This window comes from Megalopta genalis, unplaced genomic scaffold (genome assembly GCF_051020955.1).
Source record: "Megalopta genalis isolate 19385.01 unplaced genomic scaffold, iyMegGena1_principal scaffold0021, whole genome shotgun sequence".
NCBI classification, from domain to species: Eukaryota; Metazoa; Arthropoda; class Insecta; order Hymenoptera; family Halictidae; genus Megalopta; species Megalopta genalis.
This window is the reverse complement of record NW_027476091.1, coordinates 2,214,642-2,286,730: the sequence shown is the minus strand read 5'-3', so window position 1 is coordinate 2,286,730 and position 72,089 is coordinate 2,214,642. Positions and strand designations below refer to the sequence as shown.

Below are 72,089 nucleotides of genomic sequence, written 5' to 3'. Positions count from 1 at the left end.
CTATTAGTCCATTGGATGCCGGATGGTAGGGAGAGGTCCGGACTCGGTCACACCCGATCAGCGACAGCAGGGTCGAGAACAGTCGCGACTCGAACTGGGTTCCTTGGTCCGTAGTAATGACCTTGGGAGCCCCGTAGCGCGACACTCACGTTTCGAAGAACGCTCTTGCCACCGACTGCGCCGAAGTGTCCCGCAAAGGAGCAGCCTCTACCCAACGGGAGAATCGGTCAATGACCGTTAAACAGTAACTGTACCCGTCCGACACGGGCAGCGGGCCAACAATGTTCAAATGGACGTGGTCGAATCGACCATCCGGGGCAACAAAGTGCTTGGGCAAATGGCTAGTATGCCGCGAGACTTTAGCTCGCTGACATTTAATGCACTGCTTGCACCACCGAGCAACATCCCGGTGAATGTTGGGCCAAATGTACCGCTGTCTAATTAATCTGTCGGAAACCCTGGCACTCGGATGGGCCAGATTATGTACAGTATCAAAAACTGTCCTTCGCAACGTCGCGGCAATATATGGGCGGATCGTCTCACCAGATATTTCATAAAATATTGGTATATTGTCCGAACCGAACAGTAGTTTCTTTAATTTGATCGAGACATCGGCGGTTTGGCATAATTGCTTTAGTTGCTCGTCCGTTTTCTGATGCTCGGAGATTTCTTTCAAATTGAGTTCAATGGGCAGGCGGAGTGCGTCGACACGTGGCAATCCGTCGGCTACGACGTTGTCCGCCCCCGGAATGTAGTAAATGTTCGTAGTGAACTGCGCGATGAACGAGAGCTGGCGGATTTGGCGCGGAGAAGCCTTCTCGAGCTTCTGTCGAAACGCGCAAATAAGCGGCTTGTGGTAGGTCAGGATTGAGAATTCCTGGCCTTCCACATAATGCCGGAAGTACTTAACCCCTTCCCGTACTTTAGCGAGTCAGACTCGCGATGAAGATTTTTGCCCAAACATGAATATCGCGAGTCAGACTCGCGAACAGATACTTGGGCCAAACATAAATATCGCGAGTCTGAGTCGCGAACAGATACTTGGGTCAAACGTAAACATAACAAGCCGAGCTCGCGGACTGATTTTTTGCCCGTTACGCTCGTGAATGAATGTTAGTTCCTCTCAGTACCTCAGAACAGTTAGTCACGATTCTTATCGTTGCTGTTACGAAGCAGTTCAATTATTAAAAGTTAAGAAACCCCTTCAAAATGCAAGGTACAAAAGTGTTTAGTGAAGGCCGTGATAACGAATCTTCTGATAGTGACGTATTGATGCCAGTTGCAAAGCGAATAAGGCATATGATTATAGATGATAGTAGTGAAGAGGAAGGTACGACAGAACAACCATGGATTTGGCGAAAAGTAGAAAACACACCAATAGTTTGGAAGTATTCTGAACATCGTGGAATAAAGGCGTCTGTCTTAAATAATTTAAGCGACAATCCAATAATACTAGACCTATTCTTTATTACATTTGATAAGAAGTTTTGGGAAAGCCTGGTTACGGAAACAAATCGCTTCGCAGATCAAACAATACACGACGAGCGAAAAAAACGATGTGTAGACGACACTTGGTATCCTGTCACTTTAGACGAAATCAAGGCCTATTTTGCACTATGTATTTTGATGGGTCAAGTAAAAAAATCAAGTATTCAACTTTACTGGACTAAAAGAGCTGTATTAGGAACGCCAATATTTAGAGAAACGATGCCATTTAAGAGATTTCGTCAAATTTCGAGATTTTTACATTTCTCCGATAATGAAACTGGTGATAGTAAAGACCGACTTCGCAAGATAAGACCGGTCATTGATTTTTGGAATCAAAAATTTAAAGAAATTTACACACCCAATGAATATGTTAGCATAGATGAATCCTTGATGAAATATAAAGGGCGTTTAGGGTACAAACAATTCAATCCGTCAAAAAGAGCTCGGTTTGGAATAGAAATTAACAAATTGTGCGAGGCAACTACCGGTTTCTGCCATGAATTTAAAATATATACCGGCCAGGACAGAACTAATCGACACGAGAGTGCGTCGGAGAATATTGTTATCGAGTTGTCAAAATCTATAATAAATAAAGGGTACACTTTATTCCTGGATAACTGGTACTCTTCGCCCAACCTGTTTCTAAAATTACACCGTCAAAAGACAAACGTTATCGGGACGGTACGAAAGAACAGAAAAAATATGCCACAAGACATGCAAAAACATATTTTGAAGAAAGGAGAATTCGTGTGGAGATGTTGCAATAATTTGATAGCTTTGCGATGGAAGGACAAGCGCGACGTTTATATGCTCTCCACAAAACACAAAACAGTAGAGATGGCCGAGCAATCAAACAAACAGTTGCAGAAAGTAATGAAGCCGAAATGTATCATAGAATATAATAAGGGTATGGGTGCAGTTGACCATCAAGATCAAATGTTAGCCTGTTTCCCAATTGTCTTGAACGAGGCTGGAAACGCTCCGACGTTTTCCAGCCCTAGTGGACAGTCTTACATCGACGTCACACTATCGACACCTGACATTTGCGACAAGGTGCGAGGTTGGAAGGTCCGCGAGGACCTGACGACCAGCGACCACCGAGTCATAGAGTTCACTTTGAGTTTCTGCGCCGAGGACGGTGCTGCCGAAATTAGTAGTAGCAACAGCAGCACCAACCGGGACGGATTATTACCAAGGTTCCGACTCCGAAGCGCAAAATGGCCCGAGTTCGACAAGGCGCTGCAGGAAAGTAAGAGGAGTATATCCCCCAATCCATTGAACAATAAGGGGGAAGTCGAACATCTAGCACAGGAGATCGAAAGAATGATCGTCCAAGCGTGCGACTCCTCGATGCCAACCAAGCAGTGGCATTCAAAATCCGTCCCATGGTGGACGGCCGACCTGACGAGGCAGAAGAGGCGAGTCTATAAACTTAGACGAGCCTCGCAGAACGCAGCATGTTCAGAGGAGCAGAAGGCGGCCAAGAGGACCGAGTATCTCAAACAGAGAAAGGCCAACAAAGCCGCCATCAAAGCTGCTCGGTCGCACAGCTGGCGTGCATTCGTGACCGAGCAGGGAAACAAAGAACCCTGGGGCCTCATTTATAAGATCACGAGGCAGAAGATGACAGCCAGCACGGTCATCTCAAATATTAATCTTAACACTGCCCAGGGTTACACTACAGACTGGGACTCCACCGCTTCCGCGCTGCTGGAGGGGTTAATTCCGGACGATAGCCCCGCGAATGACTCCCCGGATCATGCGCGAGTCAGGAGGGAAGCTGCCATCGAGCCGGAGAGTGAGGACGCCAGTCCCTTCACCCTCTCGGAGCTCAGATCGGCGGTCAACCGACTGAAGAGCGGCAAGTGTCCAGGCCTAGATCGGATCGAGCCGGAGATTCTAAAACGTTCGTTTAATACGATCTCACGCGAGCTCCTCCGACTCTACAACGGATGCCTGGCACACGGAGTCTTTCCCGTGGAATGGAAAGTCGGGTCCATCATTTCCATCCTTAAAGGACCCGAGAAACCTGAAACGGAGATAAAGTCCTACAGACCTATATGCTTGCTTTCGGTCGTAGGCAAAGTCTTGGAGAAGCTAATCGCTACGCGATTAGCTAGTTCGTTTTTGCACCCCGACTACGCCTCCGATCGGCAATACGGATTCAGGCCGCATCGATCCACGACTGATGCCTTGGTAAAGATGAGGGCGAGGTATCAGACCGACTCTCAGCGAGCTGGATCAGAGTCGACCATGATGTAGCGCAGTTCTTGAGCGGACACGGAGACTTCCGTGCGAAGCTCAAGACGTTCGCCCTGGTCGACGATGAGTTGTGCGAATGTGGGGAGGAGGAAACTCCAAACCACGTCCTCTACGATTGTCAGCGTTACGTAGAGGACAGGGAACACCTACGCCAGGCGGCGATTAGAGAAGGATTTCAGTGGCCGATCGACAAAGCCAGCCTGGTGTCAGAGCAGCTATTTAAGGAGTTCCAAAAATTCGCACGATCCGTAAGAACGACAAAGAGACGAACATAGAACGAAACTGCATACGGAGCGTGGACTCGTCCAGCTCCGTCGATGTACGGCATGCTGGGCGAACCCCTCGGGGTTCGTCCCCTCGGGCCAGGCTGAAGCCCCTCTTGCGGAGATAAAAGACTTTAACACTACTCCGTAAGAGTGCCTGGATTGGGTTGGACTCGAGGTGGCAGTGGGAGTAGCACGCTGTCTTCCCCTGATACGATAGTGAACGAGGGTAGAGCCCGAACATCAGGCATAAGTCGCAAGAGCGGCCGGTATGGTCCACCAAGGACTTAGGTACGGCCCGTCTCTCAGAGACCACAGTTATGACGACGAACACTAACTGTCGTGTGGCACTTTGGGGGTGGCAACACGGCAAGAAAGCCGTTGTAGCGGTTGGCGTGTGGTGCCGAGCACCCGCCACCGCGGTCGCCTAACAGATCGGCCATTCACTACTTTCATATTATTATCGCCGGCATTATTGCCGGCGAAATACTTAAAGCAAACATACAACTCCTTGCAGCCGACAGAGAGTTAAGACCGGGTCTTCTGACTCCCCGGTCCAATGAACTTAAACAGCGAGGGCGCGATGGATCTAAGTCCCGGTTCCTTCGCAGCTGTTCACCGCTGATTTTCCATCGACCCACTCCGCCTCACCCCCGCCCACCATCGTCCATCAGCATGATGGACACTGAGGCGTCCGACTCCGAGGGATACCGGAAGGTCATCAGCCGCAACCGCAAGACCAAACGCCGGATACAATCAGACAATGACTCTGATACCCCCCTCGCGGCAGTCCTCCCCCGGAAACCCAATAAGTCCGCGAAAAGATCCGTGGCTCCGTCCCCACCCCCGGTCGCCCCCGCCCCAAGCCCCGTCCCGTGCTGCGACAACCCAGCCACAGCCGCCCCCGTACCCGACCCCACCGCTAACGACCCACGGCTTAAGTCCGAAAAGGTCACTATGGCCCTTATGCGGTTCCTTATGGACCAGGATAACGGCCTATACCCAGACGCGTCCCAGTTCATTGCCTCCAAGGTTGCTAAGTTGCAGAGCATACTCGGCGAGTCCCTGCTCCGCTGCAGCAACCTGGAAGGCCAAATAAAAGCCATCAGGTCCGAGAACAGACAGCAGAGAAAAACCCTCGAGTCTGTCACAGAGAACTGTCAAGCCCCGAAAGAACCCTCTCGGCCCACTACTTACGCCGAGAGAGTCGGGGTCCGACCAAAGACGGCCGCTCTCTCGAACCTGAGGCAGAACCCCCCCAGCGCCATCACCATCCTCCCGCAGGACCCTAAGTCCTTTGAGTCTAGCGACAAGACAAAAGAAACGGTCCTCAAGCTGGTCTCCCCCACGGATTGTAAGCTCCAGATTAAGAGCATAAGAAAAATCCAGGGGAACGGCATCCTGGTCGAGTCCCCCAAAGACTCTGACCTCAACACCCTCCGCAACAACGCCCAGCTCAAAGCTGCAGGCCTCATAGTCGGCGCCCCCCTCAAACGTAACCCCAGGATCAACCTTTATGACGTCCCTAAGCTGGAAAGTGACGAGGCCACCCTTCGAGCCATAGTCAGCCAGAATTTAGACGTCCCGGAAAAAGCTCTCTCCCAGCAGATCAAGCTCGCGTTCAAGTCCGGAGACAGGACTAAAGATAAGAGCAACTGGATACTCGAGGTATCCAAGCAGGCCCGCGACTTCCTTATCAAAAAAGAACGCGTATATGTCGGATGGAGTTGTTGCCGGGTCAACGACTACATCGCGGCCACCCGGTGTTATAAGTGCCACAGTTTCGGCCACACCACCAAACTCTGTCGCGCCGAGAAAGACATCTTTGGCCACTGCGCCGAGCAGGGCCACTCATTTAAGACCTGCCCCAACAAGCCCAAACCAGCCCGCTGTCACAATTGCCACAAAACCGGCAAACCCTCCACCTACTCGGTCACCGACAGGCAATGCCCAGCCTACGTTGCGGCCATAAATCAGGTACTCTCACGTACGGATTATGGTTTGTAAACCTCACCCCCCCCCCCAATCTAAGCCCGTAATTAGGATAGGCCAGGTCAACGCGCAGAACTCCAGATTGGCTCTCGAGGAGTTAAAAGTCTGCGCCTTCGAGGAAGGAATCGACATTCTCGCGATCCAGCAGCCCTACTCCTTCAATAACGCCCTCAGTAGCTTCGGACCGAACTCCCGGATAATCACCGACCGCAAAAGGTTCTCCAGCCTCTCGGTTCCCGACCTTCCCAAGGCGGCGCTTGTAGTCAGAAACCCCTTCCTAACCGTTCTCAAAATAGAAGCGCTGTGCAACACACATTGCATATGCGCAGAAATCACATTTCACGATCTGAAACTCATCGTCGTCAACATGTACTTCCAGTACAGTGACGACATCCAGCCCTTCCTTCACCACCTCGAAACCATCCTACATACCATCCAAAACCGTAACATCCTGATCCTCGCTGACTGCAACGCCAAATCGCCACTCTGACATAACCCATCCTCTGACGAGAGAGGCGAAATCATGGAGGACTTCATTGCCCAATCCCGACTAGGGATAGTCAACGAACCCGCCAACACCCCCACTTTCGATAACGCCCACAGTCGATCCAATATCGACCTCACGCTCGCCACACACAGCCTCTTCAGCCACGTCTCTTCGTGGACTGTCCACCCAGACAGGTCAACAAGCGATCACAATCTGATCACTTTCCTGATCTGTGCCCCCGTGCCCACTGCCACCCCCCCCCCCGCCCGCACAATCCCGCTACAACACCAAGAGAGCCAACTGGGCGAAATTCGCTAGAATTATCCCAGCTCTCACAGCGGAATACCCCCCCCCCCCCCCTCCCAGATGACCACTATGCAGTTGACCCCGATATCCTTAGCGCGGACGTCCATCAAATAATCTCTTCAGCCTCCAATTCCGCGATCCCAAAGAAGACCAGATTCCCGAGATCAGTCCCGTGGTGGACTCCCCAGTTCACAACCCTCAGATCCGAGGTCCGCCACACGAAAAGAATCTACCAAACAGAACCCAACTCCGCTCGTAAAGAAATCCTGAAGGCCCAGTACAGGCAACTCAGGAACAGGTACACAGCCACCATCCGCAAATCCAAACTCCAAAGCTGGAGAGATTTCGTAACGGAACAGGGCAATGCCAACCCTTGGAGCATCCCATATAAAACGGTCACGGGCAATGTCCGCGCCGAGGACATCCCGGTCTCCATCTCCACCGAAAACGGCCAAACCACCTCCTGGGAGGAATCGAGTAGGGCTCTCCTCCACGCTCTGATGCCCGATGACACCCCTCAGACGGACTCCGCCTTCCACGCGGAAGTCCGCCAACTCGCGAACACCACCCCCGACACCCCCAACGCCCCCTTCTTCGAGATGGAGGAGGTCTCAAGCGCTATCAAACGCATCAAAAATAATAAAGCCCCCGGCCAGGACCCGATGGAGGCAGTCACCCTCAAGCGTGCCTGGCGCCACCTCCATCGGGAAATCACTCTCTTGTTCAACAGCTGTCTCGCCCATGGCAAATTCCCCAGCATCTGGAAGACAGGAGTCGTAAAGGACCTTCTAAAGAGCACCGAGAAGCCCAGAACTGACCCAAAATCGTACGGGCCTATCTGCCTCCTACCTATCATTAGCAAAACCCTTGAAAGGCTCATCGCCGACAGACTGTCGAACCCCTTCAACAGTCATCCCCTAGCTTCGACCTCTCAGTTCGGGTTCAAAACTGGGCTCTCCACCGAGCACGCCATCATCCAACTACGCGAGTCCACCCAGAACAGCAACGAAAAATACGCGGTCGCCCTCCTATTCGACATCAGCGGCGCTTTTGACAACGTCTGGTGGCCCGCCATTCTCCAGCAGCTCAAAGCGAGAAGCTGCCCTAGCAACCTCTACAGGTTAATACAAGACTACCTGTCTAACAGATCAGCCATTATTAGGGTCGCCAAGGGCTGCCCGCAAGGCTTAGTCCTCGGTCCCTATCTATGGAATGTCATTTTCGACGACCTCCTCACCGCCATCCACCGTTGCAGCTACGACGAAACGGCCTACGCCGACGACCTTGCAGTCACCGTCTCCGGCAACAGTAGAAAAGAAATAGAGTCCAGATCCGCCGTTATCACAGACATCATATCCGCATGGTATCGACGGAACAAACTTGAGCTGTCAAAAGCCAAGTCCGTAATCTTCCTCGCGAAAGGCTTCCTTGACACCCGCCAAGGAGTGTGAGAGACCCCCTACCGCCAAGTGAGAGACCCCCTACCATTCGAATAGATAACTGCTCACTCAAGATGCCGGCTTCAATCCGGTATCTGGGTGTACATTTCGGCCCCCGCTTCAACATCACCCCGCACATTAACTACGTGGCGGGCAGAAGCAAGACCATATTTAACCAGCTCTCTCGCATAGCCAAGACCCATTGGGGTCTTAACCAGAATAGCATGAGGACCCTCTACAAAGGCCTCTACGTCCCCATCGTATCTTACGCAGCCGCCAGTTGGTCCGATAGGCTCAACAAATGGCATGTCAGGAAGCTGAGACAATCACAGAGATTCGTCCTTATCCGTACCACCCGCGCCGATCGCACCACCTCACTCGACGCCCTGTCCATCGTTGCCGGAGCCCCCCCCCCCCCCACCTTGACCTAATTCTCAGGGAGCGCAAAGCCCTCTTCCATCTCAGGAATAACCAACCCTTCACCATTGGCGAGCTACACCCCCACCAACCGAATACATCCCCCACAATAATCTCAGAAATAGCCTGTTCTATCAAAGAACAAACCCTGGCTACTTGGCAGAAGGAGTCGGATGAGTCGACCAGCGGTCGTATCACCCACGACTTCTTCAGCAGCACGCACGAAAGAGTGCACCTTAAAGCCATCCCGCTCAACTTCTATGTGATCCAGCTCCTCACGGGGCATGGACGCATTAAAAAGAAGCTACACTCCCTCAGGATATCGTCAGACGACGCGTGTGCCTGCGGTGCCACCGACACTGTCAGGCACATTATCTTCGAATGCTCCTCCGTCCACGACCACAGGGTGGAGCTCGCACTCCAATTGCGAGCAAACAACACCCCCTGGCCATGTCATCTCTATGAGCTAGCCAGCAAAAGTAACTTTCCACACTTTGCCAGTTTCGCGGTCAAAGTGATGAAGCTCAGAGATGACCTCATTATCGACGCCAGACCCACGTCTCCCCCCCGACCCCCCCGCCCCCAGGTCCCAGCACCCGCAGTGGTAGGCAGCCATCAAGCTGCCCGCCCCCGGACCCCGCGCAGACAACCTCAAGAGCCAGAAGGAGTTATGTGTGGAGGACCAGAGCAAAAACCTCACGGGTAAAAGGGCTAGACCGCCCCAGCCACCCACCTAAGACTAGCCCCCCCCCCCCCAAACACCCACCAGGCTACCGCCGGAATCGCAGTCACCAACTGTCCTAGACAACGCCCCCCCGTGGTTCGTACCTTGTCGTGGTGGGGGGGCTTGCGAGCCTTGATGATCCTCAGGGCTGTGCCGGCGGGGAACTTGATTCTCTGGCAGGTCTAACCTAGCCGGAGTGGCCTGAGGTGAGAGGCCAGACTAAAATTGAACCTCATACCGTAAGCCCGTGGTCATGTTTTACGGGCCCGGGGGTCTTGCCTTAACCGGCCGGACCGCGAGGATGACAACCTCTCTAAAAAATCCCTAACCCTAAGCAGAGGTGCGCGGTGATGGGGTACGCACTGGTCGATGGCATTAGTGCGTGGTCAGCGGGTGCGCTGGCCGTTAGCGGCCAACCTCTGGATACCTGGCGCCACCAGTTGTATTTTAGCCTTACCTGGGTGCAGGGGGCTCCGCCCAGGTGGACAAATTTTTCCGCCATACTCGTGGGGACATTCATGGATCCAAAACGTGAAAAACTAATGGGGGGTGTCATTGGGGAGGAAGGGGATGATGAGCCGAGGACGCATGGCTCGATCACGGGTGGTGGTGATAGTGTGAAGAGTCAGGGTTTGGTGAGACAGGGCAGTAGAAGTGGTAGTTTGAGGAAAAGGAAAGTTGATGGTTCGAATGCGTCGGAAGAAGAGGATAAAAGTGTGAGATCGAATGTTAGCATAAGCGGTATGAATGTGCGTGAAATGGATATTAGCATGACAGAAGCTGAAGGTAATGACATGCTATGTATGAGAAAGATTGGTGAGAAAGTGAGGAAATGTGTATTTAATGACTCTAATCGTGTATCTAAAGTAGTGAGTGAGTATATTCTAAACTGTGTTGGTGAGTATGAAGAGTGTATGATGCGATTGATTTGTGAGAATGAGAGATTGAAAGGTAAATTGGAAGAATGTGAGAAACGTGTGTGTATGCCTGCTAGCCCGGGCAGAACGTATGCGAGTGCTGCCAGAATGGGTTTGGGCGTTGGAGTGGGTGTGGGTGTTGGAGCGGGTGTGGATGCTGATAGAATGAGGGGTGATAAAATGAGCAGAGTGGATGAGAAGAAGGACAGGAAGTATGCTGTCATTGTAAAGCCTAAAGATGACAAGGTCACAATGACAAGTGAGCAGGTGAAAGAGAGAGTGATTAATGAGATAAGTAAGGATTTGAATGTGCGAGTGAGAGCTGTCAGAAAGATAAGGAGTGGTGGACTAGCGATTGAGACTGCTAGTTTGAATGAATTAAATAAAATTAAAGGTTGCGAGAAATTTAATGAGGTTGGTTTGAAAGTTGAAATGCCAAGAAAAATTGGACCAAAGATAATTGTTTTTGATGTGCCGAATGAAATGAATGAGAAAGAATTTTTGAATGAATTGTATGAAAAGAATTTGAAGGAATGTGTGAGTGAAAATGAATTTAATGAGCGAGTGCGAATAGTGAGTAGGAGAAGTAGGAAGGATGCGAGTGTTGGGAATGTTATTGTTGAATTGAATGTTAGGATGTTGAGTGTGTTGACTGGTGAAGAGAGAATTTATATAAGATGGAAATCTTGTAAATTTAAAGAATATGTGAGTGTTTTGAGATGTTTTAAATGTAGTGGCTTTGGCCATGTTGCGAAAGAGTGTAAAGAAAAAGATAATTTATGTCAAAAATATTGTGAGAAAGGTCATGTGAGGATTAATTGTGTGAGAGATGGATTTGTGTGTAGAAATTGTAGAATGAAAGGTAACAAATGCGATCATTCGGTTATGTCTGAGGAATGCCCAGAATATAAACGTATTGTAGAGAGAGAGCGAATGAGGATTAGCAATGAATAAGTGCAAGTTAAGTATGATTCAGTGTAATTGTCAGCGGGCGTATACGGTTATGTGTGATCTGGGAGTGGTTATGGGCGAAAAAAGAATTAGTGTGGCAATGTTGCAGGAGCCGTATATGGCTGTTGATGGGAATGTTAGAGGATTACCAGGCTGTATGAAAGTATTTGTGAATGAAGGTGAGCGAATTGGAGCGGTTGTTGTTGTGAATGATGTATGTATAGAAGCGGTGCGTGTGAGTGAGTGTACAGATGAGTGTGGTGTGTGTGTGTGGCTGAAAGGAGATTTTGGTGAGTTGTATGTTGTGTCCATGTATTTCAGATTTGGTCGGGATATTGAGGATTATCTTAGATACATGGATAAATTGTGTGAATGTTTATGTGGTAAGAGAATCATTTTTGGTATGGATGCGAATGCGGTGTCTCCTTTATGGTATAGTAAGGGAGGTGGCCGCTCAAGAGAAAATGAAATACGTGGACGTGAATTGGAAGATTGGATTATTGCGAATGGTATGCAGGTGTTAAATGAGCCGAGTGAATGGTATACGTTCTCTGGTCCGAATGGACAGAGTGATATTGATGTGACAATTGTGAGTGATTCTTGTGCTGGATGTCAGTTTGAATGGAAAGTAGAGTGTGAGTGGGGAATAAGTGACCATAATGTTATAAGTGTTGATATGATATTTGATAAAGAGTGTGTGGAAATTTTGTCTGTTGAGAAAAGATGGTTTTGTAAAAATGTTGATTGGGATGAATATGTGGATGAGTTAAGATGTAGTGCGGTAGTGGGTGAGCTTGATGTGCGGAAAAGTGCGGATGAGTTAGCGGTTGAAATGGTACGTTTGATTCAAGATGTGAATGATAAATGCTTGAAAGTATGCAAAAGATCGAATAAGAAAAAGAATGCATGGTGGACAAGAGAGTTAGAGAAAATGAAGAAGAACGTACGGAATAAACGGAAGAAAATGCAGAATGCTAGGCGGCGAGGAGAAAATGTGTGTGAAAGAGCACTAGAATATAAAAGATGTTTAAGTGAGTATAAGAAAGAGATGTGTAGAGTGAAAGAGGATCATTGGAAGAACTTTGTGAGTAAAAGTAGTAATGAGGACCCATGGGGTCCTGTTTACAGAGTATGTAGAGGGAAATATCGGAGTGAATGTTTAAATACGATGAATGTGAATGGAAGAATGACGAAAACATGGAATGAAAGTGTGAATGTGATATTGGATCGCTTGTTTCCGGCTTCGGAAATGGATGATGTGAATGATGGATTGAATGATGAAAATGAAGTAATAAATGAGGAAGTGAATGATAATATAAATGAAGTAAATACTAAAAGTTTTAAATGGCATGAATTAAAAGAAGCGATTAGTGAAATGAGGTTGGGTAAGGCGCCAGGAATGGATGGTGTGAGTGCTGAGATGATGAGGAATGTAGGACGAGCGATCCCGGAATATTTGAAGAGTATGTATGATGAGTGTTTGAGAGCGAATACCTTTCCGAGTGAATGGAAGAAAGCACGGGTGATTATATTGCTGAAGTCTCCTGATAAGGTTAAGTCCGATCCAGGGTCGTATAGGCCGATTTGTTTATTGTCTGTTTTAGGGAAAATCCTGGAGAAGATGATGATCAGAAGGCTTGAGCGTAAGATGGATGGTAGAATGTGTGATGTGCAACAGGGATTTATGAAAGGTAAATCTACGGAGACTGCATGGTTGAAAGTTAAGGAGTATGTTTCTCGGAGTGAATGTAAGTATGTATTAGGGATATTTGTTGATTTTAAAGGAGCGTTTGATAATTTAGAATGGTGTAGAGTGATTGAGAAATTGAGTGAGATTGAATGTGATGAGATTGATTTATGGAAAGATTATTTTAGGGACCGAATGGTTTGTATGACTGGAGTAAATGACATTGTTTGGAAGCGTGTAGTGCGTGGCTGTCCGCAAGGATCTATAGCAGGGCCGTTTATTTGGAATTTAATGATGAATGATCTGCTTGTGGATCTAAGTGCGACGGGGTGTAAATGTGTTGCATATGCGGATGATTTGTTTTTAATGATTGAAGGGCGAAACCGAGTGGAACTGGAGAGAAAGGGAACTGAATGGATGAGAATTGTGTGTCAATGGGGAGATAGAGTGGGAGTGAGTGTTTCTGAATCTAAGAGTGTGATGATGATGAAAGGAAATTTGGCAATGACTAGAAGTCCGAATGTACGTATGAAGGATAGAGGTATGAAAAGAGTTGAATGTGTGAAGTATTTGGGTGTTTGGATGAGCGAGAGACTGCAATTTGGGGTACATTTGAGGAGTTTGAAAGACAAGATTACTGGAGTGGTTGGACAAATGAGTAGAGTAATGAGGCGAGAATGGGGAATGAGAAAGAAGGGTATGCGTGTAATTTATAGAGGTTTGTTTGAAGCATGTGTGATGTGTGGTGCTAGTGTATGGTGTGAAAGTATGAAGTTTCAGTATGCTAGAGATATTATGAATAGATGTCAGCGAATAGTGTTGTATGCTTGTCTAAATGTGTGTAGAACCGTTTCGACGGATGCAATGCAGGTCCTAATGGGTACCCCCCCCCCCCCTGGGACCTGGAATGCAGAAAAAGAGGCATGATTTGGCGATGGAAGCATGGTGTGAGTGTTGGTGAAAATGAGATTGTTAATGATGAGGAAATGGATGGAATGGAGGAACGGGAGGGAGTGAGGCTTATAAATGAGAGAATGATAGAGGTATGGCAGCGTAGATGGCATGAGAGTGGAAAAGGACGTGTGACGTATGAATATATTAAGAATGTTTGTTTTGCTTTGAGAACGATTGTATTTGAGCCTAGTTTGTATGTATGTTTTCTGATGACTGGACATGGAAGCATGAATGACTTTTTATGGAAGCGTGGGTTATGTGAAACTAGGATGTGCGGATGTGGTAGAGCACATGAGGATTGGAAGCATGTGTTAGTTGAGTGTGAATGGTACAATGATATCCGAAATTTGAATGATTGTGGTGTGATAGTATGTGAAGATGGAGGTGTGAGTGTTGGGCGTGTGGTGGAGAATAAGGCGACGTATGAGTGTTTTAGTATGTTAGCGAAGAGTATATTTGTGAGAAGACGAGAGAGAATGAGTGAAAGAGCGAATGTCGTGTAAGCCTGGTGTCCAGAGGCGCAGGGGGGTACCCTTGCCGGATGAAAGGTTGGCTGGATACGGCTTGCCGGGTCCAGTTGGCCGATTCCTGCAAGGGCCTTTGGAGTGTAGCGACTCCACGCACTCGAAGCGCTGGTTCACCAGTACCGGAAGTGTAGGTTTCCAAACTGGTAGTAGCTAGCGCTACGGAAGATCCAACCAGTGATCTTGACTGGTACCGCGGGGACCGGGAGCCCCTGAGGAGTGCCTCAGCCCGGTCATGGGTAGGACCATCGCGGGGGCAGTGGTAAGGCCAAATGCTGGTCAGAGACCCCTTTTTCCAGGGTCTCGGCGGGTGAGCTGCGCATTGTTCAGCTCGGGCACCGTCCTGCAGAGACGGTAGAGTGTGGAAAGTCACTCGGCACCACCGGTTGTCTGCTCTCAGGCCCTGCAGCCTGGGAGTGTACCGGTAGTTCCCACATGAGCGGGAATGCGCTGATTGGGCGTATCCCAATCCCGCGCCCATGGGGACCGTGTGGGTAAGCCTTTGGGTTGGTACTGCACGTAAAATCACTAGAGACTAACTGTCCTAGACAACGGTGTTCCGGGGTAACCCGCGGAGAATGTCCTCGCGAGCCGCTCCCCAGCGAGTCGCGACGACGGCCGCCGCAAAACTCTCAAATGGAGAACCTGTAAGAGATCGAGCGCTACGCTGGTGACTACGCCTCCCCGTGGCCCCCGCTGGAAACATTCTCCCGGCGGCTCGCCCCCCCCCCCCCACCCCAGGGGCCGACTCGCCGGGGGAGTGGCTAAGTGAGTCACCACACTCGCGGTACGATCTTCCCTTCCGATGAACCGGTAAACGGTGAGGAGGGGGTTTCTCCAAGCACAACGCCCGCAGTTTCCGGATGCGGACCTCTCTCTTCGCAGTGGTTTCAGCTGCTTTAACATCGACCGGCATAAGCAAGCACTGCTTCGCCCGGCCAGAGCCGGCCTCGGCCCTGTTGCTCAATTATTGTAGACATTAGATGTCCCTATCTACTTAGTTGTGTATGCCCGTAAGGGCGAGGTAACATATCTGCGTCACCCTCGCGGTGACCGGATTCACACTAGATGTCCCTATCTACTGGCGGGAGTTGCTAATGTATCCCTTTTCTCGTGGAAGCGGACCGCCCATACGGCCAGTACGTTGAAGCCAGACAAAGGGGTGCATGGCTAGCAAGCAGCGACCTCCCCGTGGTTCCTGCTATGAGTACCCCGAAGGACGTAGCAAACAAAAAAAAAGGAATATTCCACCTTCTAGCTACTACTTCGGGGGAAACCAATGCTGCCGCTGCGAAAGGACTGGGGCCTGACTGTGTGTCTACGCTTGAGGGTCGGCAACCTCACCTTCCAGAGCCAAGAGTGTTTGTAGGGCCTAGGCCAGGTGATATCGGGCCTGAGGGAGCCCATGGGCAGGGTGGAGCCCATAAAAGAAAAAAAAAGGGAAGTAACGCCCAAACAAAAGTAGGCACTACGGGGAGTAGTGCCCCGACTGGGTAATAACACCCAGAAGAAAACATAGGGTTCGAGAGGTCGGAAGAGCCAAAGGAACGAAAGACAAAAGACAAAAGAGGAAGAGCAAAGTAACGGGAAGGGTCTGACAAGGAGCCCAAAACAACGAGAAAAAATCGCCAGCCGAAAGCCGTACATTCACATACGACCAATGCTATTCAGACGGACATGAGAACGGAAAACGAACGAGAAAGGACGAAGGCGGGAAGTTATTTTTCAAAAAACCATTAATGCCAGACACAAAATACAAAGCTAGGGCCTCGGACACAGGGACTCCCGTCCCTGGGGTCCCTGTGGCGGAATTAACCGCTAGGATTAGGAGGGACATCGGTAACGACCTAGGCAATGCAACAGGAGTAGATTCGGATAAACAATTGGACGGGATCGGTCTTCGCGCCGTCCGCGTCCACCTCGTAAGGTGCGACGCTGCGAATATAGGGAATATTAGGAAAACCAACCCCCGCGTCCCCCCAACCCCAACGCGAAACCGCGGCCCCGCGATCGCGAATGTAACCACGGGAGTTAGGATCCTACAGCTGAACATGCGACGTTCAGCTGTAGTAACGGGCGAAGTTAGGGAACTTATAGCGCAAAAGCGGCTGGACGTCCTGCTCCTGCAGGAACTACACGTCAGCAAACAAGGCGCAGAATATAGGGTAAACGGATTAGAGACCGGAGTGAGGGTGGCGACGGTGAAAACCAACTCCCCATGGGCCGCTGCCGCCATCCCCAACCCTCACTTTGAGGTCACTTTTATCTCGCAGCTCAGTAATCCGCACTGCGCATGTGCGGAAGTGCTACGCGGTGTCTTATTATTTCCAAACCAGGAAACGCGGTGCCTTCTACGCGGTATCTTATTATTTCCAACAACAAGATGAGATAGAGAAGCACCTCAAGCATTTGGAGACGGTACTCCTGGCATTGAGGGGGAAGAGAATAATAACTTCAGTCGACGCGAACGCGCAATCCTCGCTCTGGAGCCCGCACAGCACAAACGAGAGGGGAGCGCAGTTAGAAAGATTAGTCTCCGCGTTTAGATTAACTGTAGCTAACGACGCTAGTCAACCACCCACCTTCTGGACGCCAAAAGGATCGTCATACATCGACGTTACCTTGGCATCCCCCTCCATGGTCCCCTATATTAAAGAATGGAGGATAAGAAGCGAATGGACGACTAGCGATCATAACGCCATCGACATCCGGCTGCGGGCACCTAGGGCCGCGACGGGAAATCAGGGAGCAGCGAACTCTCGCTTCGACACTCGTCGAGCGGATTGGGAGCGGTTCTCGGAGGCCCTGTCCGACCACTCACGGTCGAGGCTCGAAGTCTTGAGTTTGGGGTCGGTGGAAGATGTAAGTAGGATGGCAGAGACGCTCACAGCCGTCATCACTGACGCCTGCACTGCGTCAATGCCTAGAAAAAGGAAATTTAGGAAGTCCAACCCGTGGTGGACAAAAGAGCTAACTAAGCTCAAAAAGGCCGTGTACAGGCAGAGGCGTGGCTTCCAGAAGACGATAGACGGACCCTCCCGCCTCCAAAAACTGCAGGAATACCGTACTTCGTTGCGGAACTACAGTAGGAAGGTGAAGAGGACGAAACGGGAAAGCTGGCAAAACTTCGTGACGTCGAACGGGAACACGGAGCCCTGGGGCATCGTATACAAGCTCCAGGCAAATAAACTCCGTGTAGAGAAAGTGATAAGCACACTCCGGCGCAACAATAAAAGTACAACCGGTGCTTTGGAAACCGCCAGCGAGCTTCTGGAAGCCCACGTCCCTGACGACCGACCTGAACTCGACTCGCCGACACAAAGGGTTCTCCGGGAAGAGGCGCGAATCGCCCCGAATACCGCCGACGCCTCGCCCTTTTCCTTGGTGGAGGTGGCCGGAGCAATTCGTTTCTTCGAAAATAAAAAGGTGCCAGGACCGGACCTCATCGAGGTACAGGTCCTGAAGGCCTCCGCGAAAACGATCCTCGGGGAACTCTCGCGATTATTCAATGGGTGCCTTCGATGGGGCGTCTTCCCCTCCGCCTGGAAGGTGGGCTCTCTGAGAATCCTCCTGAAAGGCGAAGGAAAGGACGAGAAGGACCCAAAATCCTACCGACCAATATGTCTCCTCTCCGTGATCGGGAAAACTTTCGAGAAGCTCCTTAAGAGCAGATTAGAGCAGACGGCGATGGCGACGGGACGCATCTCCAACAGACAGTTCGGGTTTACGCGCGGAAAGTCGACTGAAGATGCAATTGTGGAGTTGCGCCGCATGGTTGATGACACCGAACATCGGCATGTGATCGCACTACTCTTCGACATTTCCGGAGCCTTCGACAACGTCTGGTGGCCCCTAGTGTTAGGTAGTCTTAGGAATCGAGACTGTCCGCGCAACGTCTTCGAGGTAATCTCCAATTACTTCGAGGACCGCAAGGTCAGTCTCACGGTAGGAACAGAAAGGATCTCCAAGCGCACGACAAGAGGATGCCCGCAAGGTTCCGTCCTCGGCCCCGCGTGCTGGAACCTTATGTTCGACGGTCTCCTAAGGTTACTCGAAACCTCAGTTGAGAATAGATTCGTAGCGTTCGCGGTGTCGCGAACTCTCGGTTCGACACTCGTCGGGCCGACTGGGAACGATTCTCCGAGACCCTGTCCGATCTTTCACGATCGAGGCTCGAAGTCCTGAGCCTGGAGTCAGCAGAAGAAACAATAGGAATGGCAGAAACGCTCACAGACATCATTAAAGATGCCTGCACCGCGTCAATGCCGAGAAAGCGTAGGTTCAGGAAGTCCAATCCGTGGTGGACGAAAGGGCTTACGGTCATGAAGAAGGCTGTCTACCGACAGAGACGTGCCTTCCAGAAGGAAAGAGATGAGTCCTCATGCCTCCAAAAACTGCTGGAGTACCGCACTTCGTTGCGGAACTACAGCATAGAGGTGAAGAGGGCGAAACTCGAGAGTTGGCGAAACTTTGTATCGTCGTAGGGGAACACGGAGCCTTGGGGCTTCGTGTACAAGCTGCAAGCGAACAAGCTCCGTGTCGAGAGGGTGCTCAGCACCCTCCGGCGAGTCAACGACAATACCACGAGCGCGATAGAGACAGCCAACAAACTTCTGGAAGCACACGTCCCGGACGACCGGCCGGAAGACGACACGCCCGCGCAGCGAGAGATTAGGGAGAACGTGCGAATCGCGCCAAACACCGCGGACGCCTCTCCGTTTTCACCGGACGAGGTCGTGGATGCGATCCGCACATTCGGAAATGACAAGGCACCAGGACCGGACCTCATCGAGGTCCGAGCGCTGAAGGCCGCCGCGAAAGTAATGTTAGGACAGCTAGTTCGTCTATTCAACGGGTGCCTTCGTTGGGGCGTCTTTCCCCCACCAGGAAGGTGGGCTCCCTCAGAGTGCTCCTGAAGGGAGAGGGCAAGGACGTGAAGGCCCCGAAGTCCTACCGACCGATCTGTCTCCTCTCCGTTGTGACAACTGAGGGGAATAAAGACCCCTGGGGAGTAGTCTATAGACTACAAACTAGGAAAGTCCACGCCGCTAAAGCTTGCAACAACCTCACAGACAACAGCACACACACACAATGACATGGCAAGACACTGCTGCACTGCTTCTGAGCAGCCTCGTACCTGATGAATCGCCCAACACTACTGACACCACTCCATTCACCATTTCAGAGATCGACACGGCCATCCGGAAACTGAAAAGGGGGAAGGCCCCAGGCATTGACGCAATGGAACCGGAAGTAGTACAAAGGGCCTTGCCCATACTACACGCGAAAATCACACATATGTACAACACGTGTCTCTCATCGGCGACATTTCCGGTAAGGTGGAAGCGGGGGGACGTCAAAGTTCTTCTGAAGAACGAAGAAAAGGACCCCGCCAACCCCAAATCCTACAGGTCTGTATGCCTCCTCCCGGTCCTTAGCAAGGTTCTGGAGAGGCTAATAGCAGAAAGACTAAAAGGCATCTTTGAGAATCACCCACATACCTCTGACCAGCAATTCAGCTTCCGTCCAGCCAGATCCACGGAGGAAGCAATTGTGAGAGTCAGGCGGATCACTTCATAAAGCCGAGAGAGATACGTGATTGGAATACTACTCGACATAGCTGGCGCATTCGACAATGTCTGGTGGCCCTCAACCCTGGACAACCTGAAGAAGCGCAACTGTCCGGCGAATCTGTACAGGCTTATCCAGAGTTATCTCTCGGGGAGGTCTGTGCAGATCAAGAACAATAATAACATTGCAGAAAAAAGGATGACAAAGGGTTGCCCGCAGGGCTCAGTCCTGGGTCCGAGGTTTTGGAACCTGGTGTTTGACGGTCTTCTAAACACTCTGGCTCGCTGCAACATAATTACCATAGCATATGCCGACGACCTCCTGGTCCTGATCCCTGGCGACTCCAGGAGGGAACTCGAGGTCAGAGGCAATGCTACCACAAAGACCATAGCCGACTGGTGCAAGCAACACAAGCTGCATCTGTCGGACTCTAAAACGGAAATGATCCTTCTCAAGGGACTCCTTGAAATCAGACGCCCTCCCACGATCAAGATCGGGAATGGATCAATAGCAATGAAGAAGACCGTCAGATACCTAGGCGTCAACTTCGGCCCCAGATTTAACCCTTTCGCGGCGAACAGCGCCTTTAGGCGCTCATCTATAGATGCTCACTCTCAGCGAACAGCGCCTGATGACGCTCAGGCAAATTTACCCGCTGCGAACGAACAGCGCCAGATGGTGCCCATCCGGAGCCGCTCTCTTCGAACGAAGGCACCGTTCGTTTGTTATCAACAACTGCCCAATAATGTCCATTAAGTCGTTTGTTTTTGACGTGCTAGCAGCATACGCTTCTTGTGCAAAGGTTTTTTTTACATAATCAAATATAATTATCCACAAATTTTGCCCTAATCATGGACAAATGGACGACGAATATGAGCTACGATGATATGGAATTTTCATCGGATTCTGACCTGTCTGAAATGTTTGGAGAAATTGGATACAAAGGTAGAATTCCAAATGCATATAATAAAAAGCGCCTACTGCCAAGTAGTTCGGAATCTGATTCTGAGAACATTGAGGAATTACCAGACATCGATCCGCGGCAATTTCTTTGGAGCGCACAAAATTTGGCTTTCCGAAAATATGGTTGAACATATTGTAAGAGAAAGCAATGCTTATTATACTACGAAAACTGTACGCAGTAGGCACTCACGATTGTTGGCATGGAAAAATACAACAGTTACCGAAATGTATCGATTTTTTGCTCTGTCGATGTTAATGTCAAGAGTAAGAAAAGTATCAATAGAAGAATATTGTTCAACCGACGAGTTATTACGAACGGAAAATTTTCCAAGAATAATGACAAAAGACAGGTATAAATCTCTATTACAAATGCTGCACTTTCATGATAACAATGAAACAACAAATCAAGACGTGCTAATAAAAATTCGGAGCATCATCGACAGACTGCGAAATTCTTTTTCACGAGCATTTTAGCCGTACAAGTATTTATGCATCGACGAAAGCTTGCTGCTTTTCAAAGGACGATGTTTCTTCAAGCAGTATATACCTTCGAAACGAAACAGATTTGGCATCAAGTCGTATGTTATTTGTGACTGTTATACTGGATATATCCAAGATTTTATTGTCTATTGTGGAGCGCGCACGGATATAACAAACAATAATTTAGCAGAAATTTGAAAATCAGGAAATATTGTCATGACGTTGATGGAACCGTATCTAAATAAGGGTCATGTTTTGGTCACCGATAACTGGTATCCAAGCCCGGCATTATTTTCTCTCTTACATCACAATAGGACACATGCATTTGGAACCGTGAAGAAAACCAGACGTGGAATGCCTAATATATCCAATAAATTATGCAAAGGCGAAGTTGCATTTCAATCTACGGATAAATTATTAGCACTAAAATGGATGGACAAAAGAGAAGTGCTAATGTTATCAAGTTATCATTCTGCTCAGTATACAGAAACAAAAAGAAATGATATTAAAACGGGAAGACCAATTCTAAAACCAACTGTCGTAGTAGACTATAATCGCGTTATGGGAGCAGTTGATAAAACGGATATGATTTTAAATTCCATTAATACTATTCGTAAAACTCTAAAATGGTATAAGAAATTATTTTTCCGTATGGTGGACCTTTCGATTTACAATACTTACATACTTTACAAAATTACGACAAAAAAGAATATAACATTTGCGAAATTTCATTTACGTCTCATTAGAGAAATTCTACTCAAATATTCAAATAAAGTAAGTCTGGAGGCCAAACTGCATCCAAAGATAATCTGTTACGTTTGGTTCAAACACATTTTCCATCCAAATATATCAATCCTACAGGAAAGCGGCAGAACGGTCGGCGGAAATTTGTGGTTTGCAGCAAACACAAAAAGCGAACCGAAACTCGATTTGAATGTAAAGACTGTAAAGTTGGTTTATGTATTGAACCCTGCTTTAGATTGTACCACACAAAGGAATATTATTAAAAATTATCTAAGATTATTAAAGATTGTTAAACATTATTAAAATTGTTATTATTATTAATATTATTGTTTGATCGGCGTGCCGGCCAGCCGCGTTAGAGAAATGACCAGCAAAATCAGCTCCGCACACCGCGTTCGGAACGACTCGCGTATTTTGTCCGCGCGGTCGATCTGGCATCGGCTGCTTAGAGCGCAACTCATTTCAGAGCGCTCCGCCGCGAAAGGGTTAAACAGTCTGGCCGTCCTTCAACAAGTCGTCCAACACAAAACATTGAAGCAGTTCGAGAGAGTGTTGCTGAGTCCAGGAACATCAATTCGGCGCCGTGGTCAAGAATTGCATCTTCATGCTTACAAAGTTCAATTGACTCAAGAACTGAAGCCTACTGACCACGCACAGCGAAGAGAGTTCGTTGAATGGATTATGGAACAACAAAAAGTGGATGCTGATTTTTCGAACAAAATCATCTTCAGCGATGAGGCTCATTTTCATCTGGATGGCTTTGTTAATCGACAAAATTGTCGCATTTGGGGTTCAGAAAATCCACAAGTGATTGTTGAGAAACAAATGCATCCACAACGTGTCACTGTTTGGTGCAGATTTTGGGTTGGAGGCATCATCGGACCATTCTTCTTCGAAAATGCAGCTGGTCAGACAATAACGGTTAATGGTGCTCGCTATCGCGACATGATAATCCAGTTTTTTGTGCCAAAATTGCAAGACATGGATGTGGACGGCATGTGGTTTCAACAAGACGGTGCCACATGCCATACAGCCCGAGAAACAATTCAATTACTGCATGAGTCATTTCCTGGTCGTGTAATTTCCCGTTTTGGTGATCAGAATTGGCCGCCCAGATCATGCGATTTAACGCCGTTGGATCTTTTTATTTGGGGTTTTTTGAAGTCTAAGGTTTATGTCAACAAGCCCACGACCACCTACGCCTTGAAGGAGGAAATTGAGCGCTGTATCAACGAAATTCAGCCACATTTATGCAAAACAATCATGGAAAATTTCAACAAAAGAGTGCGTATGTGCCAGCAAAGTCGTGGAGGCCATTTACCCGATATGCTATTCCATACATAACCCTACACTGTATACTATATAAATCAATAAAAAATTTACAATTTTTAATTATAAACCTGTGTTTTCTATCAAAATTATTTCTTGCGTGAATTTTGGGACACCCTTTACAATCTCCTCGCGGCAGAGTGCGCTGAGAACAAAGAAACGCAGGGGACTCCCGAAAATGTCACCACACCAAAAGGGAAGGGCAGAATGCCACCAATATATATAACAAAATCAAAGATAAAAACTATAATAGCATTGATTTCAGAAAATAAACTTAACACAGAGTCATTTATGGTAAAACAACTAGACGAAGATACTGTGAGGCTCAACGCCAGTGATGAGTCTGCTCACTTTAACCACTTGCGGTGGAAAGACGTGCCACGCACGTCAACATGCTTTTGTTACCGAAACGCCAGCGACGTGTTACGCACGACGTTGGGCTATTGTTACAGAAAGATAAATGACGTGCGTGGCATGTCCACTGTTCAATAAAATTCTTTACCGAGGCACAGTTTCTGCTTGCTCTTCATCGTGTAAAGTTATTAGTATTGACCCCAGACTGTAAAATGGAAAGTGATAGCGAAGCCAGTGATGTTATTTCTATAAATAAACGGAGAAGACAAGACAATGTAGAATCTGACAGTGATTTAGAACAAATTGTTTTTCCACGTCGGAATCGGCGTAGAATTATATCTGACGACGAGGAAGATGTTCAGAATGAGAATAGAGAAAGGAATGTTTCATCCCAGGAATGGATTTGGAAAGACGCGGAAAATATAACGCAAGTATGGGAATATTCAAGAATATCTAGAATACATATTCTTGTTGGGCAAAATGTCACAGCTTTACAAATGACAAGAGAAGTATTAGCAGAAGACTTTTGGAAAATTATTGTGACAGAAACTAATCGTTACGCCAGTCAAACACTACAAAATGAAAACCGCAAATTACGAAAATTTGAAGACATTTGGTGGGACACCAATATAGATGAAGTACATGCGTATTTTGCTTTGTGCATTTTGATGTCCCATGTCAAAAAATCTACTGTGCAGTCATATTGGTCTAAAAAAAGCGTAATCGAGACACCAATATTTCGAAAAACAATGCCCTATTGGAGATTTGCACAAATTTCACGCTTTTTGCACTTTACTGATAACGAAGTTGTAAACGATAATGACGATCGTTTATGTAAAGTGCGGAGTGTAATCGATTATTTTAATGAGAAATTTCAAAATATTTGCACTCCCGCGGAATACATTTCGTTAGATGAGTCGCTAATGAAGTACACGGGTCGGATCTTGTACAAACAGTATAATCCGTCCAAAAGAGCACGTTTTGGAGTGAAATTTTATAAGTTATGTGAATCCAAGTCGGGTTATTGCATTAAATTCAAAATCTACACTGGTCAAGATTTAGACAGAAATGCGAATGTAGGTGTCTCTGAAAGCGTCACAATGCTTATGTCCACAGTACTAATTGGTTACGGGCATACTCTATTTTTGGACAATTGGTATTCTTCGCCAAGCCTATTTCAAAAGTTACAGTCTAGAAAAATTAATGCCATAGGAACAGTGAGATGCAATAGGAAGAATATGCCTAAAGAACTCGCAGCTGCAAAACTAAAACGTTCTGACGTGATATCGCGCTCCTGTAATGGAATTTTGGTTGCAAAATGGAAAGACAAAAAAGACATATATGTAATGTCCACGAAACATACAAAAATTGAGATGGTCGAAGTGGAAAAAAAGAGGTGGAAAAATAATAATAGCCTTACAACAAAGCCTAACATCGTTTTGGAATACAATGAGGGTATGGGTGGAGTGGATCTGCAAGATAGTTATTTATCATCTTTTAAATTAATGAGAAAATACGTTAAAACTTATAAAAAAATATTTTTTTACATAGCAGATATGGCACTGCTCAATTCATATATTTTATATTGCAAAAAAATGGAAATACCAAAATGTAAAAAGTATTCTTTTTCGAAGTTTCGAATCGATGTAGCCGAACAGATTTTAGAAACAGTATGTCTTCCTGATTACCAAAGACGTGGAAGGATGTCTGCTGGAAATGCTCCGAGTCGCTTACAAGCGAAGCAATGGGGACATTTCCCAAGAAATATACCACCTACAAACGCCAAAAAAAATCCACAACGGAGGTGCGTAGTATGCGCTAAACATAAAAAACGGAGTGGAACTACATGGGAGCGTAAAACATGTCTTGTAGCGTTACACATTCCAAGTTGTTTTGAAAAGTATCACACCCTACAAGATTATTAATAAATAAATTTAGTATTGATACAGATGTAATTTTATCCTTCTGCCTCTTTATATTCTCTTCTGGAACTCACCCGCTGAACGCGCCGCGAAGTGATTCCCGCTCGATTGTTCTGGCACGCGCAACCGAGAATTTCTTTGCACCGCAAGTGGTTAAAAGCATGGAAATCCTGAAGGAAAATAACCTCCAATTCCACTCCTTCACCCCAAGCCATCTTAAAAACAAATCATTCGTCCTTAAGGGCATTCGAGGGGGCTTCAATGAAGCTGAGGTAATGGCTGCATTAGAAGAACTCAAAATCAATAACATAAGCATAACCAAAATTAACAAACTACAATTTGACCGCACAAATAGCAATAAATACCATTTTATAGTGCAAATAGACAAAAATAGCAATCATCCGGAGCTACTCAAAATCAAAAAACTGCTAAGCCAATCAATAAGATGGGAAAGGCTTAGAAAGCCTAAAATTTTCCAATGCAAAAACTGCCAAAGAGTAGGTCACGCCAGCTCTAACTGCAATATGGAGTACAGGTGCGTCAAATGCGCACAAAGCCATAAACCGGGAAAATGCAACATCGAGAAATCAGGTAATAAAAACGTGCTAAAATGTGCTAACTGCGGGGAAAATGGGCACCCGGCCTCTTACCTGGGCTGCCCATATATGTCTATAATGAACATGAAGAAGCAAGAACACGAAAACAAAAACAGAAAAGCTTTCGAAAAAACACAAAAAATTCACAGACAAATTGACCCGAGTATTTCATACGCAAACATCACAAAAAACAATAGAATTCCATACACACAACATATGGCACAACCCGAAACACACACCAGAAACGAAAGGCTCACCCCCCCACCCCCGCCCCCACCCCCCTACCCCCAAGAATGCTGACCAACAGCAACGAAAGAACACAATTTCAAGTAACGGACAACAACATAAATATAAGCCAAATACTTGATATATTCAGAAGTAGCTTAGACGAAATCAAAGAGCAACTAGTCGATTTCAATAATAAAATCACCCAAAATACACTGAGAATCGATTATTTAGCACAATGGTCAATCGAGTAATGGCTCACACAACCACCAGCAACCCAATCAAAATATCAGCGATAAATGTAAATTCACTGTGCACAATTAAAAAAAGACTAGACTTACAAAAATATATTGAAGCTTACAAACACGACATTATACTGATCTCAGAAGCGAAACTTAACAACAAACACAAACTGAAATTAAACAACTACGACATAATTAGGACAGACAGAGCTCCAAACTCGAGAGGCGGAGGTACTGCAATAGTTATAAAAAACAACATCAATTACACCATGGTCCCATACCCAAACTCAAAGAAAAATAGAATCATAGAATACACAGTGATAAAAATAATAGTAAACTAAAAAAAAACATTACTCATCTTCAGCATATACGCCCCACAATCCACAAAAAACACATTCATAATCGAGTTCGAACAACTTTACAAAGACTTTCATCTGGACAACGAAAACAGTTTCTTCATCATAGCCGGCGACATAAACGCCAGAAATACACAATGGGGTGATTCAAACACGAATGACAGGGGCAGACGATTACTACAATGGGAGGTCGACAACAGTATATCACATAAAACAACAATCTACGCAGCTGCCAACCCTACGTACACCAAAGCAAACTCTTTCCTGGATTACTGCATAACAGACAGCAGATTAGAAATACTGAACCTCAACAACAACAAAATAAGGACAAACCCATACGATAGCGATCATAATGCACTAACATTCGCAATAGAACCAACCACACTGTTCCAAGGAATAACACCAACTCCTCCTAAACCCCACTCATTCAACTATAAAAAAACTAATTGGCGAAAATTCGCCAAACGGGCCGATAAGCACCTAAAAAATAAACTACCGGGTAATAGGATTCTCGCGATAAATGAAATAGACGAAGGTATCAGCTACCTCGAACTGCTTATCACAAAAACAATTAAAGGAATAGTCCCAACAAATAAACCTAGCAATAAAAATTATTATCAAAAATACATTAGCAATAACACTAAAAAACTACACGCGGCAAAATCATGCCTAATATCAAGGTTGTATTTCATCAGGTACCAAAGCTCGAGCAAGCACAGCAGACAAGAGACGAACAGAATTAAACGGACAATAAAAATACTCAATAAAAAACTCCACATTGAAATCTCTAAAGCTGCAACCGCATACTGGGCCTCCATCATTAAAAATATAACTTCAAGAACGCCAATGAATTTTTCCCGACCATTAACAGGATATTGAGACCACAAAAACACATTAGCATCGAAAACCTCAGACTTGATATTAACAAAAACGAATTTAACAAAGAAGTAGCGAAAAGTTTACCAGACAGGACCGACAACAACGAACTTTACATTACAGATCCGATTACTAAACTCGAGATAATAGGAAAGTATCTGGAAAGAATAAATTCACCAAGATACACTAACACCAATACAACCACCAAAAGACTGGCAGACGAAACAACAGACAAATATAGCAAAATAGCAAAAAGAATGACAGATACAAAGGCAACTTTTACAACATTCACAGACGCTAACCCAGCATACAGGCCAGTACACCTGGATAAAGAAACCAATCATTTCATTTCTTGCAGTGAAGTAAGCGAAATTATCAAAAAGCTAAATAATAAGACTTCGTCAGGGCTGGACAACATCCCATCAATAGCCATCAAAAATCTACCGACAACCATCATAATAGAATACACGATACTCTTTAATAATGCAATTAACCACGCCTATTACCCAAACAGATGGAAACAAGCTAAAATCCTACCGATACTAAAAAAAGGTAAAAACCCAGAAGAGCCACAAAGCTACAGACCCATTAGTCTCACTACGAACATTTGAACACAATATTATACCAGATAACCAATTCGGATTTAAGAATAAACTTTCTACCACACACGCAATTCACAAATTAACTTCTGACCTCAACAATTACCTACACAACGGACTGACAGTGGGGGCAATATTGCTAGACCTTGAAAAAGCATTCGATTCAGTTTGGCATAATGGGCTAATTCATAAACTAGACAAATACCAATTTCCAGCAGGACTAATCCTACTAATAGCAAATATGACCAAAGGAAAAACGTTCCGCATATGGGACGGAACGAAAATGTCTACCACCACATTCAACATCTCAGAAGGCCTACAACAAGGAACAGTAACATCACTAATACTCTTCAACATTTATAATAGCGAAGTTATAAACGAATTCGGACTCAACACCGTAGACAGACTACACTCGATTGCCTACGCGGACGACTTAATAATCTACAAAGCTGACACGGACGGAGGACAAATCAAAAACTCACTACAAATGTCATTAAACCACATCACTGACTACTATAAAAACTGGAACTTGAAAATTAATCCCACCAAAAGTGAGATAATATTCTTCCGCAGACCGGTAAAACAAATCAAATACTCAAACGTAGTAAAGATAGAAAAAGCAACAATCACAGCTAAAAACATTCACACTAACGAAACTGTTGAAATCCCCCCCAAAAAGCTAGTAAAATATCTAGGAGTACAACTGGATCATCTACTAAGACTGAACAAACACCACATTACGCAACTGGACAAAGCCAGAAGAACCTTCAAAGCTAACTCTAGACTTTTCTACAACAAAAATCTTTCCACCAAAGCCAAACTTATTTGCTACCAGCTATTAGTTAGACCCATATTAACGTATGCCGCACCCATATTCTGGAACACCGGGCCAACAATTATAGAAAAAATAAGAAGATTTGAAAGATCATGCTTAAGAACATGCCTCGGCCGATATAGAACAGCTGAATCAAATTACACCAAAAGAATCAGTAACATTAAAATATACACAAAAGCTGATATACCAAGAATAGACTGCTTCAACTTAAAACTCACCCGAAATTACTTCAGCAGGATTGGCCACACCAAAAATCAAATAATAATAGACACAATGAAAACGGAAGAAGAGACGACCCCCAACAAGTTAAGCTCAGGTTACATACACCCAGAGCTGTTCCTCTTCTGTGACCATAATGGAATAATCCAAGATCAACATAACTTACCCATAATCTACCATAGGAATAGACACTCCGCTAATAAGAAAATCAATCCAGACGACAACAAATACATACGAGAACAATCCAACTACTCAACAGCACTCTCTATCAAGGATAAAATGGACAGGGATAGACTAAACAAAGATTACTCCTGGCTAGCTAACGACGCCAGGCACATTGACGAACTCCGCAGAAGAACCCGTAAAAAGTGAAAAAATAGACTAAGTTCCGGAAAAACAAAGGTCATTAGTTATTATCAGTGATTGTCTTAAGACCTGTATACAATCCTTAAATAGCGCAAAATGCTTAACAGCAACATTAGTTTTAAGTTCCCTTGTAAATAGATCCTCCGAACCCTAACCCACCCATCCCAACTCCTCACCCCACACCTACTGCCTTATTTATTTATGTTTTAATTAGCCGTTTTAATTAGCAAACGCCGTTTCCGGAACAATCGAAGCGTGCGACGGAAGTCTTAGAAATAATTCACAGCGATGTCTGCGGCCCCATGCGAACGCACTCACACGCAGGTAACAGATATTTCGTCACGTTCATTGACGATTATTCTAGGTGGTGCGAAGTTCGGTTTATAAGGTCAAAGGACCAAGTATTTGATGCGTTCCGAGAATTCAAGAACTATATATAAAATCAGACCGGTCGCAAGATGAAATTCCTACAATCGGATAATGGGAAGGAGTATATAAATTCGCGGTTTGATAAATTCTTAAGCGATAACGTGATTAAACGTAGGTTATCGGTCGCATACAATCCACAGCAAAACGGGGTAGCCGAGTGGAAGAATCGGACGATAGTAGAAACGGCGAGATGTCTAATCGCGCAATCCGGTCTACCGCGATCTTATTGGGCACAAGCCGTATCGACGGCGAATCATATTCGTAATCGATGTCCGTCAAGAGCTACAGCCAGAAAATCTCCTTTTGAGAGGCTTTACGGGAAGCTGCCCGTCGTTAAACACTTTCGCGATTTCGGATGCGACGTCTATTTTCTAAATAACGATCCGAATAAAGGGAAGTTTGAACCACGTTCGCGAAAGGGGACTTTCGTCGGGTATTCCGAATGTTCGAAGGGATATCGAATATGAAATAAGGATGCAAAACGGGTAGAAATCGCGCGCGATGTAAAGTTCCTCGAAAATTTCAGCGCGAACGACATTCAAAAGTCTGCCGTAAAGAACGTTCCCTCCGAAAATATCCCGCAAAATGATTTAGGCCGCGACGAACACAATAGCGAACCATTAACTTTCGATGTCGATCTGTCTTCTCAAGATTATCAAAACGATAATATTGATTATCTTCAAAGAGAAGATAATCTACGCATCCCAACTCCCGAAGCTCAAGAAGCACCGTCACAACCTGAAATCCCTGTCGAACAATTATCGACGAACGATATAATAAATTCTAGTCCTAAAAATCATGATGAAATGTTAAATAGAAAACGACGACAAAATTCAAATTTGCAAATTAAAGAAGTTTATGAACCATTAGATTTAATTTAACTTATGAAAGAGTCTAAAATAGGAAAATTTTGTAACCAATATAGTAGTCCACACAAAGTTGTAGAAATCTTGCCGAATAGAAATACTAATTGGAGGTAATCTACGTATAGTACACACTAACAAATTGAAAATTGCACATGTAAGATCTAAATTTAATTAACAAATAACGGTACAATTAACAATAATGCCACATATGTATTACGTATCAACGAATGTTCATTAGACTTTAAAATTCCAGTACCAAGACAAGGTAAATTCTCAGAAATTTCTTGGAATTCAACGAACCAATGGATGATGTCATTCTACCAAATCACGACGAACCTCGCTGAAGCCTACCACAATCAAAGCCGTTATCTGTATCCGATGAGACGACTCGACAACTTCCGTGATGGTAGCAGATAGTTGTTGAGTGTCATGAAAACATCAGAACCACATTTCGAAACGTACGAGTAGAAAAGAGCATCCTATATAGCAACGATAAAAATAGCATCTATAGAATACGATATAATAGAGAAGTAAAATTCGCCCCAGGAGTTCATTCGCATTAACTTGATTAATTATATCAAAGATAATTTATTATTTTTGATTATAGAGAAATAAGATTTTTGAATATTCTAACTATTTAAATTACTGTCCTAAATAAAATATAATGTTTTAAATAATCTATGAGGTTCACAAAATTCGAAAATGTCAAAATTACTTAAAAAATATTGTCATTCCGAAACTAGTCTCGAACGCATTTCCGAAACTCGATCAAGCCCAAATTATGCAAATAACTTCATTTCACATAGAAACAATGTTAGCGAGAAGGATTTTTTGAAATTGGAATGTTACGACCCAAAATATTGCGAGAAATCTATTGCACTGTTATGTAAACAATAAACATTTACCATTTCTGTCTTTTTTAAAAACGTTTACAAAACCTCCAATAAGAATGAAAAATTACTTTCCTGACCGAGTCTTTTCCGTACTTCAACCTAAACCAATGCAGTGTCTCACAATCAGTGATAGTACCAAATTGCAGGTTCGAAATACACAGCGTTCGTACTCAAGCACATAATATACAACGCGATTCCATTTCACAAGAATAACTGCGATAAATACTGTTCGATATAAATCATAGACCTATTTAAACCAATAACACTACTATGAAAAACCTCAGGAATAAGTTTATTAATTGCATTAACTCTGTAATACTATAAATGCTTGAGTTTGCTCGAAAAGATTCGACATACCTACTCTAGCTTACTTAATAGACAACAAGGTTATATCCTCGCAAAATTTGCTACAACTAGAAAATCTGCATTATCAATTTCATCGAATGAATGTTCCAAATTGATCATATAAACATGGATTTTTATAAATCTAGAGTATTTGATTTAATCGTGTCAGAATCGGAAGCAGACGGTAAATTGATCAACGTACTCAAGAAAGCAATATCTCTAGTGACAGTAGGATTTGAATGTAGAAATAAGTAGCAAGGCAATCAATCCTCTGAAGCTGTATTGCTTGTTATCCAAATATGGTTGCAAGTTTTTAACTAATGGAAAGCAACAGCAAATAATGACGTGTAAATAAAAATTACCGATTCAGATTTCAAGTTTGCTTCTACATGACGTTTAGTGCCATTACTGCACAATTTGATTCATAGATAATATACACGACTTCGCACAATCACTTCCGATCCTGTTCACCCCGAGAAGTAAATGTTTCAGACTGTTAACCAAATTCAGGAAAGTTCGGTATGAAAGATCCAACATCAAATCTCATATCCTTGCTCCAAAAGTACATCGAAATTCAGATCAATGTAGTCTTCCTTGTCTTGTTGATTACTTCCGCAATCGCGCCATACAAAGTCTCAAGCAGAAGAACCAGTCTTCTAGATATCTGCTGAACACTGACGTGAATCTTGACATGAAAACTGCATCACTCAATCTCCATATTGATCCAATCGGTTTTTGGTGACGATTAAAGCCGTAAATCTTCAAGCAAACAAATTCCTGCTTTCTAAATTTCCACTTGAATGTTTAGTAGGAATCGTGCAATCTTGGTATTTTTCATTATGTGATTAATATTTGTTGCCCGTTTATTGAGAATGTATCCACTGCAAGTTACATTTCTGGTTATGTATATCACACTATTTGAAATTATGGAACCAAATACTTTGGAAATTGAGATTGATAGTTGTGAACATGCTTTGAAAATGGCTATATTTACCTATAATTAATACTTAGGGAAGCATCGCTCCAATATCGAAAGATATGAGATAATTAATAGCCCAGCCATAGTTTTCTTCGACTACTGAAACCAAGCTGCAGTAGTATCATTAATGCATTTCGAATAATTTGGTTTCGATGAATAACATAAGAGTGGGTGTTGCACTGCTTTTCTTCCTCTATATCATAACCACTACAGAAACTCATTTAGTTATTTCGGGCGCGTAGAGTACAAGAAATGACCTGCAAACTACCAAGAATGCACAGCTCTGCAGTAATAAAAAATGGAGTATTCTCAATCTGAATGTTCCATTTAATGCAACTCTTCATTTGTGGTGAAATTAGATGTTGGCGATTCCGTTGCTGATTCCGAATATTGGAAATTTGTCAAGCAACAACCCGACCCAACTATAAATTTTCCAATACAGATCCAGTACGCTGAAGAAAATAGTCTCGTGTGTCTAAAATCAAATCGATCAATTTTAAATCGCCAGTCGATTACCTCCTCTTTACTGGTATCACTTGGATCGATGCATAAGAATTCTAGCGCGACCATTATTTATTTTCCGTCGTTTCCCATGCAACGTTGTTCGTTAGGGCATTGCCATCGTACACTGTAACGAACATTCAGTTCTGCTTAGTTTTCAATATTCACAACGAAATAAATAGGCCCTCACACCGCGACCGTGGTTAGTTTTCATTTGTCATGAGTTAGCAGCTACTGTTACGTAGATACATATAGTTACGCTTGTAATTCTTCTCTGCTATTGTGCACGCGATTCACGTTACGCTTGTAATACTTTTGCGCTTGCAGCCTAGCTTCGCTACAACCGATTGCGCTTGCAAATTTCGATACAGCTTTGTAGCCATAAATTGATCGCTTAATCGTATCATTCATGACCTTCACGACACATCGTCACATTTCATCATTCTATTGTATATCATCTATAACCTCCTCTGTACGAATCTTATTGGTTAAAACATATTTAGCGTTATTACACCAGCGTTTTTTACCATACAGTCCACTATCCAATTCATCCTTCCAATCCTTCCTCCAATTCATCCTTCCCAACGAAAAGATACATTTGCAACATATTTGGAAATTTGAGAAGAATAATAAACTAGTAATTTTGGAAATTGTCGAACATTTAACTTATTTCTGCACTTTATGAGCCTTCCCGGGTACTACATATTTCCAAAACTTCATCCTCCGGTTACGTAAATACATACAACTGTGAGATGTAGATGGTTCATTCTATTATATAATATTTCACATAAAACATTATGATTCAGATTCTGATAATACTCTACATTGATGTTTAAACCCACGATTTAAAAAAGTGATGAAAAAAGTGATGTCAATTTTGCAGGTTGTCTTCGCTATAGTAAGCATGAAAGTAGTATAATAATACTTTACTATCCACACTTTAATTATGCATGATTCGTACTCAAGCCGCTATATGCACTATTCAGATTTGACGAGGAGATGACTATAAACAGTGCGGGCATGTTCGTCGCAAAAGTCTTCTCGTTAGCTTTAAACTATACGATAGTAGGAGTTATGAATTGTACATTAAAATTAATATAACAATTTGCGTTCAAATTTTTTCGAGCAAACTTATTATCATACATACAAATACACTGTATGTTACCGTGTTCGTTTGAACAGTTCAAACAGATATATGTATAATTCTTATAGTTCAATACTGTGCATAGTACAAACAGAATTAAGTCTTATTACGAATAATTTCTTTCACGAACCATAACTGAACGCGACATCGGGACAAAAATGTGTAAATTGTACATCCGATCGAAAAAATATAAAAACTCGTCTCGATGACTACATTGTGCAACATATGTCCAAAATGATCTATTGGAAACAAAAAATACTCCATAAATACTGCAGAATTCGTTTGAATTGATAGAATTAAGAATTAACTTTCCTACCTCGAGTATAATGATATAAGAAAATGATCACGTTTTCAGCTGGCATTTATGCATTACTATCCTATAAATGTAAGTTTCATAAATAACGCTAAATATTTATTAATAAAAATAAGATCAGATTAAATAAAACTAATTAAAACAAACACTATGTGGTATTACAACATAGTATAATATAAAGAGTATTTTCCCGAAACTACAGAGATTTAAATTATTATATTATCATTAAAAAGAATTTTTTCAGCTACTTTTAAAGTACACCTATGAGATGATTTATTATGTGTACAACATTATTTAAAATACCAAAATTATGAAATCCTTTTTCGAAAATCATCGGTTAGTGTAAACCAGTGTATTACAAAAGATGAATGGTAACATTCTCTATTATTCCGAAAATGTCTAGTCATATAAGTCAACATAATAAAAAACATGGAGAATACTTAGGCAATTATGCAAACTAATATTTTTGTAATTTCTATTGCGTGTTTCGTCCAAATTTTAATAGGAGTTTGTAGACAAATGTTTTATTTTATTTTCTTCTCATGGTTACTCTGGGGTTTTAATAATGTCAAGTAGAAAGTTGATTGAAGTCATAGAAAATGCTCACTGGAAGTGTGACATACGAAGAACATTCCTGACATATTTTTCATAGCTTATCTTTCACGTACTTTAAATTCGCTCAAGAATAATTATTCAGCCACAGGAAAAGAACGTCGAACATAACGTCGAAAACGTGGGAATTTAAGACAGCGTTAAATTCATTTAAGACATCCACAACCCACACTCTCGATGAGAGCCAAACGTCCAAATATCCAAATAACCAAATCGACGACCCAAGCATCTTTTGCAAACGCAATTCAATAGATGAAACTGTGATAACAGCGAAGCCAAGATTAGAAGAAACAATGATGCAAACACCACTCATCTACAATCTCCCAGGAGCCTCATCTACGCCATTACATCTACCAATAATCTCACCTGCCAAGATCAGTGAACCAAGTATAACTTAGTCTATACCTGATTGCGAATCTAAATCCCAGGAGAACAGCAGTTCAACTGATGGAGACGAACCAGATATTAGCCCAGTTTTGCCACAACCTACGAACACGAATAACATTGTCACACCAGCAGATGAAATTCGATGAAAATTAATAGGAGAAGCTTGCAGTAGATTAATCGCAGGTCACAAGGGTGTAACGGAAACCTTAAATCAATTAACCCTTTCGGTACTACCGCCGCCTATTGGCGGCATCCACGGAAAGTTATGTGGGCACTTTATGTGGGCACCGTGAACAGCACCAACGGAAAGTTATGTGGGTATGATTACTCTCTATAGTACACATTACTTTACTATTCTGTGTTTAAAATTCCCGGCTGTTCTAATCGTTCCATTATAATATATAATTAGTAACAGTCAACAGCGTGCCTTAATTATATATGTTTTATAATATATAGATAAGCTACGAAAAACAAATTGGAATGTTTGCTTATATCGTTAATTTTTTTAATGTATAACTTACAATTTGAATTTAGTTCCCTTCAGGATGAGTGTAAAACGCTTGAAAGGAGAACAATGAATAAAAGAAATCATTGATTCCAAAAGAGATTCTGATGAAGAAAATCAATATAATTTAGCATTTCGCAAAAGGAGGAACAATCGAGCACGTGTACTTAGCACCTCAGAATCTGAAGAAGCAGAAGAGCCTGAAGTACGAATTGATACTCCTTCTAGCATCAAATGGACATCAAAGAAGCTCAGTCCAAAAATTCATGATGTTACGCCACATCATTCGGGAGTAGTTGGGAACAATTTAAATCGTTCGTCGAGAATTTTGGATTACTTCAGACTACTTTTTTCTGAAGATTTAGTTAAATTTATTGTGGAAAAAACAAACAATTACTGGTGTCGACAGAAGGGTTCAGAAGGGATGGAAGTGGATGAATTATATTGTTTTATTGCTGCGTCGTTATTAATGACGCGAACCAAAAAGCTATCCTTAAATGAATATTGGTCTAAAGATAAGCTTCTCCGAAGCGATATATTCAGTCAAATTATGAGTAGAGATCGCTACTTTTCATTATTGAAAGTGTTGCATTTTACGGACATAGTCGGTCGCACTGCTGATCGTTTATACAAAATAAATGAAGTAGTGGAAATGCTACGAACATCTTTTTATCAATGCATTTCAGCCATACCAGCGGTTATGTATAGACGAAAGTCTACTCCTCTACAAAGGCCGTCTCTCATTTAAACAATATATTCCCCCGAAAAGGAGTAGGTTTGGTATAAAATCATTCCCACTTTGTGACTGCAAGACGGATTATATCCAAGATATAATCATTTATTGTGGGGCTAGTGCTACTGTAGCTACCGAATATCAATATATTGGAAAGCCAGGGAACTTTGTAATGTCGCTTTTGCAACCTTTTCTAAACAAAGGCCATTGGGTTGGCAACTAAGACTATTGTATTTATCTGGATAACTGGTTTTCCAGTCCCATATTGTTCAACCTACCCCACGAAAAAAGTACGAACGCTTGTGGCACTGTGCAAAGAAGACGGAAAGAGATGCTTAAAATAACTGATAAATTGAAAAAAGGAAAGGCAGTGTTCCGCTCATCTGAAAATCTGTTTGCAATGAAATGGTTTGATAGAAAGAAATTTTATATGCTTTTCACTATCCAAACCGCAGAATTTGCAGAAGTACCTAAGAAGTCAAGAAAAAATGAAATTGTTCTAAAGCCCAAAACGCATACTGCCTATATAAGCACACCACAAAAAACAAATCCCAATGGCGAAATTTCACCTTCAGTTGATTAAGGAAATATTAGAAAAATAACACAAGAATCATGAATATCATCGGCTCACAGGGGGACATTTTCCTTCGATATATCAGTCGGGGAAAAAAGATCGAAAACGAAGATGTGTTGTATGTACGGCTGGTGGTGTGAGACGTGAATCCAAGTATCAGTGCGAACAATGTAATGTGGGCTTGCGCGTTTCCCCTTGTTTCGAAAACTATCACACCAAGTTACACTATTAGTTTTGTCGTTGATTATATTTCACTATTAGTTTTATTATTTATTATGTTACACTATTAATTTTGTTATTTATTTTAATTTTGTAATATTGGACCATATTATTTATATCAATGCCATTTACTTTAATTAATGTACTGTAAAGAAAAAGATATGATTTTAAAACGTTAAGCGCCATGCCTGTTTTGTCTGTCCTTCCGTCTGATCCGCGAGATAAGATACCGTCGAAATCGGTTTTCTGCCGAGGATTGGTTTAGGTTACGACTAAGCAGTATAAACATTTTAGAAATGTTTTTCAAACACGTTAAATTCCGCGTCAGTCACCGATGTCGCGGTCCGAATGAAAAGTTTAGTGTCAATCACGCTCGAGATTTCTATGAATGCCGCAAAACATGTTTTCGCGGTTTACGCTGTCGGACAGTGCAACCACTCTTGCGAAAAACTTCCTCGTTCCACGAATGTATAACCGCGGCCAGGACCTCCGTACCGAAAGGGTTAAAAGAAAAATATCACTGCCCCGAAATGAGAAAAGATTCACAAGAATTCATTCGTTCACTTATCAGAACAAAACCCGTCAACCCGTGATTATTACGGACACATCTCTGGAACCTTTTGACGAACTTGCCATCGACACATTTGGACTACTTCCAAAAACAATCAATGGAAATCGCTACATTTTAACTATGCGAGACAATTTAAAAAAGTATTGGTTAGCAGTTGCTTTATCAGATATTAAAGCCATGATAATAGCTGACGCGTCCGCGAGTCATTTCATTGCAATACGTGAGACACCAAAATCCATTTCGATAGATGAAAACACTAGTTTCTTGGGAAACTAATGCTACATGTTGCCGAGATGGATCGTTAAAAAGGAGCCATATATTGTATTAACAGAACATCTAAAACAATACATCGAGTCATATGAAGAATGGGACCTCTACTTACCATTTGCCATGATTTCATATAAATACCTCCGTCCACGAAGCTACGAATTTCACACCCCACGAATTAATCTTCGGGAATTACGATAAGTGAGCTAATCCGACATAACTTATGGTGGAGTAATACGTCCATGTGTAAAAAGAACCTGAAACAAGTAAATTCGATCCATGTTACATCGGGCCATACGAGATAGTAGATGTCGGATATAAATAATGCAATTTTAAAAACAGATGCGACCGGACACCTAATCGCGAAACATCAGGATAAATTAAAACACTCCTTCGTCTTCGATAGTTCGTCCGACACAAATTAAAAATTGGAATCACTTTCAGGATGAAGTAAATCCCGCTGATTATCCAGAGGTGCACGAGGATCTCTTAATATGCCAATGTATAAGGAAAATGCAACTCGTGTTTGAAGCTGAAGAATACAAATTGTGTGAAAAATGTTGGTCTCGAGTGGCAGCAGAAGAAAGAGAATTATTTCCTGAAGGCTGCTGGCATACCATCGCAGGAAACCACAGAAGTGAGGCAGATTGTCATTGTGAAGGATATGGTTCTGTAATCCTGGAAACATCAAACGCTAGTCGATGCCGAGAATGCATCGAAGAATACATATTTCGAAATGTAACTGGAGACATTACAGTAATTAAAAAATGGCAAGGCCATTGATGTGGTTACTCAGTGGTAGCATCATGACCGTTGACAGCAACACACGCACATATATACTGCAAATAATTAATTTATACAAGCAGGAGAGTCATCGGATGAGAGCATTAATACTTTTGAAGAAATACTTCAATGTAGCAAGGAAAAAAATGTAGACCTTATATTTCATTGTGGAGATTTATTTCACGATGCGAAACCAACAACTTCTGATGAATTAAAATGTATGGAATTGTTAAATAAATACTGTATGGGTCCCAGGTTAGCAAGATATGATAATATCAATATAAGATGGTATTTGAAGTACGACAAATATTAATGATTGTTTTTTCATCAGAGCAATTAACATCCAATTTTTGAGCGAGCCAGAATTAACATTCCCACACTGTACTTTTAAAACTGTAAATTTTTAGGATCCAAATTTTAATATTGACATGCTAATATTTTCCATTCACGGGAAAAATGACCATCCAAGTAAGAAATATAATATCAATAGTTTAAGTACAGTGATTTTTCAACATTGATTCAGCCATTAGTAATTATAATCAAAATTATAGGTTGTGGAATAAATGGGCCAAATGGACTTGTTGTCTGTGTCTGGTTTCATAAATTATTTTGGAAAATGGACAGCCACTCCTAAAATGATCATTCCTCCACTGATGATAAAAATGGGTAATACCCATGTTGCAATTTTTGGTTTAAGCTGCATGAACGATGATAAATTAATACGGATGTTGAACGATTTTAAGGTGAACTTATGAGATCCATATATGTATTGAGAGGTCTTTCCATTTTTTTTTATTGCAAATGATTTTCATTCATAGGTGAAATGCTTTAATTTGTTTGTTTTACATAAAAAACGTGCACCATGTCTTAAACGTGGATATACTTCGGAAGCCCACCTTCCCTCTTTTGTTGACTTTGTCGTGTGGGGAGGGGAACAGGAATGTTGTATCACACACGTGTTTAACTCTAAAAGACAATACTACATTTCTCAAACAGGTATATTTTTAGATTTATTTATTAATTATGATGCATGAAAAATAAGAAACTACTGCTTAAGAAACGCACTTACAGATTGCGATTTCTTTATGCGAAGGCGAATCAAAGGCCAAACACATTGTCATACTTAGCGTAAACGGTAATAAGTTTAAGTTGAAGAAATTGAAATTAAAAACCGTTAGACCATTTGTGTTTGACACTCTGGTCCTTAATGATACAAATATAAAAAGTAACAATGATAGATTGCTATCAGAATCAGTTTTTAATATCGTCGACCGACGCATAGAAAATGAATTGATTCCTAGTACCGCGGAACAATTGTCAAATCATCCGAAGCAACCGGTCTTGCCGTATATTCGATTGAAAGTAATTTACTTGAAAGATAAAGAACGGTTCGATTCGACCAGGTAAGATTCTATTAGTATATTAACGAATACAAGTAATAAATGGAAATAAATAATATGTGTATTTTAGATTGGCACAGAAATATTGTGATAAAGTTGCTAATTCTCACGAATTAATTGTATTCTGTAAAACAAGAAGTTCCGGTAAGTACTCCAGGATACGACTGACATTATGAGCTATACTGAGGTAAACAAAAATTGCGATATTCTACAAGATGCTCGAAGGTAAAATTTGTGTTTGGTTTTTTAATTAGGAGAATTAAGGTTTTGTGGAAACCACATACAAGCAAAACTAAAAGGACACCAGTTTGGTTGAAAATAAAAACCTATGAACAATACTAACAGTGAATGATCTAAATAAAGCATTAGGTAAATTTGTTAACAAAAATAACACTAACGCTTTTAATAACCTACAGAGGTCAAGCATATACAATGTAATATTTCAAAATATTGATTTGCCATTATAAGCTCGATTGTATTGTTACAATTAATTCTTTACATATAGTCGTGAAATAAAAGAACTTGTGCTATGTTTGGAAACTACTGAAACAACTGCAGATATTGGAAATATCAGGAAAGAAATTAAAAATTATTGTGATAAGAGAAAGGAGGAAGCACAAAAAGAAAAGACAGAAGTATATGTATACTTGCAAACAAACTCATTTAAAAATGATAATATACTATCAGATTTGACAGATTGGATAATCGCATGCTATTTTATAGATGCAAACATTATTTGCTAATAGACCGGTAAAACCCTTCAATAATGACGAGATAATAGTTATTGTCAGTAGTAGTAACGATGAAGAAGAAGCGGAAAAAACAGATAAAGCTAATGGCAGTGGAGCATGTAACAAAAGCAAAGAAACCGATAAAAGTAATGAAAATCATAAAAGTTCTGTTGGTATAACATCTGAGAGGTAATTTACTTCAACTCAAAAACAGACAACAGCGCAGGTACATCATCGAACTCTATTAAACGATTCACAGTTTATATGCATAGGTCTTTGATTTACTATTAACCATGACATTTTATCATTTGTTACAGGATGAAGCATTGGGCGGTGATGTAATAAAGAAAATAAATTGAGGGAAGCCTAATAAAATACGGTTCCTACGCAATTTCGATTCCAATTTAGATTAGTTTGTCCAGGTCCGAATCCTTGTTTATACACTACTTGTAAAACATTATATTAAACAAATACTTTTCATTAAATCTTGAAATATTTGATAATATATAATATATATTATATATAATTCGGACATTCAAGTTGCAACAAAAAAAAATACATACTATAAACAAATCTTAAAATCGTATAAAATAGAGATTTAAAAACGACATCAATCTTAAATAAATACTAATGATAGAACAACTAGTACAAGAACTAGTAAAACACCGTTTATCTGGACTGTGTTTATCCAACATAGTAACCCGTTACCAACAATTGGATGTCAGGAACGATGCTCCTCTTATCCAACTCCAGTCTACGCGACATACCCATTATACAACACACTGTTTTTGTTTCTTAGTTAGAAATTCTAGCATAGTCTTCCTGCATAGAATGTAAGATAAGTAACGATTTAATTCAGTTACTTGTATCTATGTGATTCGTCCAGAAACTATATTCTCATTACGTCTTCACACAAATCAAACGAAAAGAGAAAAAGAGTGGTGCTTTGTATTGAAGAAAAATTTGAAATTAATAGACGCTTCAGAAACAATTAATCTCTTGTCTCGTAAATATAACATTGGTAGATTTACTGTATATATCATAAAAAAATTATAAAGATAACATATTAAAATGCAAAGAAGATGATGCAGCAAACACGAATAGAGGAATAAAAATGAATAACAGCTTCTAAAAGTCGGTGAAAGTAATTCATCTTTGCATGAAAGATCAGATAGCGAACAAACCGTAATCACAAAGTTATATATATAATGTTGCAAGGTGCATTTCACACTGCGTAGAGTGCGATGTAGAAAATGTGATTAAAAATGATGGAAATGATAAAGGATTTCATATTCTTAACGACAATAAAATAATATCTCAAGTTATAGAGGATCAATCTGAAGTGAATGTATAATCAGGTACGCTATACAGTATGTTATACAATACTTACATTAAACAACTTAAGAAACAGTTTCAGATATCTAGAAATAAAGAAATAAATACAAGACATGCCCATAAAGCGACATTTTATTAGAAAATAAGCTTACATATTGCAAAGAAAATATATTAGGAATTGTAGATCTCGATAAGTTACATGCATGCCGAAAATTTCATCGAAATCAGTTAACGCAAGGTCATAGTTACGAGCATTAAACAAATTTTAAAACAGCAACTTTCTCACAATTATTGGACAGAAATATTAAAAATCAGGACAAAACTGCGATTTTTGCGATCTTTAATTGTTTACCGCTTATACCAAAGTCAACCGATTCCGCTGAAATTTTCAACATGCATATAAATTACCGAGATCTATGAAATGCATTTCTTAAATCTTCGTTATATATATTTCGTCATATATTATTTTCTTTAATCATTCTAAGCAATAACAAAATTCAAGTTGTTCAGTCCAGTTCTAAGCAAGTTATGGCGTTTTAAAAGTTGTCCGAATATTAATATAAATAAATATGGCCGCGACGCCATATATCCGCAAGAACCGATTGCCCACGTGGAAGACACGTGCTTCCAGTTTCGCAAGCTTTCTCAAGACGCCATATGCGTAACGCACGTGGCGTGTAATAATTCGCACTGGCGAATAATTAGCCCAGCCGAGAGAAGGTGTCCGAGCCATCGAAATGTAAATGAAGAAATTCGTACTGATAATGAGACTTACCGAAAAACCGATCAGAAATTCCCAGTTACGAATGCGGATCCTGGCCGGTCACTAGTCTTGACATATCTTTGGAACGGTCGCTGCCAGTTGTTGCCAGCACTGTCCTTTATTATTTCGCCTGCTGCCCTATGGTCTTTAGCGGCTATCTTCCTTCATTTCGTATGAATTAATCTCGGCTCGAATTGTCACAGTTATACTTATTTCTTCCAAACACCCAACGCTACGGTCTACGCGACAAAGATCCTCGTTCTCGGCAGATCGCTTCTTCAGCTAGAAACGAGGCATTCCCCACTCCCCAGACTCACGGCTCGGCACGACGCACAAACCCTACGCGCACTCGCCGTTGCTCAGGGCCGGCACCATTCGACTCAGCCCACGCTCCGAGCGTCCTAGATCTCGCGGCTGTGTATTCAGTGACTGTAGAGAATACCGCAACATGTTACAATTTCAAGAAATTTCAGTTTATGCAAATACGATAAGCTCAATAAATGGAAAACCAAGAAAGGAATTGGTGGCCAGAACTTTAAATGACAAACATCTCGAAAGTGAAAACATGTGATATGCAGTGTTTTTTCTTCCAGCCGCAGAATTTCCTTCTTTCCTGATTTTGTTAAAAGACTTACGAATCACTTTGCAAATAAAGATAAAAAAAATACAAAAATCATGCTTTCCACAAAACAAAAAAATAAATTATTATATTCAAAAAACTCTACCAAATTGCAGAAAAACAGTCTAGACTGAGCCCTCTTACAGCAAACTACGTGTTACATTTAAGATTACTTTTTTTGTCCGTGAAATGTGTATACGCTGTACGTGATTGTACTGAACATGTGTAATAAATTATGATACCCAAAGCTCACACAATTTTCGAAGTTTAGTATTTACCTAGCACTCTTTATAGTGATTAGATCAGTGCACAGAGATTGACACATAGTAATTAGATGAGTGTGCAGATGATAACTAGAAAAGGCTCAGTAAATGAGCAATGAGATGTACATTGTTTTCTAAAATTCCTGTTATAATATAGATTCACACATATAATGTAGAATGCATAAATACAGATATAGCTTTCATCTGACGCTGTATAAAATTAATAAGAAAGAATAGCCAAAAAATAATCGTCAGTAATGTTACAGCTTTTATGTGACTGGTGGAGTTAATCAATTTGGCAACTTAAAAAGTAGTAAAGTTAAATTCAGTCTTTAAATTTTTAAGTTTTTTATTACAGAAAAAGTTAGTTATTATATATTTTTATTACAGCTTTTGCATAAAAATGAATGTTCACAGTTCTGTTATATTATATTATTTGTAATTAATTCATCAGCAATATTATAAATAATGTCTTCTTCATCAGCTGGATGTGAGGATTCGTCATTTCGATTTGTTGTCAAGTTTTTATAGTAATCATGTTCAACAGGAGGAATGTATTTTAGCAGGTCCATCATGTCTCTCCATTTTTCCCTTGTCACAGTTCTGCCTTTAGGATATAATAAAGGCTGATATATATTTTTCAAACTTTGCGGTCTACCTGATACAGATTTTCTTAAATTAATGGCTTTAAATTCTGTATCTTCATTATAATCACATTTGAATTGTATGAGATGGGGTTTGGACCTTTCTAATTTTATCCAGCGTATTTTAAGCCAATTTACTGGAAAGCCTGTGACGGTCACTTTTCTGTTAATGATTGATTGTTCTAAAGGTTTTGTTGAAAAAATATCTTGGTGGGTCATTTGGATTAGATGAAATGGAGCTTTCTTTTTACATGTTTTGATTATATTGTACCAATCATCTGGTGAAAAAATGTTTTGATTTTTTTTCGCACGTGACTCAATAATGGCAAAATCTGAGTCATTAGGCAAATAGCTGTGCCCACTTACCAAAAATTTCATTTCAATTGACTCAGCTCTTATTTCCGTACTCTGAACAAGTTTCAATAAACTTAAGACAGTTTTAATATTTCTGTTTTGCCCGGTACACGAATCCGAATATGTTATTATTTTTTCAAAGTTTGTAGCGTAAGTCTTTATGTACTTTATTAGACAAGATGAAATTTCTTGAGACCCACGAGATCCTTCAGTTTCTGGCCAAACAAACATGTGGCTTATATTTTTACTGAATTCATGACATCCGAAATTATAAACATATAAATTACGCTTATAATAAGCTACGGATGTGGTCAGCTTGGGAAAGGTCAAAGCTTCTTCCAAGTCGAAAGAAAATAAGAAAACTTTTTCTGATGTTGCCATTCGGTCGGCAGCCATTTGACTGCGAGCCCGTTCAGCCTCTTCTAAGTGAGTTTCCTTTTCAATTTCTGCCATCTTCTTTCCCTCACCGTCTGAGGATTGAATTTTTATTTGCAAAGCATCACAATTTTGACACGTATCCTTTGATGGTTGTTTAAAATGTAAATTAAATTTTGTAGAGAACACATTATAGTAATACTTTTCTTTCACTGGTACTACATTTTCCTTTTCACATTCTGTGACGTATAGTTCATACATCTTCTTAATATTTAAGTCAGGATCTAAATATTGTCGTCTTGGATTATGAGCTCTAGTGTAGTGACTACGGTAGGCTGGAAATAACTTTATATGTTTTATAACACTTGTGTCATCTATTTTATTGCTTGCAACATGGCCTTTGCGCAGATCAAAGATGTAACTTGTTCTTTAGGACAACATTTGTATATCTGCCCATCGCTCACTTGATAAGTGTCTCTAAAATATTTTTTGCAAACGGGAATATCACGTGTGTCTTTTCGAAAGTAATATGTAAAAGAATGTGATCTTCGTTCTTTAGTTTCATTCGTGGGGCGCCTTCTTTTTATTTCGTTGACTTTAATATAACCTCTTAAGAAAATATTTTGGTCAAGCTGACTATGTAATCTATAAAATGCCTTCATGGCAGTCTCTCTCTCATTTGAAAAAATTTTTTGGTTGCACTTTTGGCGGCATCTGCATTTTATATCGACAAATGTTTTTGCAGGTATTAAATTTCCTCCCCTATTCCTATATGCCAAACCTTTTGTTCTGTTATGCTTTTGTAAATTTCGTGTCCATTTATCAGGATTACAACTTCTTTTCCTCCCAATCAACGTGTTTGTTGCGAAATTTGTACTGTTGCAATCAGATGAATCCGAGGAAAACGATAAACGTCTTCTTGAACCACACCTTCTGTTAATAAATCGTATTGAAGAACCATCACTGTTTTCGTCATCCACGTTGTTATTAGTCTCACTCATCTTGGTTATAACGGTATAATATTTATTTCTTTAAAAACAATCTGGGAGTAATGATGAAAAGATCAAGAAAATATATGTAGGCCGTGCAATAATGGTAAAGTAGACAGTAACATTCAGCGTGCGAGATCACTGTTATACTAACTACCGTTTGCGTTGCGCTTTTTTTTAATCTGTTTGTTGATGCGATTTTATTACCAATATTATTGAGAGGGGGGAAAGCATCTTCGGCTGTTTAAAACAAAGCGTTGATGCATGACAATAAAGCAACGATTACATTAGGGTATGGAGTTAATCAAAATGACTTCTGAAATAAATTACTTATTTTTCAATGGCCAAAAAAATGTTGCCGTTTAATGGTGTTAATTTGTATTATTCAGGGAAGTTATTATAAATATAAAAAGTTATGACTATAGCAAGTGCTTTGACACATAAATTTAAGATTTTTCAAAAAGTGGAGTTAATCGATGTATGCACTGAACGGCTCAAATAGCACGCAGTAGTAAACTTTTCATTCTTACAAGGCACAGTAACTCGATCGAAAACTACTATTTATATTTTGTTAAATATTTTATGTTCCTTATATATTTCAATTATAATAAAATTAGTAGTTATGTAAAAGACATCAACATATATGACATCAACAACATAAAAGACATCAACATAGAAAACCATATAATTTATCGAAAACTTCAGACGCCACTTTAATGGGCACAGTAAGTGACATACTAATCCTATCTGGCTATCATACAGAACTGAAAATTAACAGTTATGGACCTATATACATAATATCGATTTTAAATGTCGGCATTCAACTATCACATTTCTCCTTGGTGCTCGAAGACATCGTCGCTACTCGGCAGTTATTTTGTGTGCGTTGAGTTTTTTGTTTCAATTGATGGGTCAAACAGCGCGTTCTAGTCAGCCTGTCGCAGTTACATAAACGGATATAAAGGACATAAAATAGCACGTGTGCATACTTCGAATAAAATATCATTATTTAATTGGATACGCGGTATTGTGCTTTTTGTTTATTTCCATCATTAAACAATGGAAACTGTTTGATGAGAATTTTTGGATTCTCCATAATTCTTTCACGAACTGAAACCGATGTCATAATTGTTTTCAATCTCTGCTTTATGAAGGTATATTCAAGAATGTAAAAGTTTGAATCTTCAAAATTCTGGCAAAAGTTATCCGCAAATCTATTCGTAGCCTTCATATAAAGATAAAGATAAAAGATGAAAATTATATTCAACGCCACGAATAAATACGCTTTGAATAAAAAATGTATGTATTGGAAATGGATGTAAAAAGAAATGTGCACTGATACTTTCTGGTAGAAAAATATCTTTACTTCGCGACATGTGAAGAAGCTCAAAGAAGAAGAAACTCAACGAGCTACAGTGCCGGACGAATAGATAGCACACTTTAAAATTAACGTAATTTAGATTTATTTAAGGTAATAGCCGAGATTCTAATACTATATAGATTTGTAAATTACTGTTATGAACATACACAAATAAAATAAAATTACGTTACGCCAGTTTAAACAATTTTACTTAGAAAAAAAGAATTTTTATGGAAATACGGTGGAAAATAATGATGGCATATTTCACTAAGAATTATGTTGCGACTCCATGTAATTCCAAATAAAAAAAAAACATGAAAAAAGTGTAAAATAAAATATTTTTTTGTTTAGGATTTAGTTTTCGAGAAAATCGAGATTGAAAATTTGCTAAGCGCTGTACATCGCTTATAGCCGGAAAAGCGTATGTACAAAGCAAGGTTTAAAACCTGGTTTTCTCAAAAACGAAATCCTAAAAAAAAGAAGTCACTCTATATCTTTTTCATTTCTTTTTTATGAAGAATAACCCGGTGACCGCTTGTATATAGTTTCAGGAATACCCTGTACATATTTTTCAACAGGGTGATGCCGCGAATTTTTTTCTCGAGGATTAATCAGCAAGATCATATCGTTGAAAATTGTTGCGAAAATCATAACCATGCATTATGCAAATGGCAGATAATTTCAAAAGATTGCCGAATGATAAAAATGTATTTAAGATGATAAGAAACAATTAGAACAAAAAACTAATAAAGAAACTTCGTAGATAATGACGACTGTTAATAAGTGGAAAGATGAAGCCACAAAACATTAGGCATTCAATATTATTGCTTGATTTATTGACATACATAATTTTTAGTTAAGTGTGCTAACATTTTGTCCGACTGTATTTCCATAAAAATTCTCTTTTTTTAAATAAAATTGTTTACACTTGCGAAATGCAATTTTATTTCATTTGTGTATGTTTATAGGGGTATTTTGCAAATTTATATAGAAACAGTATTTTAGTTGTAATGTTACATAAATGAAAATTACATTAGTTTTAAAGTATGCTATCTTTTTGTTAGATACTGTATTATCCCGAAATGAAAACTAGAGAGCATAATCGGAGACTTGAGACCAAGCATCCACATATTCGACACTTTCCTATCTTTATTTGAAAAACGATTCTATGAATATTGATTTGTTTTTGTTCTGGAACAATGTAGTTACGTGTTGATAATTAAGTGGTATTTTTATTTGTCGGACAAATTCTCGACTAATAAAATTATTTATTTCAAACACATCGAATAAAGTTACTTATTTTATTAGGACCCTCCAATATTGCATAAAGATGAAGAAGTATCTTTTGTTCGTAACGTTTCTATAATTTATTATCTAAATAATGTACAACTCTGCTAGGTTGTCATTTGTTTCGCAATTACAAGATGCAAATGAATTTCAGCATAAATTATACTGCAAAAATATCGTACAGTATTTATGATGAAATAGTTGAAAATGTTAAATGCTAGATGTTTTTAATCGAGTAGTACATATATTTAATCGATCCAAAAGTTTCAGTCATATTACTACGAGATCGATTAATATTGTATAAAAAAATAATGCACCGTCAGACATAATAAAATTCGTTTATTAGAAGTAAGTTAAAAAGATTAAATATTTTAATTATGGAAAAAATTATAACTTAAATTACATTGCACACACACACACACAGCTACTGCAGTAACTCGAAATTTTATATTATTTTCACGATTCTCTTAGTTTCGTTAATATCATTTAGTCCAAGTATATAGACTAAAAAATATACGATCAAACCCTACCAGAAAATCTGACAAATTTAAAACACTGATTGCAATAGATTATGTATTGAGGAACAGTCTTTTCTCTATTCCTGCGAAAAAGAAACATATCAATTATTTTTCTTCCTCATTATTTTGAACCACAATTTTCAACAAAGAAGAAGCTGACAAAATTCTTTAATATATTAGGAAAGGTCTATGGTTTATTTAGAAATGGTTTCATAAAAAAGAAACGAAATATGTCGAGATACACCATATGCTGTGCAATGCTTCGAAATTCTCGTTTACGATAAGCATAGTTTCAGGACAGTCCTTCCGTCCTTGACAGCAATTGTAGGGAATACTATTTTATGGCACCTTCAAGTGGCTTTCTCGTTTAGGGTCTCCGACGATAAGAATCAAGCCGTCAGAGGAATGACTTACAGACGACTCGAGACAATAGATACGAACATGTGTACGCTAGAGGCGAGCAGGACAAGGATGGCTCGCAACATCGAGATCCCATTGAATTAGGAAAGGACGAAAGAAATAGTATAAGCTTCTGATAGAATTGTTCGGTACCTATGAATGCATAGAAACATACGCCGCTTAAGTTATATAATCACTTTTAATGAAAAACAGCGATGTATCATTGACTGTAGTTTTCATAACAGTCTAATAAGATGTTGGATAACCCTTGGATTTGAGGACTGCATTGCATCTGTGTGGCATAAATTCAGTCGGAATTTCTGGTCATATTTTCGTGATTGTTTCCATTAATTCTGCTTTATTATTAAAAGATCCCATTCCCTTGTGATAAATAACCAATTGTCGGATTTCAAAAGACGTATTTCTTCCTTTTCATCCCATTTTCACAAGTAAAGCGTCTGATATCACCAATAATTTCTGTGGTACCGAGTTCTTACAACGAATTTTTATTTATTTATATACAATATGTGTTAGCGGCGTCGTCAATGTAATACAATATTTTACTCTGGCATCTAAGATGTTGTGTCCGAATATTTTTGCGACGTTAAATTTTGTCACAATCTTGTTTATCGCTTATTATACAAAAGAACATGTGCAATAACTAAACAAAATTTATTTTTCTACTTACTTTAAGAAGTGCTTTATTATATGAGAAAACGATTCAATAATACTGCCATAAACAATAAAAGGGAGCAATAATTTTTCTAATAATATCGTGTCCGAATATTAATGGGAGTCACGTGTATCTATTTAATATAAAGAATGTGAAATAAAACTGTAATAAGAAGTATATACATTCGGGTAAACGATGGAATAAAAAATGCTCAAAAATTACTTTTGCCTATATCTTTATCCGAAATATATTTAAAACATTAAGAACTCAATTTTGAAAAAAGATTGAGAAAGAGCAATACTTATTTATTTTAATTTATATTTATTTTAATCACGAGTGTAATTGAAATACAATATATATTTATGTATAATTATTTGTTGTTTGAAAGTTTAAATGAAAGAGAAAACAATTACTTATCAATTATTTGAAATAATAAAATTTGTTTATTAATTACGAATACGATTTCAATTGTTACTTATTAATTATCATTTAATGGTTAAGTATTTATTATTCATGCGGTATACCGTGTCCAATAAATAATAATTACGTCGTAGTTATTAATAATATTTTAATTTATTTATTAAGTACATTGTAATTCGTAATTAATGTAATTGAAATACTTAGTATTTTGTAATTATACTCCTATTGAATTACAAATCACCTTGTATTTTAATTAAATGGCGATCTCAGTATCGAATTACATTGTAATTGAATTACTTTGTAATTATAATTCCTTGAGAAATTCAAATGTTCGCCAGATCTTTATCCTTAACCGATAAGGATTTGATGAATTGTCCGCAAAAGACTCAAAAGAGAATCGCTCAAGTTCTTTTCCAACTAAGGAAAATCCACTGTAGGTTGGTTCCTCAACTTTCTCAACTCAACTTCCAAAGCTATACAATTACGCGCCACGTCGCTGAGCGGGACTCTCCTCACTCCTTGCGTAGCCTTTTTCGTGAACAGGTTGGTCGTAACATATAAATTCCTTACAAACAACAAATACATATATAGGAGTGTGGTGACATGAAACAAACGTCTGACTTGCAGAATGTCTTGTCGAGCACTGTCGTTCGAGTATGTTCAAGTAGACGCAAGTGTAGCGCGAGGCTACGCCTACTAACAATGCTGCATGCTCGATAATTTCAATCCCCGATTTACATGGATGGATCTCGATAGGAGTCATATAGTATTACATAAAAGTCATTGACGTACCATATCAGCCGCAAGTTTCGAATCGTTATCCCATTAAAAATAGTATGTCATTCCCATTCCTAATTAACCCGCACTTTTTTGCTAATTTTCCTTTCATATGTCAAAATTCAAGTGTTTACCCATTATTTCGTCTATAAACACTAATTCTCCGACTCAGAGAGAGATTTGCTTCGCAAATTCCACTCTCTTTGTTTTATTCACTTCACTGATGTACGGTTGCTTCCTCACAATTTTGCTTTTAAATCCTGCCCAATGTAATCTGAATCGTTCTTGTATGCATTTGATTTTTATTTCGTTCCTGGACTTTTGATACAATCTCAGACGCACTTATATCTAGCTTCTTTTTAATAATCCTAAGAATCTCGCCGTTTTTGTCGAATAAACGGCGAGGCGGCAAGACAATAACACGATCGACGTGCGTTGGCCCGACCGTCAAACGCTCGCCTCGGCCATTGTAAACACGCGGCGTTTTGCCTTAGGAGGCAATGACCCGGCCTTCGACGCCTGACGATGCTTCTCCTTGAACATCGGCCAGGTGTCTATATATACTGCCGCAAATTTGATAACGGAGGATTTTTGGTAGACAACGTTATCGCTTATAGACCAGTATTATTCAGCGCCCATGCGCCCATACGAAGCCGTGCTTCCATTTCATAGTCTCAGTGAAGCCGTGCTTCACTTCGTAACAAATTCGTAGCCGTGCTGCAATTTATACGTCGAACGGAGCCGTGCTCCAAGAATTGTAAACGAGGACTGCGGAGTCCAACAAATAAATCGTTGTCGTCTCCTCACGACTTCCGGCGGTTATTTTGTGCCGTGCGCAACAGTGTTCATTAAAGTGTCGTCCTAAGTTTTCTACAAATTAAATGGTTTTCTTAACCCTTATCGCAATTCTTAAAATATTTAAAATATATGTTGATTAGTGGTGTGCGTGAACTCGAGATTTCCCGAAACCCGATGCTTGGAACGGGATGAGAAGATGTGTATCGGGTCGGGACGTGATCGGGACGACAATATTCAAGATTCCTGAAAACATTCGATTTCCTATGCTACCAATTATTACAAAACGACACATCGCCGTACCTAGTACAAAATTGACTAGCGAAAAGATGTTTTCAACCATTGGAAATATCGTTGCAATCGAGAGAACCAAGCTATTACATACTGTCATACGTAGAGAATTTTAAATCAAACTATACATATCTTACTTTTCTGGTTTGTTAAAAAATATAAAATTTTGCAAAATAAACTGCAACAATGGAAATCAAAAATTGTTAACTAGGACCGTATTAAAAAAAAGACGCGCTCCCAGTATTTTAAGAAGTCCTAAACATTTTCGGAAAACTCGAAAGTTTCAAGATCCCGTCCTGATCCGTACTCGCACACCTCTAACATTGATGTCTATTATATAATATAAATACAAATTTTATGATAACCGAAATATATAAACAACACAAAATAATTAACAAAATCTAATATAAAAATCAGTTTTCGATCGAATTACTGCGCTCTTAAAAAATGAAAAGTTAATTACTATGTGCCAGTAACTGAGCCTTTTCTAATTACCATGTGCCAATTTCTGATCACTCATCTAGTTATCGTGTGTCGATTTCTGTGCACTGATCTAATTAGATCTAATTTGATGTAATCAGTTCTAGGTAAATACTAAACTTCGAATGTATGAGCTTTAGGTATCATAACTTATTATACATGTTTCAGTACTTGCAATATTATTTTAAAAAAGGAAAGAAAATTACGTGCAGTGTCCATACATTTCACAGACCAAGAAATTAACGTTAAATGCAATACGCAGTTTGTCATAAGAGGGCTCTGTAATCACAACGCACACATAAAAAAAGACATGAAAACTTAAAACAAGACGTAAATGTATCTAGGCAGTGGATTATTTATTATTTTTCTGTAATTTTGTCGAGTTTTATAGATATAATAGTTTATTCTTTTGTTTTGGAAAGCATGTTTTTTGTATCTTTTTCGTCTTTATTTGCAACCTGATTCATAGGGCAAAATGACGTCAAACCATTATTAGAAATTTAAGAAGCTAGTTTCCGCATTTCATAAATCTTAGGATGTTAAACTTTTGATTCGGTTGTGAAAATTACAGGTGAAGGGAACTAGTCAAATAAAATGGTTTTCGTTCTGTGACACTATGTTTCCTGAAGCATTCTGTTATATATCTTGAATATATTAGATCAATTGAGAATAAACATAAGAAATTATCGTAAGATCGGCAGTACCCCAAAGTAGCCATGTTGCAGTAACGAGGACAATCGTTTCCGACTTCAAAATGTCGCGGCCACTTAACATATAAGCGACTTTTTAATCGACATTTCGAGCTCTACATTTAATTATTATACAATGCACTAAAACACTTGACTGAGCATTCATCGCAGGTAGCTGTTAGGATAGCTGTTAAAGTGATAAGGTACCCTGCGAGTTATTGACCTAAAAATATAAAAATAACTGTCTGTTAAATATGAGTTACCTAGAATCATATGATGCAGCAACCATTAACTGCTATTGTAAAAAAATACTTAGTACCTAGAACTGTCGTAATGGGAACGTCAACTTCTGCCAATGAAATTCTTATTCAATGAAGAACGGCTCCATTCCATTCGTAAAGTAATACATTCAAAAATAGCATATCAGTCATCCCTTTCACAATACATACCTGGTTTGCGAGAAATAATATCCACAGCCTGTCTGTAATTTAAATGTCTACAAGCGAAAAATAGTTTATCAAGAAACTTATAAGAAACAGGAATGCCTTGCAGCGACACACGGTCGGCGATCAAATATCCATTCGAACTGTCCGCTTTCAGATGTGAGAAATATCTAATATTTAGGTGAGGAATATCTTCCCCGATGTTTATAAGCCTGGAAATGACTTTATTCTTTTACTATTTTCACGTGTACAGCAAACTTCGCTGATGAAAACGTCGCCAGCCGTGTACCGATACGGAATTATAGTCGTCGATTGTCAACAACTATAAAAACAAGTCGTGAGGATTAGCCTAGCTTCCGATGTAGCTGAGTAGAATCCACTCTTCTTTTAGTTTAATAGCGAGGTTAGGACCTCGTCATCCGGTCTGGTAACGGTCAGATGTAGTTCAGAACAACACTTTTCCGTCAGCCCGGCCGCCTTACGGCGAGGCCATGTCTGTGGACCGTACTAATCTGTTGGTGTGAGTTTTACGATGTACCCGCGGTGACGTTTGTATAAATGGACCTCAAAGGTCGTTACGTTACCTTTCATTTGGCATCCTTACGGGCATTCTTACACTATTGTTTCAGATGCATCGTAATCGGCTGATATTGGCTAACGAGACCGGCGATACCGATGCTGCAACGAAGCATCCCGGAGGATCGAGAGCTTCCGAAATATTGAACCGAAAGAAACAGAACGTCGCGATCATTCTCCAGCATTCCAGGAACGTGTCCAGGAAGAAATAAAAGAAGATCGCGGAGACACCGCAGGTATGGATCAGTTTCGATCGTGAATGTACACATGACCATTGTACCATTTTTATATCTTTACATTTTTACATTTTTATTAAATTATTTCGTCATTAAAGTCATACTTCGAATACGCCCATCCCAATCCTACAAATACTCTGGCGGACAAAATGATAAGGAACCTCAATATTTTTGAGGATGAACATCTATTTGTTCATATACATGGAAAATGAATACACGTCAAAATATGGTAGTATTTTTGACGTAACACATGAAGAAATGAAATAAATCGTTCGATTCATTTGTTATTTATGCAAAAAAGTGAAATTTTGTGTGGACGAATTGATAAGGCACTTTAAATATGAAACAAAAATGCTTTGACGTTGTCCCCGTTTTGACCGGTGGTCAAGCTGGAAAATGAGGCCAACTCCGGGATTTTACAGGCTCCTAGGCTTATCACCCGACATAATGCACGATATTCGGGAATTTGATTCATGACGCAGGAAAATTCGTTCGGATAGAGTGCCATGCGAGCCCACCTGAGACGCATTCGATCAGCCTATCTTTCGGACATCCGATCCCTTTTACCTGCGCTATCATGTACGCCGTTATAATTGTACATGCATTCGATCACGTACGCCACAATGACAAAAGGTATAAAAGAGTAATAAAACAGTCGTTCATTGGTAATCAAGCATAATACATTCCTTACCTTACTTATCAGCTCTGTTTTATTACGCCACGGCTAATATACGTAAATTATTGAGTAAAACCGTCTTATAAATTAAATCGAAGTTCCTATTTAAGTGCGGTATTTTTATTTTTAAAAATATACACGGATAATTTTCTGGTGACAATAGCGACATCGCGATTCGCGCAAGTAATATGCAAATACGAGGCATAATTCGCTGATCACAGCACAATACACGTGTGCTAATAATTAGGCCAGTATCTCCCCACTCCCCATCCTTATATGTACTTCGTTTATGCTAAAGTAGCGGCTACCATTTGGGACCAATTGTTCTTTTCCACCTTGTACCATCCACGTAGACCGAGAATTTTTCTCATCAAGTATACTTGAAACCATTTATTTGTTCATCGCGTCAGCGATTCTGTAATAAAGACTCGACGTGTTTACATGTATTTAATCGTTTGTTTAGGTTCAACCATTTCGACTAACAGTCTCCCATTCTGGGATAGTTCCAGCCCCGAACAGAGGAAGAAAATTATAACTTTATTTTTAAAAAATCATTATTTAATTGTTTATTTTTATTGGGATTATGGCTTGGATTATTCCTCAAATAAACTGTACAACGTACAAAGTAAAATGTACAAAGTTTTACTAAAGCTATTACTATAACTTTCATTTTAAAGAAGATTTATGTACGTTATGCACGAACGACTAAGCGACCAAATTAAACTAACAGACCGCGACTGAATTTCGTCCGCGTATATACCTTTTTGATGTGATCCTCTCCACCAATTAAAGACGGTCATTTATCGCGTTTTACATTGTATGCTACCGCTGGTGTGCTCTAACGACACCGGCGATAATGGGTGTGTATCGCGGTGTGTATTTATAAGTTACAGTTTATATTACCGCCTGTGCGCGCTTAAGAAACCGGCGCAATGAAATCTGATAATTTCGAACTTCAGTCCCAAGCAAAGTATAAATTAATTTTTGTCCGAGGCTACAGTTACTTCTTCAACAATTTTATATTACAACTATTACTACTACTACTACTATTGGTTGTCCTTTTAATAAATATATGTACTATTAACTCTGAATACACTTGGTAATGATATAATGAGTAAAAGAAAAGTGATAATAATAGAGTACACCTATATCGGCCATGAATTGAATTTTGATGAAATCGAATCGATTATGAATTGGGTACGAGGTGTGAAATCCAATCGAATAAAAAAATGGATCGTGTCCTACGAATTAGTTCGCGGTCAATTAGTATAACAACAATCCACCACCGTCCCTGATAGATCCGCATTTTTTAAAAATTGCTACGCAATACATCGTTCTTTTCTAGCACATGTTTATATATTTTGCATGTTTGTATTTTTTCAGAAGTAAACAAGCTGTAGGAACAAAAATGATGCCCAACGCAGGAGTCGACGAAATGAAGATTATGCAAGAAATGCTCGAAAAATCTCAAACCCATATTCATTGCCAGAAAGCATTTCATCATCGAGGCAGGGATGCAGAAGAAATCACGTGTACGATCCATCATCGCCGAAGGATTCAACATTGTGGACTTACGGTCCGTGGTCGAACAAGCTTAGTGATAGGATATTACTCACGAACGTTTGCGTGTTCCACCGGTTTAAGGAGCTCAGGATTAACAACAACAATGTGCGTCCCGACATTTCACCGGGACGTTCGAGCGACTCAAATGAGTTGCGAGCTAAGATATCTTGACGCTGTATTGGAACCTAATACTTTTGAAGAGACATTATCAATTAAACAATATCAAGACCATACGATTCGTGGATTAAGAAATAGATTGGAAACAAGCGAGGAAAAACATTATGAATTAAGGGACGGTTAGTTTATAGGAAAATAGAAAAATTAATAATGATAAATTGTTATTTTACGTACCCGCGTGTTTAGAAAATAATATTATTAGGCTAATGACAATATATATATATATATATATATATAAATATATATAAATTATTAGGCTCATGACAATTTGGGGCATGTAAGTATTGACAAAGTCATCGATGACATAAGACAAATATACTGGTTTCCGGAAATGCGACAAAAGATTAAACAATATATTAACAATTGTTTGAAATGTATTGAATTTTAGCTAATTAGTGGTAGACAGGAGAGGTTTTTGCATAGTTTACCTAAAGGTAACCTACCATTTCAGACAATTCATGTGGATCATTACGGAGAAGTGTGGAAAAGGTTTTATATATGTTTTGGCAGTAGTGGATGGGTTTATACCAAATTCGTTAGACTGTTTGCTTGTAGATCGACAAGATCTGAAGAAGTGATTCGAAATTTGACAGAGTTTGAAATGAAGCATTGTGTCAGATTGTTCGAAAACTAAAACGATACCGCATTGTGAATAAGTTTAAGTTTGTGTGTGTTTGTATGCGTATTTGTTGCATTCCGTAAGACTTATTTTTATTATTTCTTATTTACGTTTTGTGTAATATGAATTGTATATTTTTTAAGATCTAACTCTTGGAAATAAAGTTGTGATTCTTTGGTGACCATGGATGGTCATTCTACAGTTCAGGATTGGCCGAACTGTAGAATGAATCGTGTTAGCTGTGAGATGCGATCGATAAGAAGATTGTTTAATACATTACGATGTTTATTCGAGCCGAGCCTTTGTGAAATAAACAATTTAAAACTTCGACTCAGAATAATAAATTTGCCGATTCATTTCCTACAGTATCAAGATACAAATGTAGAGCGACCAGATCTGGGATGAGATCCTGACTACAGGAATCCTTCCCAACTCCCTAATAGTCCAAGAAACCGAGCCAACAACAAAACTATATCAGTCACCTCCTACGAAAATGCCGAACGAGAATACGCCGCAACCAAGGACCAAGCCATAATACTGCATGCTGTAGATGGTATTACCGTCAGGGACTATGCATTAGCCATAGGAAAGATAATAGGCCCCAGATCTATCAAATACATATCGAGAATTTCAAACGGAAGGGTATGCACATACCTAGATAACAAAGAAACTGTCAGCAACATAACAGCAATATTTAAATCAATTACCATCAGCAACACAAATATTGAAATCCGTCCTATGATTTCGCCGACCCAACGTATCGAGCTGTCAAATGTAGCATCGATCATAACAAATTCAGTAATTGAAAATGCATTTAGAACCAATAACATCAAACTCTGCTCAAGAATAACCGACCTGAGAGCAGAGATATCTGACCCTGAATTTGTGCAGCTTCAGACGTCAAGTATACGTCGATATCGACGTCCTGAACAAATTTCCAAGCACATTCTTAATTAATTTTGACGATATCCTACACAGAATTTGTGCCTCTACTGACAAACAGATTTGCTTATTATACAAAAGAATATGCGCAATAAATAAACAAAAAATTTATGTTTCTACTAACTATAAGAAGTGCTTTATTATATGAGAAAACTATTGATTCAATAATACTATCATAAGTAATAAAAGGGAGTAATAATTTTTATAATAATATCGTGTCCGAATATTAATGCGAGTCACTGTACTTGAAAGCAGTAATCACAGACCCAGATTTTGCAAACATATTAAGTTTCAGAAGAAGACAAGTCTACAAACTTGTTTATAACAAGTCTCTGAATATTCACCACTTCAGAGAAACAGATCTGCTTCAATTGTAATCAATCAAGCTATAAGCAATGTCCTAACAATACAAACACGAACGAAAACGGTTCCCAAACCGATCCGAATATAAATCCCCTCCCCCCCGCATTAACGTATCAATCATCAATGATATATTCATATCGGTCAACGTATTGTCGAATATCAAGAAGGCAGGACAAATACAATGGAAATAGAGACAGAAGAATCCAACACAAACAAAACGGAGAATAAGAGACCGCTATCTATAACATCAGAAGAAAGCCATATCAACCCAATAAAATTAGCGACTTGAATTTCAAGATCTCTGCTCTAATAACATTAAAAAAAGATTAATCAAACGAACAGAACCACCCTTTTGCAACACGTGCAACCAAACTATGTCGACCAACCACGTCCTTTTCGAATGCAGAAAATACGAAATATCAAGACAAAAATACAAGATACTACCCGTCGTAAAATTCCTAAAGGAAACCAACATCTACCAAGAAATAAAAACAAGAAACAGGACAATAAACCGTCGCTAATGACATGAAGGTCGATGCGACGTTAAACCTGACAAAAAGATTCTTGGTCTTTTCCACAACAGTTTTCTTGTACAAATTCGTTGTATATTACCATCGCTTATCAAAAATGAATATCACGAGCCAGGCTCGCGAACGAGAGTTAGTCGCGATTCTTATAATTGTTGTTACAAAGCAGTTTAGTTATTAAAATTTAAGAAATCCCTACAAAATGCAAAATACGAAAGTGTTAGATAAAAGCAATGATAACGAATCCAGTGATAGTAACGTGTTTGCGCCAATCACAAAGCGTGTAAGGCGTATGATTATAGTTGGGAGTAGTGAAGAGAAAGGTACGACAATCATGGATTTGCCAGAAAGTAAAAAACACACCAATAGTTTGGAAGTATTCTGAACATCATGGAATAAAAGCGTCTATTTTAAATAATTTAAGCGAGAATCCAACAATGTTAGACCTATTTTTTATTACATTTGATAACAAGTTTCGGGAAATGCTGACCATGAAAACAAATCGCTTTGCACATCAGACAATTCACGACGAGCGAAAAGACGGCATGTGGACGACACTTGGTATCCTGTTATCTTAGATGAAATAAAGGCCCATCATGCACTGTGAATTTTGATGGGTCAAGTGAAAAAAATCAAATATTTAACTGTATTGAACTAGAAGAGCTGTAGTAGAAACGTCAATATTTAGACAAACGATGCCTTTTAAGAGATTTCGGCAAATTTCGAGATTTTTACATTTCTCTGATAATGAAACTGCTGATAGTAATGACCGACTTCGAAAGATAAAAGCTATCATCAACCTTGGGAATGAAAAATTTAAAGAAATTTACACACCCAATGAATATGTCAGTATAGACGAATCCTTAATGAAATATAAAGAGCGTTTAGCGTACAAACAATTCAATCCATCCAAAAGAGCCTGATTTGTATTAAAAATTTACAAATTGTACGAGGCATGTACCGGTTTCTGTCACGGATTTAAAATATATACTGGCCAGTACAAAATTGATCGAAATGATAGTGCGTTAGAGAACGTTGTGATAGAGCTGTCAAAATTTATAATAAACAAGGAATATACTTTGTCTCTGGATAACTGGTACACTTCGCCAAATCTGTTTTTAAAAATTACACCAGAAAAAGGCAAACGTAATTGAGACAGTGCGCAAGAACAGGAAAAATATGCCAAACGCCAATCAAAAGCATATTTTGAAGAAAGGAGAATGTATATGAAGATGTTGCAATAATTTGATAGCTGTGAGGTGGAAGGACAAGTGCGACGTGTATATGATATCAATGAAACACGAAACTGCAGAGATGGTCGAGTAATCAAACAAAGAATTACAGAAAGTAATGAAGCCTAAATGTATTCTGGAATATAACAAGGTTATGGGTGCAGTTGATCATCAAGATCAGTTGGTTGCCTGTTTCCGAATCATGAAAAAAGTCATCGAAGGATGCCGAAAACTTTTCTTTTGCATGTCAGATATGGCTCTGTTCAATACCTACATTATAAATAAAGCTATTCACAGTTGAAAAAGGGAGACTTATGTTGATTACAGTATAAATATAGCAGAAGCAATTTTACAAATTGTCGAATTACCGGACTACAAAATGCGTGGAAAATTTAGATCAGTTGAAACACCTCTTCGACTCCAAGTTCATACATAAATATAAAATTCGAAGCGAAACGAAGTGAGAATGCGCGAAAGGTAAAGTAGCTTCTGCCGGAATGTTTTAAGAAGTATCATACCGTGGAGGATTTTTAGAGTTGTACGTATTTTCTTATTAGATATTCATTCAAGGTAAACATTTTTTATGATTGATTTTTTTTTGTTTATAATATGCTATGTAACAACAAAAATGATTTCTGAGGGTGAAAAAATAATGTATGTAAAATTTCAAAGCGACTGGATAACGGTAACCCGTGTCGCATCGGGTTCAAAGATTTGAAATTTCTATTATGTACGTTTTAATTTTAATATAAATGTGTACCACTGTTTTAGAGGCGGTACTAAATATTTTTTATAATGAAAATGTAATCTTACATGTATATAATATTATCGTGACTTAATTTAAAATTATACGTTATAATAAAATTAATTGAAATATCTTATAAAATGTCACATACTGGTCAATATACGGCTTTTATTCAGATTGATTTGCTGGCATCTGGATGACGTCACCGATAATCTTCTAATACTTGTAAAATAAATTGTTTATTATATTCATTTTTCATTAATAAGCTATTACATTCCGTGATAAACTTCAAGCCTCGTCTTACACTGTCATTAACTAATTTTAAATTCCTTACTATTTCTAAGGCTCTTTTATACGTTTCATCGCTTTTCGGAATGGAAGGATTATTATATAAAAATGCTCATTCCATTCAATCAGACACAAGAAAGCTTGAACATGATTAACTAGACATTATAAGTACGATTATAGGAGAACGATGCACCCCGATACATGTTATACAATTTTTATTAGGCTCTCAGGAGGAAGAAAGAAGAAACGTAAATGAAGAAACGAAAGAACTTCAAGAAGAACCGCAAGATATGATTTTTCACAGTAACGAAATTGTGAACAGAAATTACGTATTCTAATCGAGAGAATAACATTTGAAACTGCACACGCTCCGACGAACTCTCCTCACTCTCTTTCATTTCTCAAGGCCCATACCCAATAATAACAATCACATTCACATTCTCCCTGTTTTTTATTATGTTGACTTATATGTCTAGTCATGTTTGGAATAATAGAAAATGTTACCTTTTATCTTTTGTAATAAACTTGTTCCGTTCCGTAGGACCTCCCGTAGAATCCTGATCCGCGGCATAAATTCGCCAACGAGCGAACGCAATCGCGGGTCGAAAAAGCTCAACTCGCTTCGCACACACATTTTGGTCCTTCGAGCCGGATCCGCAACACATTCCGGTCCCTCGAGCCGGATAAGTGCGAAACAAACTGGTTTAATTGATTCGGTTAATCTCCCGACCACAAGTCTAGAAATATGTAGTCCTATGCTTTTCTGGCCAGTGCTCAGTCGATACACTTGACTAAACCAATTTCACACCAACCGATGATTTTCGAAAAAGAATTTCATAATTTTGGTATTCTAAATAATGTTGTATACATAATAAATCTCACAGGTGTATTTTAAAAATTGGTGAAAAAAATTTCTTTAATGATATTACAATAATTTAAATCTCTGTAGTTTCGGGAAAATACTCTATATACTATATTGTAGTACCATATAGTGTTTGTTTGAATTAGTTTTATTTATTTTGATCTTATTTTTATTAATAAATATTTAGCGTTATTTATAAAACTTACATTTGTAGGATAGTAATGCATAAATGCTAACTGAAAACGTGATCATTTTTTTATATCATTATACTCGAGGTAGGAAAGTTAATTCTTAATTCTATCAATTCAAATGAATTCTGCAGTATTTATGGAGTATATTTTGATTCCAATAGATCATTTTGGACATATGTCGCACAATGTTGTCATCGAGACGAGCTTTTCTATTTCTTCCATCGAATGTGTCGACCCGATGTCGCGTTCAGTGATGGTTCGTGAAAGAAATTATTCGTAATGAGACTTAATTCTGTTTGTACTATACACAGTATTGTACTATAAGGAAATTATACATATATCTGTTTGAACCGTTCAAACGAACACGGTAACTCCTACTAACGTATAGTTTAAAGCTAACGAGAAGACTTTTGCGACCAACGTGTCCGCACTGCGTATAGTCGCCTTCTCATCAAGTCGGAATAATGCATATAGCGGCTTGAGTACGAATCATGCATAATTAAAGTGTGGATAGTAAAGTATTACTATATTACTTTCATGCATGCTATAGCGAAGACAACCTGCAAAATTGACACCACTTTTATCAACACTAAATTAAATCGTGGGTTTAAACATGAATGTTGAGTATTATCAAAATCTGAATCATAATAACGTTCTATGTGAAATATATAGTAGAATGAACCATCTACATCTTACAGTTGTATGTATTTGCGTAACCGGAGTATGAAGTTTTGGAAATATGTAGTACTCAGGAAGGCTCAACTCTAGTAGTGTTGGAAGGATGAATTGGATAGTGGACTGTATAGTAAAGAACGCTAGTGTAATAACACTAAATATATTTTAACCAATAAGATTTGTACAGAGCAGCATAATATACAATAGAATGATAAAATCTAATGATGTATCATGAAGGTCACGAATTTATACGATCAAGCGATCAGTTTATGATTACAAAGCTGTAGCGAAATTTGCAAGTGCAATTGATTACAGCGAAGCTAGGCTGCAAGCACAAAAGTATACAGACACTGGACTGCAAGAGCAGAGAACTTAGAGTTATATATACTAGCGCAACTATATGTATCTACGTAACAGTAGTTGATAACTAATGCCACGTTCGCGGTGTGAGGGCCTATTTATTTCGTTGTGAATATTGAAAACTAAGCAGCACTGAAAGTTCGTTACAATGCACGAAGGCAATGATCTAACGAAGAGCGCTGCATGGGAAACAACGAAAAATAGGTAACGGATTTGATATTGGGATTATTGGAAGGTGATAAATACATTGCGACGCTGCAAAAAAAGACTGTTTGAAGTGTTTACTACGGGTTGTCTACCTGGACGGGCGTCAAACTCGAACAGCTGAACTCGACTTAATGTAAAAAAAACTAACGTCGCGCTAGAGTTCTTATGCATCGATCCAAGTGATACCAGTAAAGAGGAGGTAATGGACTGGCGATCTAAAATTGATCGATTTGATTTTGGAGATACGGGGCCATTTTGCTTGACAAATTTCCAATATTCACAAATGAAGAGTTGCATTAAATGGAACATTCAGATTGAGAATACTCCATTTTTTATTACTGCAGAGCTATGCATTCTTGGTAGTTTGCAGAACATTTCTTGTACTCTACGCGCCCGAAATAACTAAATGTTTTCCTGAAATGGTTATAATATGGAGGAAGATAAGCAGTGTAACAATAGTCGTTGGTTTCATTAGTCGAAGACAACTATGGCTGGATACGACAACGATACTTACCTAAGTATTAATTACAGGTAAATATAGCCATTTTCAAAAAATGATGAGTTAACTTCACAACTATCGACTTCAATTTCCAATGTATTTCGGAATAATTGCTGATTAATTCAGGGTTACAAAATTTCAAATAGTGTACATAACTAGAAAAGTAACGCGCAGTGGATACATTCTTGGTAAACTGGCAACAAATATTAATCACATAATGAAAAATAGCAAGAATGCACGATTCCTAGTAAATATTGAAGTGGAAATACAGAAAGCAGGAATTTGCTTGCTTGATGATTTACAGTTTTTGCCGTCAACAAAAACCGATTGGGTCAACATGGAAGTTGAGTGATGCAGTTTTCATGTCAAGATTCACGTCAGTGTTCAGCAGATATCCAGATGACTATTGCGGAAGTAACCAACAAGAAAAGTAAGACTACATTGATCTGAATTTCGACGTACTTTTGAAGCAAGGCTTTGAGAATTGTGCAGTAATAGTACCAAGAGTCATTGAAATCTGGATCGGTAATTTTTATTTACTCGTCATTATATGCTGTTGCCTTCCATTAATTAAAAACTTGCAACCATATTTGGATAACAAGCAATACAGCTTCAGAGGATTGATTTCTACATTCAAATCCTACTGCCACTAGAGATATTACTTTCTCGAGTTCGTTGATCAATTTACTGTCTGTTTCCTATTCTGACACGATTAAATCAAATACTCTAGATTTATAAAAATCCATGTTTAAAATGTTCAAGTTGGAACATTCATTCGATGAAATTGATAATGCAGATTGTCCAGTTGTAGCAACTTTTGCGAGGACATACCTTGTTGTTGTCTATTAAGTAAGCTGCAAAGTTAAAAAGTAGGTGCGTCGAATCTTTTCGAGCAAACTCAAGCATTTATAGCATTGCAGAGTTAATGCAATTAATAAACTTATTTCTGAGGTTTTTCATAGTAGTGTTATTGGTTTAAACAGAACTATGATTTATATCGGACAGTATTTATCGCAGTTATTCTTGTGAAATGGAATCGCGTTGTATATTATGTGCTCGAGTACGAACGCTGTGTATTTCGAACCTGCAATTTGGTACTATCACTGATTGTGAGACACTGCATCGGTTTAGGTTGAAGTACGGAAAAAAGACTCGGTCAGGAAAGTAATTTTTCATTCTTATTGGAGGTTTTGCAAACGTTTTTAAAAAAGACAGAAATTGTAAATATTTATTGTTTACATAACAGTGCAATACATTTCTCGCAATATTTTGGGTCGTAACATTCCAATTTCAAAAAATCCTTCTCGCTAACATTGTTTCTATGTGAAATGAAGTTATTTGCATAATTTGGGCTTGATCGAGTTTCGGAAATGCGTTCGAGACTAGTTTCGGAATGACAATATCTTTTTCAGTAAACTTAACAATTTCGAATTTGAAAAATCTTATTTCTCTATAATCATAAATAAATTATTTTTGATGATATAATTAAATAAGTCAATGCGGGTGAACTCCTGGGGCGAATTTTACTTCTGTATTCTATCGTATTCTGTAGATGCTATTTTTATCGCTGGTATACAGAGTTTCTCAAAATAATGTTACTTGAATTGGCCTCAGGAACCCTCCATTTCCGCAAGCAACATAATTTTGGGACACCCTCTATATGGTGTCAGAATGTACACTTTACTGTACACTAGAGGTAAGCAGGGATCTGAGATTTCAGGTTAGAGTCGGGTCGAAAATTTTCTTTGAGTTTGGGTCAGAACCCGAAACTTTGGGTCCCGAAATGTTCAGAAATATAGTGTATATTACATATTACATGTTACTCGTGAACTCGCCATGAAATCTATATAGCGGGGCAGTGTCCTTCGGGAGCCGGTTTTGCAAGTAGCACCTTGCTTCTAGGCTCCTGGTGAAACGTTGACGAGTGGTTTTTTTTGGTTTATGCTGTGATGTTGGATCCGTTGCTGCCTGTAATCCAGACTTATCAAGTGAATTACGTGATTGTGGTTACCTGCAGGATGTAAAAAATTCATTTTAATGAGTGACTGAAAGAGAAAAATTTGCAAAAAAACTCCGGCTTGAGAGGATACCGTTGAATAATATGGTGAATAATATGATTATATTGTTACGGTGACTTGTCCAAATCAAGTCGCTGTAATGTGAAATTGCCCTGTTGTGAACAACTCCTTAAAAAATAATAGAAGATAGGTGTTGCCACGGAAGAGTGTTACCAACGGACAATCGGAGAGTCGAAATCGGACCGTCGAACGAGCAACATTTCAAATTGAAAGATCTGAAATATAATCGTATTGAGTTGTATTATAGTTTATATTCTTTATTGTAAATATATATAAAATGCCGCGACGCGAGAGAAACGGAGTGATTCGCAACAATATGATAAGTAGAGGATAGGTGTGGAGAGGAAAGGAGGGTAGGGTGAGTCAGCGATGAGGAAGTGGGGGTGTTGGATTGAGTGAGTAGTGGTGTATTACCATTTGTTGCTTTGGGTGTGATGGGGTCAAGTCAAGTTGAATTAGGATTGTACGTGGAAAAGTGCTGAGAGTTGGAGTTAACTATTTGTTAAGGCTCGAGAATTAGTAGGTTTCAAGATTATTGGAGTTGGGAAGAAGGGAGGGAAAGAGGAGTTCGTTGTTATGATTGTTGTACTTTGTTGAGCTTGTAGCTCCTGTAGTGGTTGTTGCTCTAGATGACGTGGAGGACTTCAACGTTGAGTGTTCTGTTGAGCAGAGGGAGTGTACAAGATCTGTGTGTATAGGCTATAATTGCCGCAGTTTGTTGGTTAACGTTGCTTGAGATGCGTCAGGGACGGGGGTAAATGAAATGTAATTATTGGACGTGCGAATTGTAAAAAGAGATAATAGGAGTGCAATGCATGCAACCGCGCAGGAACATTTGCTATGTTACGAGCCGAGGGCCAGGCAGCTTTGCGTGGTCAGAGGTTCGATGCGATTGGGATTTTTTATAAGGGAGATTGCGTGGACCAGCCGATGCTTCTTTCAGCACGGATGGCTACCTATTAATCAGGATAGTATTTGGATAAATTGGATAGGATGAATAGAATAGATGATAGAATAGAATAGAATAGAATTGGATGCCGCGTAACTTTTGCAAGAAAAATTGAAGATACACCTCGAGTAGTTGTTTATTGGTTAAATATTTGTATATTATTAAATAATTAATAATATATCATAAGTTAATTAAATTTAAGAATAATGTTAAGATGTAAAGATTTATAAATTTAGATTACTTCTTTTGAAGTAGAATTGTTAATTAATCTATGAATATATAAAGATATTTATTAAATATTAATTATTTGTTTAATGGATCCATTTCAATATATCTATGAGGACAGATGATATTTCTAAATTTATAGTTGATCTATTAAAAATATATATTAATAAATTTAATAATCCTGTGATTTTTATATTTTATAAATTAATAATATATATTATATAATTCTCTAATTATAGTTAATTAATAAAATATTTGAATAAAATATAGATAATAATATGTATTATAATAAAACGTAAATGTATATTTAAATATGTATTTATTATACAGGGTGTCCCAAAAATATCTCGTAATACGGAAATGTGGGGTAGCTGAGATCATTCTAAGTAACTTTTTCCTTCGCGAAAATGCAATCTGCAGCTTTGTTTACGAGTTATTAACGAAAAACACTGACCAATGGGAGGTGACGGCGCGAAGTTCGAGAGCCCGCAGCATGAGACTTTGACAGAAAGTCCGGACGGACTCGAGCCGCGTTCGAAGTACTGAACAAGTCACGAAGCGTGAACTTTCCGGATCTTTTTTTACTATGTAAAAGTGATATTTTTAAACAAAGAGCTGTTCACCTTTATTTTAGAACGTCTGAATAATATTTACAAATTTTTCGGACCCGAATTAATATGTAGTTTAACCGTGACAGCCGTTTTAATTTTCTAGTGTGCATGACACCTCATGTGTACCATATGGAATTTGTATGCAAGGTGTACAGTGAAGATTAACAAAGTTCGTAAATGATATTTTAATTTAAATAATTCCGTGTCCGAACAGAATTCAACGAATGATTTGCAAAGCTGATTTAATAATAAATAATCGCATTAAGAGACGTAAAGGATTTGTTTATTAGATCGATTTATTATCGATTTATTATTGATTATCGTGAGAATGTATCGATGTCCTCTATTGTCTCTAGCATATCGTTGAACCTCGACGATGTCGGCTTGTCAGAGATTGTTACGTAAAACAATACCAAGAAGTATAAAAAAAGAAGGAGTTGAGCCGTTGCCCAACTCTCTAACTCTTTATTACAAATAATACAAGTTTTATACGATTTACAATAGTTTATACCGAGTACAATAGTTCCGTAGCTGGTGGAGGATTCGTCAAGGCTGAGGTTTGGGGCGTTGGAGACTGGTATTTATATCGGTCTTTGTCAGGGGTTGATGCTTCCAGAACATTCGGCGACGGGGCCATGTGCAGGATCTTGGGTGGGTTATCTTCCGGATGACGTAGTGTCTGTGTGTAACATGAGAATGTATTGAGGCCCTTACAAGATCGTCGAGTCCTCGCACGATCACTCGCCTGCGCGGGAAGAAACGCCTCGCCAGAGCATGCAGTTCGTTCACCAACTTTACTTTCTCATCGCTCATGATTACCACTGACACCTCTCTCTCTCTTGTTTTATCGGGTTCGCGGTCGCTTCAAAACGAAAGATGAACGAATTCTTCGTTTTACTTTATGCTACCGAGGTTTCTCGGTTCAATCATTATCTTCTTCATCTATGTTTCAACTCAATATTTGTAAATCTATCGTTCCAATTTTCGTCCACAGATATCGCTTGATTGGTTTCGCAGCAATTCCAACGAATACTCGTTCTATCGAACCACCTGTTAAATTTATCAACAGGCATTTCATTCATTACTGCAGTAACGATTATCGAACGATTTAATTTATAATCAATCCGACTTTTTCGAAGTTCTTCGATTGCAGATATTATTTCGTTGTCGTGACCAGTGGGCCCGGCATTATTCGATGCCATCAGCAATTTCAAACGATCTACCAGCTCGTTCGGATCGTCCCAATGCACGTAATCGATTGGATTGTTGGTTACGCGCATCATCGTTGGAATTTGTATACCCTTTCCACGCAACGTCGAAAACATCGGTCCTATGATAGTTTTGTACTTGTAACCCTTATTCCCCATCATTTGGTTACCTCGCTGATGCGCGCGCGTAGTGATGAGAATGTTTCTGTAAATATCCTTATCGACCTCGATGTACAGGTTCTCGTCGGGTATTCTTTTGAATATCAATTCGTAGAGACCTGATAACGTTATCGTCGTTGCTTTCAACATCAAACGTGGTGTTTCCAAGTATCAGTTTGTCATTATAAAAATACACTCCGTACACGTTGTCCAAATTTTTCGGTAGTCCGCTAAAGGAATTGCGCAAGTATTTGCTGGCTAAAGGTCCAAGATTGTTGAACAAATGTTCGTATTCGTCGCGGTGCGA

At 39.8% G+C, this 72,089-nt stretch overlaps 1 long non-coding RNA gene across 1 annotated transcript; it reads right to left on the bottom strand.

Moving 5' to 3' along the window:
* Window positions 1-35,927: 35,927 nt before the first annotated feature.
* LOC143260826 (uncharacterized) lies at window positions 35,928-44,862 on the bottom strand. Its single transcript, XR_013035097.1, has 2 exons — window positions 44,451-44,862; window positions 35,928-39,683 (listed from the first exon to the last, which is right to left on the bottom strand). It is a non-coding gene; the product is annotated as an uncharacterized LOC143260826 (long non-coding RNA).
* Between the last annotated feature and the right edge of the window lie 27,227 nt (window positions 44,863-72,089).